We start from the raw sequence: 60948 nt of genomic DNA on the forward strand, positions 1-60948 counted from the left end.
AACATTTAGTCATTTAGATGAGGCAGACAGCACTATGAGAATAATGTTCTTTGATTTCTCCAGGGTGTTTTGCAAACAACTCAGCCTTACTTACTCTGTCAGAAATGCCCTAAGACGGAGGTGGAGGCATCGATAACTGGTAATACTGATCAGCTACTACCTGACTAATAAACCACAGTTTGTAAGGCTGAAAGGTCAACTGTCTAATCAAGTAGTTGGCAGCATAGGAGCAGTTTAGGGGACTGTACCTTCACCATTCCTCTTTACTTTGTACACATCTGACTTCATCATCATCATCTGGTCCTGAATGTGGAAAAACCAAGAGAGATAATTTTAGAAACCATAACAAATGGAATCCTATTACCATAATAAGAGGAGAAGTGAAGGTGGTGGAGGAGTAAAAATGCACCCTTAAACAACCTCAACTTGAAATACAATTGTCAACTCATCTACAAAAAGGGACAAATACGACAGTACTCCTTTAGAAGCTAATTAAGAAGGTCATTCAGTGTTTGCAGCAAGGTGTTGCACATCTTCTATAAATCAGCTTTGGAGAGAGTGATCTCTTCCTCTATCATCCACAAGAGTTACAGCATCAGAGCAAAGGACCTAAAAAAAGCTCAACAAGCTCATAAAGTAGGCCAGCTCCTTCAAGAAACTACTAATTGCAGTTGAGGACTCATTACACAACAATAGTACTGTTCTCCATCTTTCAGAAAATTTAAAAAAATAAGGACAACAATGAGCATCCTTGTCAGAAGACCATTAAATGAGTATCTACAGGGAAACGTTCATCCAGATTCAGTGCAACAAAGACGTTCACAATAGATCCTTCCTGTCAGTTATTAAGATATATATAACTCTTCAAAAAACCCTATTAGTAACAACAGCATTTAAATTCCCTTTGGCATAAATAAAGCAAAGTGAATTAAATAAACCAATTTGAATTGGATTTAATTAAATTATGGGTTTAATAGCTTTATTCACACTCAGTCCTAAATACTCCACATGCAATACACAAAAATAAAGTTTGCTTAAGGCCAAGAATTTTGGTTTTATAATTGGGACTGATCAAATGTGTGTTTTATTTAATCTATAATCAGTAAAATTATTTTCATTTTGAAAATATGTTTTTCTGTTTCAGGGAAATTTACATTTGTTCAGATTCCCAAAAAGATTATGAAATACTCCTCTTTTTATATTTCAGGATTTAATTTTAGTCTTGGATTGCGTTAAAAAATGTTATTAACCTATAACAGCCCCAGAACTAAAACATGCAGTAACTACAAAACATTTAATCTAAGGTATTATGATTTACATTTTGTTGCCTTAACATTTCAAATATTTATCTTTGGATCTTTGTGTATAAAAACAGAACATGCGTTTCCGCTGTGTTCTTACTCGTTTCTTTTTGTTCTGTTGCCACACAAACATAGATTTTCCTTGAATTGTCTTGATAAGTGATTTTCTCCAAAAACAGGAGATGAAAAGGCCTGTTTATTTATTTGAGTTATTGGTTTGTATAGTAGAACAGCAGACTAACATAAATCAGGGGGGATTTTTATTCCCAGATTTACTTGTTCTACTATAAAAATTATGCACATGGAACGTTGTGGAGTCTGATTTTGTTGTAAAATCACTCAAACACTATGTATTCATTTCAGTGATGAAGAATATGAAAAGAAATCGCATCGACCTTAAAAGTAATTCTCATATATATATATATATATATATATATATATATATATATATATATATATATATATATATATATATATATATATATATATATATATATATATATATATATATATATATACCATAAACCCATAAGAGTTTTCCCTTTTGCAGAGTTATTTTGATTGCTGTAATTGTAGTTGACGGCCACACCTTCCTTTCAGACACCCATGTGCTTATGCTTGGTGTTACACGTTTTTTAAAAGCTCTGTATGTCATTGTTAAAGTGCCGTTCTTACTTGGTGAGTTGTTTTCTTTTCTTCAGATTAGCATCTATGTTGAAGAATATTTTCTTTTATTGGTCTTGAAGAACTGGAAATGTGTGGCTTGATCATAGTTGCTTGGTGCGTTTCTCTATTACAAGCTTATTTTGCTCTGTTTACTGTAGTCGTTTAGTTTTTTTCCTTTGTATGTTAAGCGACATTCCTCTTTTGGTTCTCTGCAAAGGGTTTGAGCATTTATAACCATGTGGTTAATTCTTTGATTTGGATCTAGTCGCCCTCCTGTCCATTGTGATGAACAACAATACAGCCAGCAAATAGGCCCAGAGTATCAGGAGATTTCTTAAAATAGTGTTATATAGAGGAGATGCTCATATCTGTGGCCACGTTCATAATTGCATGCAATTATTTGAGCTGCGAGGTGTGCAACTGAAAATAATGGCAGAAGCAGAGTCATTTATTACTTCCCCATCAAAGTAGTAAGTGGGAAAAAGGCATCAGGGAGCAGTCGTTGAGAATTGCTTAAAATTATTTGTTTCCTGTGACGGACAAAATGAAATAAAACAGTGTCTTTGAAATCAGTCATTTGAAATGGCTCTTATTAAGGTTGATCTGACTTGAAGCCACTTCCACAGAGATCAATACACTCAGTTTCTGTTCTGCAGTGCATCTTCTGGGATCACTTTAGAGCACCAAAATTAGCCTTTTTAATCTTATTTGAATGTGGAAACATTAACACGAATTGAAGGTTAAAAAAAAACAAATTAAAGTTGAAATGATTCATGAGCGAAGAAAAACAGGGAGGCTGAACATTTCAATTTTGTGTGTTGTATTAAGGTGTGGAATTGTGTTTTGCACAGTCATTAAGCATTCATAAATTCCATTTCTTTTTTCAATTTTATGGCTTCAAAGTAATATGGTTTGTCTTCACTGAATTATTTTTTACATTGTTTGAAATTTCCACCTCTGACTTGTGAGTTCTTGATTCTCTATCTTGTTATGTCTTGTTTGGAGTTTAGTTTCGATTTATCTTTTTTTTCAGTCTGTTCTTGTCATTTAATATCCTACAGGTTTTGGCAAATGTAGTAATTTTTTGCCGTTTGGATTTTGAGGCGACCTCAAAATGGCAGCCTCATTTCTGGACTTAAAAAATATTTTTTTCATATATATTAATATATATATATATATATATTCCATTGACCTTTAGCTTTCTGACATTTTCTTGTGTTTATTTTAATTTATTTGTGCTGATATCTTTTAATTAGATGATACCCTGGTATCTGTTTAGCTCCACTCATATCGTAGTTTTTACTCTTTCTCCACACAATCAAGCTTTTATAGTTAATCTGTTGCATGCGCCCCATATGTAGACCCTCTATCTCTCTGAAACACACTGTATATTTTGCCATTCTCTGTGAATGCCCAACCATTTGCAAGCCTTATTTCACACCTCTTTTCATTTTATTGTTCTAGACTTTGAATATAATCATTTTTCAGCTCATTATTCTGACCCGGCCTGTACTTTGCCTCCAACCATTATTACCACAGCCTCACATTTTGGAGCATTGTAAGAACATATATGCCCTCACTAAGTATCTACAAGTATCTCTGAGAAAAAAATGACACAGCTGTGACTGAAGCTGCTGTGGCAGCAGATGAGCATACTCTGACATTTTCAGGGCTACAGGGTAACAGCAGGTGACAGAGAGAAGAGAGGTTCTGTTTAGGTTTTTTGTAATAACACAAAACTAAGTAAAATAGGTTTATTTAAATTTGATCCCAGAAACCTACAAAATCAAACTGATTACAGCCATGAAAGGCGTCACTGGAAGACAGAATATCACAGGAACCAATGACTTATATATTGAAATATGTGCTGCCCTTCTTACCAGTCTGACTCATCAGTCATGGTGTGGGATTAACTGCTCCTTAATTCTTTTCCTTTGCAAAATGGATTTTTGTAAGGGAAGCTTTCAGTGGGACTATGTCCAGCCTTTCCTGTTACAAGTGTTCATTTTGTTTTGGGTAATAACAGCAGGCTTTGGGCAGATGTTCCTCTTTTACATTTCTAATCTCTCTTCTAAAGTGATATTCAATGAACATTGATGAATTCACAGGTTTTTTTTATACTTGTGTGGTCCAAGGCTGATGTTAACATTTCTCCACATCAGAAGAAAGACTGATTTAAAGATTCCATCTTCAAATTACTTTGTCTGACCATTTCACATGGTTTTCTGTTGCGTGAGCAGAACATTTATTCAAGTTTCACATTCTTATCTGAAGCTAAGTTACATGATGCAGCTTGTGGTTTTTTATATTGCATAATAGTCTGTTATTCTCGAAAGTAGGTCACTGCGGTTGACGACTTTTGGGTGATGCTACTTTGTTGTTGTTAATAACAGCCAAGTTTTATTAAATGGTTCTAAGGGGAGGGAGAAACTACCTGAAGACTTTACAGTACTTCTTCTGTCCCTTTTAGGTGATGTTGCAACTTACATTAGAAGTTGTGATGTGTGGCAGGAAAACAGAATGAGTCCGTCCATGCATCTTCTATCAGGGTGGTGGTGGGGCCAGTGCCTATCTCTGATAGTTTATTGGCGAGAGGCGGGGTAAACCAGGGACAGGTCGCCAGTCTGTTGCAGGGCATCACAGAGACATACAACCATGCACATAAACCCACACACACACGCACACCTACCCATACACAAACACACAACTATCAGTCCATGTGAGGAATCTGCATCTGGGATATACCTTCTGGTCTATTGACCATCCATGATCACTACTTTTCAAGGTGCATTGAGGGAAATTTCGAGTCCACCACTTTTTCCATCTACTAGACTTGCAGACATTCATCTAAATGGCATAACCACTATATCGTGATTAGGGTGGACATTTGAGCACAGCCTTAGTATTTTCTCCATCTCACACTGATTAACTTGATCCTGATCTTTTTATTGAGGTCCGCCTTTCAAGCAGACATTTTATCAAATGTCACCAGAGAGTTTTTTAGTATTGGAATGTTGAAGTTTCTTTTATGCTCAGAAATAACATTGATTCTCCGCCTTCCTCTACAGGGCTTCACTTTGTGTCCTGATATCAAAACTACGGATAAACATTAACATTTTGTACAGATTTCTTAAAAGTTAATGCTGTAACTAAACTAGACTCCCTTCCAGTCCTACAAATGGATGACAGGTTGGATTAGCAAAATCTGCTAATCCAACCTGTCATCTGGTTGGATTAGCAGAATACAACTGAATATAGTTGTAGTCGGCCTAAAATTTAGTTTATTCAGATGATATGGTAATTTACAGTTACACATGGTATACTGTAAGCACTGTTTGGATTGGCAACATTTTAACACATATACAGGATGAGGTGGAATTTCCTTCGTCATTTATAGTGATTCCTAAAGACATATCAACGTTTCTTAAATAATGTTAACTATTTTTAACAACATTAATCCTGAGAGAAACCTTGTTACGGATATTTTGTCACAAAAACAATATTAGAAAATATTTCTAATGGAGTTATAAAAACAACAAAGAAGCAGGTAACCAGTCCTGTATAGGAGAAACTAATTAATTGAAGATACTTGCTTCTGGATTATCGGGGTAAACAAGAGCAAACATGGAAAAACACAAGTCAGACATAAACAAAAATATTGGCTTGGATTTGAACCCATGACCTGTTTTTTCCTTAAGGCAGCAGTGCAAGTCTTACACTGCTTATGTTTCAAATACCGTTTTTCCCGTTTTACAAGTTTTCTTGCTTAAGCTTTGGTCTTTGTTGTCAGGTAATAACATTCCTTTGATCAATTTAGGATTTCAGAAAAATATTTTCTCTTTAGTTTTCTTTTACATTACAAAAAAGATGAGCACGTGCAGGAAATTTCATACATTTTTCCAGTTTCCATTCATAAATTTTTCTCTTTTTGGTTTAGAACATTCAATTAAAGCTGCAGGTGGGGCTGATAACAAACTATTTTTTTCACTCATTATAGTCCTTCCATATAGACAGAAAAACCCTGATCATGTTGTGGTTTAAACTCTTTAATGAACTAAGGTAGCAGGTGTGGTAACTGGAGGGAGAAAATCAGCCACCTCCCCCAAAAAAACATATTAAGTAAAATTAAACTCACAAAGACACAAAGTTTTAAATGCATTTTGCTTTTCAGCCAACCGAGCTGATTTAGGTCTTGTAGGATTGCACCTATTTTCTCCACATCACTGCTTAGTCAGCCTAAAATGTGAAGGCAGAGGCGTTCATAGAGACCCCACCCACCTGCTCATGTCAGCAGCGTTACTGTCATTTTTTAGAAACAGACTCTGGCAAAAAAAAATCTCCAACGTGAAAGAACCTGCTCTGTTGGTGTGGTGACAGCTGTCACTGCGTCAGCAGGCTTTTGCACACCAGATCCTTCTTTTCACGCTGCATTTTATTTCTTAAGTGCTTTAACAATAACAAAGATTTTTTAAATGATCAAAGGAATTCAAATATGATCAAATTGTTAATGTTTGTATTCTTAGATCTGGTATACCCTAATACTCTGTGGGTATTTTCAGATGTAACAGATTAAGAAATATATATTGTCTTTTCAGAAAGTGTGTGATAATGCGCATATTTAGGCCAACTGGCATTAATCTGGATTCAAACGTCTTGATCTCCTAAAAAAAGAGTGGAGAAATTGCCTCTCAGTTTAGAGTATTTTATGTACAGTTTACAACAATGACACACAAAACAATAGCGAAAGGTCATCACACCCAGATGATTAAAAAAAACCTCTAAGATGGGCATTGCACAGGGATGGCACATAGATTACTTTGAAGTTCTGTTGAGATTACATGTCTAGAAAAGATTTTTTGTTTTTCCGGTATTTGTCACGTTTTCTCAAAGAAAGGTTTGAGAAGTGACTCTATTAGATGAAATATATTGATTATGAAACAGTTTTTGAATTTTAATTTAACCATTTTGCTTTGGATATTTGTAATCTACTGAAGCTCTCCTTTATACCCAAATATTTTGAAAAGTTTTGACTACATAAATGAACAACAAAGTAAAACAAGAAGTTCACATTTATTGGCTCTTAATGGCTTTTGGTTTATTTGGAAAAGCTAAAACAGTTGTTGATAGCTTCAGCAATATTTAAGCGGTTACTATGCTGGATTACAGTTAAAATAAAACATACAAATATTTTTTTCTTGGGGCTTAAGGGGAAATATTTATTGCAGTATCTCTGTAACCCAGTAGGGGGTCATGACCCCCATGTGGAAGACCTTTCTGCTCCTGGGTTAGTTCAAAAAAGTCTGTATTTTTCCAGGTAACCTCAATCACAGCTTGAAATGGTTACTGTGGTTTCACTAATATGTAACTACCTTTTTCAGAAAGTTTGATGAAAAGTCTAATATAAAGTGTTTTATATTGTGGGATTATGCAATATACTGTCACAGTCTTGATTCTGTTATGTTTTCTTTTGAGTATTCAGTTTAACTTTGCTCAATTTTTTCTAGGTTTATTGGTTTAATTCTTATTTTGTTGTGTTTTGTGGTTATATTTCAGTTCTCAGGTTTTTATCTGTTGCCCTCTTGTCTTGGTTTCCTTTTTCTGTAGCTCCTTAGACTGCTCTCTTCACACTTGCTCCCAATCTGCTTGATAGTCCTCTCTTCTTCTCTGTTCAGTTAGCCATAAATACTCTCCTTGCGCCGTTCCTCGTCTAACTCCGTCTTACCTCGTCGTGATTGTTTTCCCCTGAAGTCTCCATGGCTCTGGTTTGTTTTACTTTTTTTTTCATGTTTGATTTTTTGGATTCCTGCCTCAGTTGTTTGTTAATCTTTCATTAAATCTACAAAAGCTTACCTCTGCCTCCCAGCCTCAGCATTTGGGCCCTCAAACCACAACCAAACCCTGACATATACTAACACAAAGTTTTTTTTTTTGTTATTTTGAAGTGTAAGGAAAATGGTTTTAAAACTTTCTATCAGGTAAGATGTGTCATTTACCTTGAACAATCCTCCAGCAACAAGTCATTTGCAGCATATTTCAAACAGCGTTTCACATAAACAGAAATGTTTTGTTTTTTTCAAGCATTTCTTCACTATGAAATGCCTCAGAATTCAGATTGGGTGGAGCGCATCTACTAACAGCAAAGTTAGTTTTCCTACAGCTTCTTGGTTAAATTTAAACCTGGACTTTGATAAAGCTTTAAAATCACATCATTATGTTTTTATCTCTGGTTGTACATTTAGGGTCATTGCCCTGCTGGATGGTGAACCCACACCCATACCTCAAGCCTTTTGTAGCCTGAATTTGTTTTTTTAGTGCCACCTGCCTTAAGCTCCTTCCATCTTTCCACCAACTCTTATTAGATTTCTTGTCTCTTATGGGAAAAACACTGTTTTCCACAACATAATGCTGCCACCACCATGTTCAGCCAACATCTCACCAAACATGCAGACTGGAACTTTTATGGCTTTCTTTTTGCTGATCTTCTGTAAAGCATCCCATTTAAACAGTATACAGTTCATAGCTGTCCTGTTGATAGTATCTGACATCTAAGTTTTTAATCTCTGCACATTTGTCATACATCCAGGGTGATTAAAGCTTAAGACACTGCTTTATGAACTAACCACAATTCTGTCTCGGTCTGTGATTCTCCTTCGTTATGCTGTTTGTTCACTGCCCTCTGACATAAATCCAAAACCATAACAGAACAGCTTTACAGGAGGACATCTGAATCTGATCTGAATAAAAGTATAAGAGCTTGAGGGCCTGAATGCATACATTTGCATTCGTTGGATAAAAAAAAAAAATCTATGTTTCTTTTACTTGAAAAAATCCTTGTACAATAAATCTTTGAATGATTCATTATTCTCCAATATTTGTTAAAAAAAAAATTGGTTGCTCATTTTCAATAAGTTACATTTCCTGATGATTTTCTTTCTTTCTGAATCTAGGTCTTTCTTATCTGTTAAAAGGAGGCAAAAAATTTGAGTTATTTTACATTTTTCTTGGGAGAATTTCCATGGAATCTTTGAATGTCTCTGTAAGTATCACTTTAATCTGTTAAGTTTTTAAGTATTTGAACACAAAGACTTTTATAGGTACACCTTTTAGTTAATGTATAATAACTGACTTAAAAGTTTTGAAAAAGAAAGTTGAGCTTCACGCTGCAGAGAAATCCAATTGGTGAACTCTTATAGAGGAAGAGCATAAACCTCGGAAGAAAAGCAGAAATATGAGGAAACAAAGCTATGCTAAATAAATGAGAACCATGAATTATTGGTAAAAATTAATTATGACCTCTACGTCACAGCAAGACAAAGAAGATATTTAATGCGTCCATTTATGAGGGTATTCCTGCAAAAGCATTTGCTGACCCAAACCATTGACATCAGTGCTTCACACGGCCTTGAGACAAGACGTCAGCACAGCAGCAGCACCTTCAGATTCGCTAAGACTGGGAGTGTTTTCTGTCTAGAACCAATGACCGACCAGGAGAGAGACAACAAAATACGTAAACTATGACGGGGCTGCATCATAGTTTACGTGAGGCATATAAACAGATATATGTTTGACCTGGTTTTGGATTTAATTATCAGGAAATGCTTGAGTTTAAAAAGAAATAAAGGCCATTTAGACCTACATCTGTTATGGTTGTATGTTTTTGTTTTTTTATATATCTGACACTCTGGCTTTTTATTAAGGTATTTGAATATACAGATTTATGTGACTGAATCAAATGACTCACATTGTTTAACTACAGTTACTCATTTCTTTTTGCTTAATTCTAAAATAATAAAACTGTTCTAATAATATTTTTTATTACTTTCTTCATTCACCTTGATGACATTGTTTGCCACCTTTTTTCACAAAATTTTCAAGGGACTAAGGTAAGAGGCTTACAATGGCAAATCCAAAAAACTGTTGTCCTCAGGCCATTTTTTAACTAAGGGTCATAGTTTAAAGCATATTATAGTCAGATGGTCTTAGACTATCAGGCTTCCTGCTTTTTCCTGCAAAAGTAACTTTCGTTAATTTTATTTTCATTACAATACACGTGTTTCATTCCAGAGTTTAAGATGTCTTTTAATGGCCTGGCTTTAACTCCTTTTACGATTGAAGTAGGAACTTTTACCGCCTTTGGACAGGCTGTCAGGATTTTTGTATTTCTTTTAGCATATATTAGGGTAATACACATTTTACGCATGCAATAAAGATTTGAATGCAAGCGGCTTTATTGTCACATAACTAATTAAACACTACTACTATTGTCATTATTATCATAATGGATATTAATGTTATTATTAGTGTTTCAATATTGCATTTCACTGACTTTTATTTTTGTGTCTCCAGAAAAGTTACTTAATTGAATTCTTAAAAGAATCCCAATTGTAATAACGTTTCAACCAATGGGATTTTAGGCGTAAAATCTTCTCTGGGATATTGATCTCAACCACTGAGGTTTTGAACCTCGATCTGTAATGTTCTATGGAAAAATTCACCCTAATTTTATTTGTGGGAACATATAATATTATATTAGAGCTTTCTTTACAAGAATATACACTGCATGAAAAGTGGGATTTTCGTCAATATGCGGCACTGTAGATTGTCGTGGAACTTCAGGTTAGCGGCAGTTTACGACAATTTGCAGGCTTCGCCGAAAACTCCCGTAAATTGTCAGAAATTGACGTGGACTCTCTTAGGCAGTGTTCCCCCCATGCCTCCCCCCCATGGAATTCTAGGGGAGGCTTTAACATGTAAATGAACATGCTGTGAGCTATACAAATGCAAACCAGGGTTGCAGGGGGGGTTTTACCCCAAGTGACATCTTTCTGGGTAAGAAATTCTCTGATACAAAGAGATCAGGCTTAGTATAGCCTCTTACATTTTAGCTTGAATTGATTTATTTAATTAAAATATAGAGACCAAAACAGATCTTTAGCTGACAGAGCAATACATTTAGAGCAGTAATTATAAAAAAAAAAAATTGCATTTAAGATAAAAAATAAAATGTTGTCTGTCAATATGCTCAATTCACAATTACTTAAGTGGAAAAGTTTCAAGAAATGAGTCTGAGATGATTTACTTTATAACATGGCGCATTATCCTGTTGGAAGTAGCCATGAGAAGATTGGTACACTGTGGTCATAAGGTCCGGCCAGGTCAAGATCCGCAATTGCAATCGCACCAAACAGGAAAAAGAACATCGACAAATTCCGGTTCGTCAAATTAAAATATAGCAGCAACAGATCGGTGACTAGAAATTATAGCACAATTCTTATATATATATATATATATATATATATATATATATATATATATATATATATATATATATATATATATATATATATATATATATATATATATATATATATATATATATAAAAAAAAACTAACACCGTTTATTTAAATGATTGGATCCAAACTATTGGTTATTCACCAACGAGGAAGCAGATTTCTCATCTCCATCAAACTATTTATTTTATACCGAGGGACTTAAACTTTAATCAAATCCATTCAAAAGAAACTTCTTATTACAGGAATGAAAAGAGATGCTGAGTTTGGAAGTAGTGAACAAGTTCATAAAAAAAAAAGCAGTTTTGAATTATCCTTATCCCCGTTACAAAAATCTACATATATATTTGGGCAGAAACTGAACATATGCTGGATGATGGTGGGATTTTTTTAATATGTCATTTTAAATTAAGCACTCACAGGGTTCATACAGGAATGAGTGACTCTAATTTAATGCTATTCTAATGCTATTTGAAATGATTTTAATGCCATCATCAAGAACCATGTACACAAGTTATTAGTGTACATGAAATATGAAGGAGCTGCAAGCAGAGTTCCATGACTCCTGTATGTATGTAAACACACACACACACATATATACGTATATATATATCCTCTAGCTTTTTCTCCGCCTGGAGCGATATAATATATCTGACGAAATTGTTTTTATAAGCATTTTTTATTAAAGAATTATAAATACTTCGATAAACATATTTAAATAATTTTAGTGCCAATTAAGGCCTTGATAAAAAAAAAAAAAGAATGATTTTTTAATTATTTTTATTGATCCGCGGACACCCTGGTTCATCTCGCGCATGCTCCCTACGATCTCCAAGAAACTCAGAACGGCGGTGTGCAGCCACAGTGGAGGATGTATGCTTTGCTTTGTGCAGCGGTCTTGAGCTTCTGGATTTCGGGGTAAAACTCCTCTTGGACGCCATGGCGACTCTGCATCGAACAAGACGAACTCAAAGAAGAGATGCTAGCGGTAAATATATGTTCGATTACTGCCTGCTAAGCTAAAAGCAGCCTAGCCTAAGCTACCGGCTAATAGCGGCTAATAGTAGCCTTGCTAGAACAAGCTTTATTAAAGTGTATTTTTTGTGATTTACAGGAAGCAGTACGCCATCTTCACAACTCGGAGACTAATTGCAGGCGCTATGAACCGGAGCAAGGGTAAGATTTAAATAATATGCTTTCATTCTGCGGTAAAAGGCAATGGATACGGATGGATACCGATCATAGCTTTTACATTTTGTTTTCACAGACCTCCCATCTCGGCAAGTCCAGATTTGCACGATGTTGATAAAGACGACATTGTGTGTAAGTGACTTGTTTTAATGTTTTCTCCTTCCTTGTTACTGTGACTTGCGTTTGATTTTTTATTTATACCACTCTCATTTAATTGTTTTCCAGCTGCCTGTAAGACGTATTTTCAGACGGTACGCAGGAGTTTCAGATATACGCAGCCAGCCACACGCTGCGTGCGGAGGCTATCTGCTCGGAGTCGGGCCAGAAGAAAGAGGGTAAGACTTTATTTGGTGACTATTTTTCAGGTGCATTGATAGATGTGTTGTGTCCATACGCAGTGCGCTGATTCATTGTTTTTTTTTTCAGCTGCTGAAAGCGAGGCAGAGTGTGCTAGCAGATGAGGAAGTGGAACTCTGGAAGTCCGCCTTCCTCGGCGGTGTCTCTGGATAGATTGTACGGTCGCCGCCATTTCGTAGGCCGGATCTCACTGAACTCTGTGTTAAGCTGCAGTCCCGGTTAGAAGCGATGCCGAAGTACAGGGCCACGCACACTAGGCGTCTGCACATCGGACCTGCCTCGGAGGGAATGCTGCCGGTTACCTCCAACCCCGAGGAAGCAAACGGACCGTTCACGGAGTTTTAATTTTTAGAAACGCATGTGTTTGGATACGCGTTGTATATAGTTGTGTTTCAATAAAGCTCTTTCTTTGCATAAACAGCTTCCTGGCAAATCTTCATTTCCTGTATAAATTCATTCATGTCCTTGATGGTAGCATAATAATTGTGTAGTAGTGTAGGATAACATAAATACACACCATATGAATGAATAAATATATGAATGAATAAATATATATATATATATATATATATATATATATATATATATATATATATATGAATAAATATATATATATGTAAATTTATATGTAAATATATATATGCCAACCAATCACGAGCGACTTTACTTGTTTAAAAAGAAATGGTTCCGTCCAATACTCAGTAAGAAAATTAAAGCCTGGCGTGGCCACGTGTGGTTTTACTGCCAATCACGAGCGATTTTACTTGTTTGAGAATAGTGGTTTCAGCCAATACTGAGAAGGTTATTCAAGCCAGACTTGGCCAGCCGCGCGGGTTTGCTGCATTCATATGCTAATAAGGGCCATTAGTACAGCTGATCGCTCTCCACATACGTCACGGTACGTTTCCGACAATTTGTGGCACGACAAACGCGGACAAGCACGGGTTGCAAATTGTCGGAAACTGACGAAAATCAGGCAGATCTGCGGGAGTTTACGGGGGTTTACGGGGACGAAAATCTCACTTTTCATGCAGTGTATAGCCTTTACTTGCTTTGTATATTTGTTTGTTTGCATCAAGGTTACCATCAGCCTTGAATGAGCCAGTAGCAACAACAATGTAAGAACACTTCCGCATTTCCATGCCTCTTAAACGTGATCGGAATGACACACGTGATAACGTATTGACCAATAAGAATCTCCCCTTCGGGAAAAAAGTCTGACCTCACGTTTGATTGGGTTCCGTGTTGCATTTAAGTGAAAGGAAATTATTGGATATTTTCTAGGCAGTGACAGATTTAAATAAGCTATCCAGCGAAAAATAATCCTACCAAAATTCAGAGAAACATAACGCATTTTACTACAATAAATAAAATATTATAAAATATAATATAAAATATTCATTTTAGCATTCACAAGACTGTTCCACGTATTTTCTCTAAAGTAACTGCTTTAACGTCATTAAATATTTGAGGAAAACTCTTTGTATTGAAAAAAAACGTGTACAAGACGTTGATATCAAACTGTATTGAGATTCTATATTAATTTCTATATCTTGAGATTTAAAGAAAATGTGTTTTTGGTGCACGTAAGGAATAAAGTCCGAAGTTTTCTATAAAACCTGCAGATTTTGAACGCAGCACAAAGCTGGTATAAATAGGCAGAACATGCGCGGTGCCTTTAACTGTTACGAAACGCAGCTCGGCAGTAGGGCAAAGAGCCACCATAGCGGGATTCTCACGGTGAATAGCAGCCGGTATATAGCGCTAACCCGCACTCAGAGGGGAGAAGAGATGCTTCTTTCCCGGGGCTTGACATAATTATCACCCCTGGGGAGCCAGCTAAAGGTAAGACGAGGCTCCATCGAGGTGTTGTGTGTTTTATATTAAGTTAAAATCAGCTGTATAGTTGGAAACAGCGCCGCGCAGGTTACATAAACTCCGCTCCGGTGACCTGGTTTTGGTCTACTTCTGCGGTTCCTAACGAGTAAACTTCCTTATGCTGAAATTTACGTCTTTCTTCAAACGTATCGAGGTCAACATGCAACGTTAAGGATGTGTTTATTGTAAAATAATAATTTTCGTCTTCACGTTGTGCGAACTGCAGGTTTTCAGGCTGTGTTCATTATAGTCGATATGACCTAATTTCCATCTGGAGGAGGCGCAGTCAGTGACCTGATACTTTGAGAAGGAAGCGTTTGTTTTTATTAACAACCGGCAGCTTTTTTTTTTGTTTATTAGACAGTAATTAACCATTATAAATAATTTTATTATCCAGAATTTTCTATGTGGATGTACTTTTTATGTGTTTTATGAAAAATGTCATATTGGTTAAACCCTAAATATAAAAATAGTGTAGGCCTACTTTCATATTTGAATCGATAAAAAAATAATGAAATTTAAATACTCACCAGCCCATTTTTATCCTCTAGTTAAATACAACATTTAAAAAAAGTTACAAATGTTTTCCTTTTGCACAAACTGATTTTTAACTTGTTTTTTAGTAAATAAATATTCTTCCCCTAATTGTCTGCAAAACAATTGTTTTTTTTTTTTTTGTTGTTGTTTTTTGTTTGTTTGTTTTTTTGTTATTCTTTTTCATTTTATGTGCAAGCTTTTTTTAAAGCTGTTTTTAAATGCTTTGAGAATTAAGTTATTTATTTCTTAATTGTTACAGAATTAATTTAATCAAACCTGATCAATTCTATTTGAATCTGCATTAAACTTAACCATTTTTAATCAAATGACCTGCCATTATATTAAAATTTGAATCCAGCTTTATTATATTACACTGTAATAAAATCTTTACATCTTGAATAATGATTAAATAAATTGATGGAAGTGGATTAAATAAGATGGATAAGCTGGAATTAAATCTAACTGGATTGAAGTCACTGTATTTAAGTAGACTGCACTTTATGCTGTCCAAAATAAATGTAATTGGATGAAATTGTAGTGAGAAATTAGATAGAATATTTCAAAATATGCAAAAAATTGTTTAAAATTAACTAGAATAATGTTCATCTTAGAATGAATTTGATTATCTGAATTGGATTCTGGCCCAAATAATTAGCATCAGATGGGAAGGAGCTGGATTGATAAATAGCATTTGGATTTAAAACTTTTCAATATTGTAGTACATTAGATGGATTAAACATTCGATTAATGGTTCTGATTAGTTAATATTGCAAATAAAAATTTGGTTCATCTGTTATTTGTGTCCAGTTTATATGTGATTCACCAATAAAGTGCCCTTTATTATTATCTGTGTAAATAAATGCACTAGATACTATTGGGGTTCTTCTAGAAGCTTGCCCCCTGCTGTCAACATTCACACATCAGTTTAGCATTTTAGATGACTAAATATGTAACAGAGGAAAAGCTATAGAACAATATGAATAATAAATGAAGTAAAGCAGCCAGGTTCATTAGTGGAAACACCATGTAATGTGACCACCTGCAGGCCTGCGTGGCTGGCAGTGGTAGACTTTTTTCCTCTTTTTTTTGGACCTTCATGAGTAATCATGATCCATCTGTTCAGCTTTTAAGAAGCAGATGTAGATAAATCCTGGTGAGGAGGGCACCTCCACAACGCCCTCATAAAACTTACTGAGCTGCTAAAGTCGGCTGATGTAGTAAGACGGGAGCTTTTTCGGGATACGGCAGGTGTACGCTACTTAAAGAGTGAGGAAAGGATTTTTTTAGCTTCTGATACTAAATGGATAAGTAATTCAGGCACAGACCTTAGAAAAGCATGGTTTTGCTTTTTCTTTTTTTTTGGATAAAACTTGTTACAAACCAAAACCTGTTTCTGGTCTATAGCCAGAAATAAAGAGTAACGTACATTACTTGCTATGTACTACGGGCTTAATTCCTGGACTAAACTCGTTAGGCATAACAAAAGAAAAACTGTTGATAAGTGGGTTGACAATTGCACAGTTTTGCATTTACATTTTGCCTATCTGTAAAAGCTTTATTTATTTAAAAATGTATATTTTCTCTGTCTTCTTTATTTTTTGGTCTTCTTTGAGAAAGAAGTGAAGTTATTAAGTCTTACCTTTTGCTCAGACATTGTTGCTTTCGGTTATAGTAACTTTACATTCTCCTCCTCTAAAGAGCCTAAATTAACTTCCCCTCCCAAACCTGTTGCTAAACCTGACTGAAAAAAAAAAATATGCTGTTACCTTTTTTCCTTATTGCAACAAAACACAAATTTGGCTGTATAAAAAGATGAAAAAAAGAAAATAATTGATAATAATAAATCAATAGGACTCAGTGTCTTCTTGAAATTAAATTAGTCAGATCAGTTTTAAAGTTGAAATCCTGTTTTTACTAATCGCACAATGAGAGAAGTGAACCCTAAATTTATTCACAAATACAGTGTAGCGCTTCTGGTTACTTTAGAAACAAAAATGCACAAAGAGCGACCGCATCTCAAAAGCACTTTGAGCATATTTCTACCCTTGAAGGAACTCTGGTCACCAATGAGATTTAGATCGCAGGAAGCTTCCCAAAGGGTCGATTCCTGACGCATTCATTCAGATATCGAGCCAGAGAGAAAACCCACAGGCGAGCCAAACGGCAGCTTGTCTTCCGATGGATGAGCCGGTTATAATTAGCACCCATATGTCTGCCATAGAGATTCTGTTTGTCTTCCTCTGCCTTCAGCTTTCCAGATTCAGTCACCGGGCTTCCATGCTGTAGCCTCCTGCTGTCAATGAGCTCTAAAAGTTTTTGTCAATGGGGGGAAAAATAACAGCTTGAGTTCTGACCTCTTCTTCGAAAAAACAGGCTTTCTGACAGAGATGCATTCAAAAAGGAGGGAGTAACCTATTTAGGCTGTTGTGTAAAAGCCAGCAGTCATCAACGGAGCACATCAATGGCAACAGAAAAGGCTGAAAACAGCATCTGTTAATATTTTGGATCTGAAGCAAGTTTACTTATTTCCCAGACTTCCAAGAAAATTGTAAGCAGAGTTCTTCTGAAAAATCAAAATTTTTTTACCTAACTCTTCATTCAATTTCAATATGTCTTCTGGCAATGTTGTGCAAGCTCTGCACTAGTGGCAGCATCAGACTGTGGCATTCTTGTCAGGAGTTGATCATCTTGGCTCTTGCTAGCACCTCTCCAGCATCCTAAAGCTTTTTTGTGTCACTTTATGTCTCACCTTGTAGTACAGGGGTCAACAACCTTATTAAGGCTAACCCCAGGCTCACATCGACTCCGCTCTTACCGTTGCGGTGCGGTGGGTGCGGCGCCGCAGTGATTCCAAGTCATTAAAAAGACGTAAACCTCTCTCACTGGCTGCTGAGCTGTCCGGCTGCGGTTACCGAGACACTCCGGCGCTGCAGAAAATTCCGCAAGAAAGCTATCCTTGCGGCGTGCCGGAGCCCTCCGCAACAAGCTCTCGCAAAAATCCTTTATTTGGGCCGTGTTATCGCGTGCAGTTACGTGAACTCAAGTGAACTTCTGTTAAATCTCCGGACCTGTTGCCGGAGCCGCAGAGCCGCACCGCACCGTAGTCAAAAGGGCGGTGTGAGAGGGGGTGTGCGGGAGTTGCGGTCTCCGTCGGCTCGGTAACTGCACCGGAGCCAGTGTGAGCAAGGGGTAAGGGCTACTTCATGGCTACCGAGTCATAGGAAGGGCTACCAATACTAACCTATGAAGAAATGGGGTTAATGTTCACCTCAACTTTATCCATATTAAGTACATTTTTATTGTTAACTTTCTTTTCATTATTGAAAATTTTATATTCAATATTGTCATTTTGAAATCTCTCTAAATGGTTATATCATTTATGATATATATCATATTATCATATTAATATGGTTTATATGATGAAATTATCTATAAATTATTCAAAAGAAGAGCAACAGAATAAAATACATTTTCAAACTTAGTTCACTGGTGAGTTGTTCTATTTTCAGAAGACATTGAGGGCCCCTCGCTATGGTCCTTGAGGGCCTCCTGGTGCCCGCGGGCACCGTGTTGGTGACCCCTGTTGTACTTTATGGTTGGTTCTGCTACAAAGCAATGGAGGCAGTATGTTAAGGTGTTGAAAGGTAACAAGAATTAAATTAAGTTGATATGCGGTTTTTTTCCTTTCTAAAAAAAATCTAAAAAACACTGAACACCTGAATATGTGGTTGCTTAGTAACAGTGATATATTTTAAGCCCAACAATAAAATGTTTCTGTGTCAGCTTATCCATTTATCATTTTATTTTGGGGTTTTTTGACTCTTTATGACATCTCGTCTCCCTTATAAGCACAGATTTGTCACGGTTCTGCGCCGGTTAGATGCAGTTTTGAGATCTTGGATATTTACTACTGATTGTGATTCTGTTTACATTAAGTTGGGTTACAGCTAACAAGGTTATTTATCTAGGAACTATCTTATCTCTTAACCCTGGTGTTCCAACCTGCTCACATGTTCTTGTTTTAATTCCTCTTCTTCAGAGTAAAATGGCCCCAAATTCCATCCACTGGTTCCGTAAAGGACTGCGTCTCCACGACAATCCAGCTTTAAGGGAGGCGGTCCGGGGTGCTGGCACAGTGCGCTGCGTTTACTTCCTTGACCCATGGTTTGCAGGCTCCTCTAATGTCGGGGTCAATAGGTGGAGGTAAGATGATTGCGTTTTTTTTTCTTTCTTTTTTTTTAGATTTGATTGATGGTCAATATTGGACTTTAGCCTGAAAGATGGTTTGATTACAGTGTACAAACGCTTCACAAAACTGTTTCCAAATCAATCACGGAGAAACTCCTGTTTGATGCAATAAACTCCAAACGAAGTACTTGTTTTTAAAGAAAAAGCAAACCTTATATGTGGTTTGAGTTTTGTTTAAAATATGGAATGCTTAAAATTGTTCTTGATATCGCATAGAGGTTTAGAACTATTTTATGTGGAAAAGATGGGGAAATCTTCACAAACTGAAAATTTAGCATTTGATAAATTTTGTATTTTCAAAATCAGACTAAATGAAAATGTCAGATATATAATTTCTTCTTATCCAGGTTTCAAACTACCACCCTGCGTCTTTTAGGGGAGCCTTTAATAACAGACAAGGTTCTCTTTGGAAAAAATGCTTGATTATTTCCATTTTGGTAATTTGTGTAAAATTAGAATAAAAAAATCAAGAAAATAAAGTGAATGACAATCCAATGTAGACCATCCATCATTTGACCTGGATCATATGGCTGTTTAGAGTTAAGTTTTATTCCAATCTTTAATGCTTGCATAATATATATGTCTATAAGCATCCTATAACAGCAAAATTGATATGTTAAAAAAAAAAGCCTTGCCCTTTAAGTCACATCTCGTGTTTCATGTTTCTGCTATGGAAGCAGAGCCAAACATTGAACTATGTGCACTAATTGGTTATCTGATGTGTTCAATTGAGGACTGTAAATCCTGGCGCTCCGCACAGCTGCAGTTCTTCACCTTGCAGGACGATGGCAGCATTTTTCTTTTCTGTTTCTTTTTTTCTTTTTTTTTAAGCCCATTTTGACTGCAGAGCTCTAAAAATAAAGTTGCAAGAACTTAATATGTAATCAATATAATGTAATATACCCCAAACATAAGTCTACAATTAAAGTTTTTGGAGTTTTTCACAGTTTTTTTGGGTTTTTTTTTTGGTTATTTAATTATGGACTTTTTTAAAGCACCATATCTAAACTAAACACATTTATGGGAAATAGATTTTTCTAGTTGAGAGAATCTTAAGCAATATTAACAATAAGAAAGATAACTTCAGTCGGGAGCTGGAGGAGTTTGTCCAGTCGTTATGAGCCACAAGGTGCCCTTTAGTGTAAATCTGCTGTCTCATAATCCTCATTGTCTGCAAGTAGACATGCAGTTTTACTTCGTCTCCCTGAGAGAAGAGAAAAAGTCTATCTTTCTTGAAAATGGATCTGAGTTAAAGAGCATCTTACATGTTGCTTATTTGAGTAGATGTTTAGTTTTGTTTGTTTGATTTTAAGCTTAGATTGTTTTGAGTTAGAATAAAGTTGAGGAAATGCTTGTTCGTTTGAATGTGGAGTCTGTAAGGGAGGGGATAACTTCAACATTCAGTGGTCACTGGCTTTTTTTAGTCTTCCACATCTCTATTTTTAGCTCATTACAGCAGTAATCAATAAAGAGGGCTATGACCCAATACTATCCAGCTGATTGGGTCCTGCAGGAAATGCATTTAAATGAAACACAGGACAGATTCCAAAACATTTAAACATAACCATTGTGTTTTAATAGGGTGCATTCATTATAGAGGATTTAAACTTAAAAAATACTAAACTTTTTTAAGCTTTAATCCCTCTATTCCCATGAATTCAGGGCAAGTTTTTTCTCAGAATACAACACATTCTTAAAATCTCTTATCTGATTCATCTAGAAGGCCACAGTCGCATCACAACAGCTCATTTTTACGGTGTGAAGATTTGAGATTATTCAAAACTGCTTTCTAAAATTCTCCCAACTTTCCAAACTCCTGAAGCAACCGTAGTGAAAACCTTAAAGTCATAGAGAAGTCATATTTAAATGTTAAATCATTCTAGCTTAAACATGCATATAAATTTACTCTTTATCAGATGATATTGTCAGTTAGAACGTTAGCTTGTACACCTAAATTTGGCCAATCATATATCAACGGTCATCTGTCAATCAAATTTCTTCGGTCATAGCATCTTGATTCATATGTCGCAGCTAATAAACACAACGGTTTAAATAAGAAATAAGAATAATTTCCTTTACCATAGAATTCCGTCCCACTTTTCATAGGGATGGACGTCTGTGTCTTCGGCAGCCGTAGAGCTAACAGATCTGGCAGCGTTGCGAGCCAAGGGCTCAAACATGTACGGCTGTAAGCCTTCTACACCAAACAAAGCTTCTGGCGTCCTCTTCAACAACAACTTCATCCCCACTTTCCTCCTCTAAATAAAAAATGTATGACGGAGGAGACTCATCCACGACCTCCGACATTAAACTCTCCTCCTCTTGCATGTTTCCGCTGTCCATAGCGTTCCTTGACAGTGTCGTTTCTAAGTCACCAATTTAGTGCTACTTTGTCCCAATGTAATTTCCCATTGGGAACCTACTAGTACTAAGTTGTTAACTGGTTAGCAAGATGCTTTCGACAAAGCGGCCACAACCAAACATGCTTGCGAATCTTCCGCCACAACAATCCCGCTCCCTTGAGAAACGACCAACACATTCACTTTATTCATTAGTGTAAAGTCGGGCACCACTCTGCAGAATACAGAAATGCAACAGTTAAAACAGCCGTTTTCCTAAATTTTTAATTATAATCAAACCATTACAACAGCCATTACATGTTTTATGGTTACTGCTTGATTTTGCAGTTGTTAAAGCAGTAAAGAGCAAATCTTCATGACTCCAAAAGATGCATAGCTGTCCTGAGACCTGCAAGCACTGGTCATGTTACTTTAACTGTGACTTTAATGCCATTTATGTCCGCTTTCATTCAAAGGGGTTCAAGTTAAAGGTACCATCAGGTTTCTGTTAGTCTGTTTCTGGTCAACTGCTTTTGCCAGAGTAGTTAGACTGGAACTCTTTGAAATGAAGACTGCAAATGTAACTGGCAAACTAACCTAAACTGATGCTTTTTTAGCAATAAATGTATGTTTATTTATCGCTATCCCTACTCAGAGGCTAAATCTTACATTATTCCCAAAAGAAGATAACTTATGAATTATATAAGGAGGTAATTTGCAAAACTATTTCAATGGGCGTTTTAGCCTGCAGTTAAGAATCCGTATCTATAGCTATAGCAAAGTCAGGACTAATAATTTTAGAGAGAGGGTAGTTAAGGTCTAAATGTTTGTTTTTACAATACAAGTCAAAATCTAAGAGCAATCTCAGAAGAAAATTTAGGTCACTGTGTCAGTGCATAAAGTGGTTATGTGATTGTGACCCACTTTCGGTAAGGTTTTCCTGTGTGGCTCATTACCCAACGGATACACGACACTGAGAGAGGAAGCAAAGGTAAAAGCAGATACAGCTCACTGAATTCTTATCACCATCTTTTGCTCAAAACAAAACGTCATTATTTTTTACAAACAGAGAGTTGCAAAACCCTACTTTCTGTCCTCTGAGCAGGTCACCTGCTGTCCCTGACATGAACGGACTAATGTGGTTTTATTTTAAAGAGCATCAGGTCATTTTGAATCATTGCATCCATACCAAAAGTTACCTTGTAGTAGATATTTCCCAAGATAGCTCGGATGCTTTAACTCGATGTGTCGCTTTAAATTTGAGTTAGATGCGGCTGACATATGGAGTTGTTTGTTTAGTCTAAAAAATGTGAGGTTTGTTTTTCTTTGCGAGTCTTCCTTTGTTAGTTTATAAAACTCTACCAGAGTCTGAAATGCTCAGACTAGTACCAGCAGTAGGCATGCTTCAGAAAATATGAACGTATTCAGTGAACGCCGTTCATTGAACGCATTCATGCACAACACTGGCTGTGAATGCCTGTTGGATGCTATATAACCCTAGAGAGACTATAGATTTGTTATTTTGGTTATGGCGAGTGTACGATAATTTGCCTCAAAATACAATAATTTTATGTCTCTATTGTGATAATCCTACATTTCTTACCTGGCAACACTGAGTCCGCTCTGCTTCTGCTGGTTACTTTGTCCTGACGTTACTGGGAGAACAGTTTAAGTTCAAAACTGCTGCCTTTTCAAGGTTTGCAGCAAAAGAATTAAAATCATTAAAAGTGCTGGAGATCACTGAGTACTTCCAGCTTTATTGAGAAAATTACATGGAGATTAATGCTACGTTCACACTGGACGCAGCAGGAGCAGCAAAATCGCGTCTGCTGCTTCCTTTTTGCTGCTTGTACAAGTTTAGTTCTGTTGGGTGGAGCTACTCTATCCTTTCTTTGCCTTGCAGCTATATTTGCTGTGATCAGTGGGAATAAAGTAGTTTTAATATGTTTTTAAGTGAGAAAATCCACCTGAAAACGTAATCAGTGCAGTCAGTTCATTCAGATTACAATCCTGCCTTCCAATATTATTTCTGTCTGAGCCGCTCAGACCCCCACATACCAGCGGTGCACTGTCAGTAGGAATCCCTTCAACAGCAGCCTCTGGCCAGGTCGCCTCCTCGCAGTTCACCGCAGTGGCTGGTAGGTGGTTTTCATGTATATAATCCAAACTGCAGGCACCAGGATAATAAAAGTGAACATATTCTGTCGGCAGGTTTCAGCATTTTAAGTTAATTTAGGCGTTAATAAACTGTTTCAGATGAGTGATCACAGTGATTTGTGTCATCAGCGATGTGTCTGTCTCCCTGCCAGCTCCCAGATCAGCTTCTCTGATTGGTTGATGCGGCGCGTCGAGCAGCAAAAGTTCAAGTTTTCCATCTCGAGCAGCAGCGCGTTTGCGGCGCGTCGTGCGCGTCAGATGCTTAAACGCTCCCGACGCGCTGCTTCAGCTGCTCAGACCCCCTGCGCCTGCTTCTCAAAATGCGCCGCGGGACATTTTGCTGCGCCTTGACGCGTGTCAACCATTGACTTTGCATGTAAACTCGCTGCTTCTGCGGCACCTGCTGCGTCCGATGTGAACGTAGCATAAGGCGGTTCACTGGTGACTTTGATGAATATAGAAATTATGTGAAAACCTTTAGCCTCTACGAAACATAAACATGCTTTTAATTAAATACAAAGCAGGAAAAGTTAGCTGTCTTGAAAGAGTTTGATTAAACATATTTTGCAGCTTTTTTAGGATTTCATGTCTGTTCAAATACACTGATATAATCATAGGTTAAAATTAAAGGCAGTGATTGATGCGCGCAACCCATGTGCCGAGATATAAGACCTCGACGTGGCCGACCCGGGTTCGAATCCGAAAAAGTGGTCTTTTGCCGCATGTCTCTCCCCCCGCTCCCTGTAAGCCCACTGTATGAAAAAAAAAAAAAAAAAGAGCCGTTAGTGCCATAAAAACAATCCTGGGCTGTGGTTTGTCTTGTAGTATTCTGAAAAATTTTCTAATTTTCTAAAAAGTTTGTCATTGCTTTTTGTTTCAATTTCAGAGATTTCAAAAATGTTTTTGTCCTTTTCCAGTCGGGTCCCTCTGAAAGGCCTAGTTATGCTTCAGTGAGAGAGCGATTAATTTTTCACGTGTGTGTATATGTGCGTGCACATCCAGGAATGAGGTTACTAGGCTTAGGGATTGTTATGCTGCAGTCGAAGCTGTATGTGTCCGCTCCGACAGATGTAGGCCAGAGCAGTTGTATAAGGACTGCTGTAAGACAGAGGCGGAGCAAAACAAATCGCACACATTCAAAAGACCTTTATAAAAGGAAGCTTGCTTATATGCTCCTAAAGGCCTAATTAAACCTGTGAACACTGTTCAAAAGGGGTATTTATGCAACATCTACCAATCATGCACTCCTAATCACAATTTCAGGTCCTGTTTGAGTTTTTTCTAAGAATTCTCCTGCTCCACTTTTTGGTGTTATGTTACTGTTTCTCTGCTTCTTAGGCTTTTTGATCAGCCACCTAGCTTTAACCCACCAGCACAAATTGTGAGTAGGCAAAAATTAAAAATGTTTACCAATTATAAAAGATTTTTTTCAGGAATCTTTTGCTAAGAAAAATGTCTGAAAATTTATAATCTCTAGAATCAAATGTGAGTTTTACTTAATGAGGTGGGACTGCCAATCTATCCAAAAGGGCATCACAGGGCTCTGTTGTTGGACTTTTCCTTTTTTTTTTTTTTTTTCTTTATTCCTACTGCCATTCCGCTCCTTTTTCCAGAAAAAAGATAATCTTTTCCCATAAAGAAAAATTGCTGGCTTCTTTATGGAGCCTCCAGATTGCAGATCTTCACCATCAGGTTTCTAAAGAGGCTTTTTTTACACACCGGCTTTAAACTCTAGCAGGAATTATTGACTCTGACCCCATTGGTTTTTACCGTGCTGTATGCCTTACTGGTCTAAATTGTTGTACTCCTCTGTTTTTAAATGTTACTGAAGGTTTTAGTGCTTTCATGTTCTTTCCCATTCAATCAGGGTTTAAAATCATCACATCGCCCCTGGTTCTCCCTTACGAGGCTTAAATCTAGTTAACTACCCAACAGTTTTATCAGGGTTGACTCTTTACTTAAATCCTTGTATTTGAATCCTATGATCAAAGTCTGAACTGTTCCCATTACTAATCTTTGCAGAGGTTCTGTCTGACAGCTACCTGCTTTTAGCTCATTAAGAGGCAGGCACGTGCCTTCATGGTGTGCACTACTTTGTCTCTCAGCTCTGTCTGCATTAGGATTTGCAACAAATGGAGCTTTAGCTGTAAGCAGAGTCTGCTCAGGTCCAGTGATTAAGCTACGAGTTAGACAGAAGGCAACAGAAGTTAGCTGAGCACCATGTGGTTGCTGTTATGTTCTGTATATAACCCTCTGTATATAACCCTGCACGTTTAGGCTGATTAAACATCCAAATTAGGCTACTGATGTTAAACTGTTAAACCTGATATAATACATATAGGAATAGAGGTTAATGGAAGCAGAAATGTTTTAGAGGAGGACCAGTTCAGATAAAAATTATAAGGCTTTTTATTTCTTTTAATTGAGCTGCATTTGATATAATTTAATATGATTAATGTAAAGTATAGCACACAAAGTACTTCCACAGAGTAAAATACAGGTAATTAGGCTGCACAGACATTTACACTTACAAAAAATCCCTTTTCCTTGTATTCCAGTGACCATGACCCCAACACTGTGCGTCATTGCAGGATGGAAACGCCAATCTAATGTTCAACCACTAGTGATGTTGTTTTTCTGGACAGATATGATGCTCCACTCCCTCCTGTACAGTGTTATAGGCAGCTCTCTGCTTCTAAAGCAGTCAATAAAATTACTTTGCAATCAATTACTCCATAGTCAGCATACAACCTTTTCCAATAAATAACTTATTAGAGTATTGAAGATTCTTTCAAATCCCAGAGATGTTCAACTTTTTGATTGGTTTCACACAGTTTAAACACATCGTTTTATTTTTTTCCATTCAAGTTACTGGATCATCATTTAGTGAACTATACCCTAACTAAAATAAATTAATAAAACCTTTCTTATTATGTAGTACAAATCATCAAAGGCAACTTATAATAAGTATTCAGGGTCTCTGTAACTCGTAAATGATTTTTTAAATGTATTAAAGATCTTTAACATATTAACTGCAGCCTGCAGCTTCTTTATAACACATGAGATCACTTCTTTTATTACATATGAATCAACACATTAGAGTCATTTAAAAGCATCAGTTTTCTAGTAGCAGCACTTTAGTACTTAATCCAGTTTGTCATAAATCTTAATCTGTAAGTTATCAATCTTAAAATGAAAGGACTGCTTATATGTAATATGTGGTTAGATATTATGCCTTGAAACCCTGCATGGCAGTGAAATATTTCTCCAGTTACATGCTTTCTCTTCATCCACATTTTCATTCACGCTATATTTGTAGATGATAAAGCTCACAGAAATGGTCGCAAACATGAATCAATCTTAAACTATAAATGACAGAATTCAGTGCTAGATATTTTATATCCCTACTTTTTTATTTTTTAAATAAATAACACAAATATCAGGAACAGCAAGAAGGGATACATTTTGTTTTATTATAACATAAAATTGCATGAGATTTTTCGTGCTTGGCATTAGAAAAAAATAAATGACTTTAAGCTTTGCTATATTTTAGAAAAGTGCAACTTTCTGGTGCACAGAGAACGAACAGATAATCACTTTTGCATCTATCCGACATTAAAACTGAGGCTCATGGTTCCTCTCTCAGCTCCAGCTGATAGTCGTCATTCCTCCTCAGAGACCAGCAGGTCAGCTCAGTTCAAGGTGCTGCTGTATGACATTTTGGAGCATCAGTAAGCTTTCACACATAGTTTTTGACCAAAAGCTGTAGTTGGTGACCAGTTGAAGCGTGTATCATGATCAGCCTTCAGGCAACAACTCTGAGCTGGAAGAGCTCAGACTTTGCTGTTTTTATGTCATGTTGCACACTGGAAACTCTCAGCCAAGACCTTGAATGCTCTGAGATACAAATATGACACACATGTGCCTTTTGATTATGTTTATTTTGTGGAGAGTGCAAATATTCATTTTAACACCTCATGTCTCATTTTTAAATACTAACATCTGTAAAAACGAGTCCCTTTAATCAAACTCCTCCAAACTGCACCCAACAAACTCTTGAAATATATAGAAAGGTATGATGAGACCAAAGAAAAGGGCCCTTTTAATTTTTTCATCAAAGATGGACAATTTTCTTTTCTTGTAAAGCGAACTGGTACAACATTACGGCCAAGTTTACTCTAACATGGAAGCTGGACTTGGAAAAATAAATCCCTGTTTGTTGAGGGTGAATGGTAACTGAAAGTTATATTACATTACAATTAAGTGCTGCAAAGATATGGCAAATCGATCACGTTTATTTTCTTGCAAGGTTTTTTCATGTCAGAGACCCAAAGCAGGTTCTTCCTTTAGGTTTAGGGACCTTTTTACATCCAAATGTCTCAGAGTTTGCTGGTTTAGCAAACTGTAAATATATTCACTTGATGTGCAAAGGCGGCACAGGGTTGAAATGAATAAGTAAAACAGCAACTGAAATGATGGAAAGCTATTTGATTTAGCTTCCTTTTGAAATGTGATGGCAGATTTTAACTATTGACAGTCAAAATATAATATAAACAAATAGGGAGTGGACTAGATATGTATTTACGGTCAATTATATAGTTTAAAAAACAATTTCTCTCACACTTAGTCGAAAGTTGTGCTATAAAACTGTAGAATTTAAGCACATACTATAAAAAAAACTGATTTGTCAGTGTAAAATATTACAAATGTTGGACTGAAAAGGCTTCAGTTTGTTTTTTGCTCCTACGTCTGTGATTTCTGTTTTCAATCCTTTTTGTTCTTGTTTGTTGTAAATTTTTAATTCAGCTCAACCACCACCATAAAAATGGAAATTTCGCAATATGTCTAAATGGAAGGAGCAGATCCATAAAAATAATAATGAAAGAAGAGCTGAAAGGCCTAATTCACATATTTGATAAATAACAAATAGGAAAGCAATAAATAAAAATTGTTCATGCTGAAGTATTTTTTTAAGCAACTTTGATTACACTTTCAATTATTTACCATTATTTCCCACTTCTGTTTTTCAGCCCATTTTGACCTTTTTTTTCTATCCCATCTGCAGGTTTCTGCTCCAGTGTTTGGAGGACCTGGATGCAAGTCTCCGAAAGCTCAATTCCCGTCTTTTTGTCATCAGGGGCCAACCAGCAAATGTGTTCCCTCGCCTCTTTAAGGTCAGCACAGAGAGGCAAACTGCCCGCCTTCTTAACCTCCAACAAAACTTTACATTTTACCTCAAACATGTCGACGCAATTTTCTAGAAAAAATATTGGTTAAAAATTGTATTTTTTTTTACAATTTGCCTTACTCAGGAGTGGAAGATCTCTCGGCTGACCTTTGAATATGACTCGGAACCGTTTGGGAAGGAGCGAGACGCCGCCATCAAGAAATTGGCCATGGAGGCAGGCGTGGAGGTCATCGTCAAGATATCGCACACGCTCTACGACCTGGATAAGTAAGATATTGAGAACATATCAGAGATGCTTCTTAAAAGAAGGACATACACTATATTGCCAAAAGTATTTGCTCACCCATCCAAATTATTGGAATCAGGTGTTCCAATCACTTCCATGGCCACAGGTGTATAAATTCAAGCACCTAGGCATGCAGACTGTTTTTACAAACATTTGTGAAAGAATGGGTCGCTCTCAGGAGCTCAGTGAATTCCAGCGTGGAACTGTGATAGGATGCCACCTGTGCAACAAATCCAGTCGTGAAATTTCCTCGCTCCTAAATATTCCACAGTCAACTGTCAGCTGTATTATAAGAAAATGGAAGTGTTTGGGAACGACAGCAACTCAGCCACGAAGAGGTAGGCCACGTAAACTGACGGAGCGGGGTCAGCGGATGCTGACGCGCATAGTGCGAAGAGGTCGCCAACTTTCTGCAGAGTCAATCACTACAGACCTCCAAACTTCATGTGGCCTTCAGATTAGCTCAAGAACAGTGCGCAGAGAGCTTCATGGAATGGGTTTCCATGGTCGAGCAGCTGCATCCAAGCCATACATCACCAAGTGCAATGCAAAGCGTCGGATGCGGTGGTGTAAAGCACGCCGCCACTGGACTCTAGAGCAGTGGAGACGCGTTCTCTGGAGTGACGAATCGCGCTTCTCCATCTGGCAATCTGATGGACGGGTCTGGGTTTGGCGGTTGCCAGGAGAACGGTACTTGTCTGACTGCATTGTGCCAAGTGTAAAGTTTGGTGGAGGGGGGATTATGGTGTGAGGTTGTTTTTCAGGAGCTGGGCTTGGCCCCTTAGTTCCAGTGAAAGGAACTCTGAATGCTTCAGCATACCAAGACATTTTGGACAATTCCATGCTCCCAACTTTGTGGGAACAGTTTGGAGCTGGCCCCTTCCTCTTCCAACATGACTGTGCACCAGTGCACAAAGCAAGGTCCATAAAGACATGGATGACAGAGTCTGGTGTGGATGAACTTGACTGGCCTGCACAGAGTCCTGACCTCAACCCGATACAACACCTTTGGGATGAATTAGAGCGGAGACTGAGAGCCAGGCCTTCTCGTCCAACATCAGTGTGCGACCTCACAAATGCGCTTCTGGAAGAATGGTCAAAAATTCCCATAAACACACTCCTAAACCTTGTGGACAGCCTTCCCAGAAGAGTTGAAGCTGTTCTAGCTGCAAAGGGTGGACCGACGTCATATTGAACCCTATGGATTAGGAACGGGATGTCACTTAAGCTCATATGTGAGTCAAGGCAGGTGAGCAAATACTTTTGGCAATATAGTGTATATTGGAATCACATTTTGAACTGTTTAGGATCTTTGGTGGTACTCCCATATTGGTTCCGCCTCTTAGAATCTGGTGAACCCAGGAACATCGACAGCTGTGTTCAGCTTTGCAAAGTGATAAACACTGCCAGTTGCTTTGTAAATCCTTGTCCACCATGATGAGGTGAAACCAAGACCAGCAGATTGCATGATGTAGGAGTCTTTTGCCCTCCGTGCGAAATGTTTTTGCTGGCTGAAGCGGACGAAACTGGTTAAATTTTCAAAGGTTTTTTATTTATTTTTTTATTTGTTTATTTGACAGGGACATTACAATTAAACATTGCAACCAAACAGGTGGCCGATGTCCAAGTACATAAGGCTTGTAGCCATGGGCTAATTTGCAGCCTTCGTCCCTGGTTAGGCTTTTAAAAGGTGTTAGCATTAAGGGGGAGGGAGGTTAATAACGACACACAAATGCATAAAAACACAAAAAAAAAAAAAAAAAACAAGAGAAGTTAAAACAAAAATGTACAGTACAAGCCAGTTTAGTGCTCACACTCTTGTTTGTCTTTGAGCCATTTTTTCAATCTTGTGGAGAAAAGTCGAATATCAGTCTGTGACTTAAGCTCCAGAGGCAAAGAGTTCCAGAGATGTGATGCTTTCACTGAGAAGGCGGACTGACCCATAGATGTCCGACATCTTTTAATCCTGCAGTTCCCCATAGCTCCAGCTCTTGTCCTGATTCCTTCATTTGCATACTTTAAAACAAATTTACAGATTACCTCAGGGGCAAGACCATTAAGGCATTTAAAAATAGCTTTTAAAAATGAGAAATTTATAAAATTTTCAAACGTCATCATATTGTGTTTTTTAATAATTTTGCAGTGATGCCACTTCACCGGTTTTTGATCGAATATTTTTAATGCTTGCTTGTGAAGTGAGAGTAAAGGTTTTAAAACAGACTTTGTGGCCTGGGCCCAAACGATGGCGCAATAAGACATATGGGATAAAATCATTGCATGTAAATATACTTGTGCAGCTTGATTTGATACATATGGTTGAATCATTCGAAAACAGTTTATATTTGTCTTTATAGTTTTTGTCATTTTCTTAATATGGGCATCAAATTTCAATTTTGAATCTAAAACTACACCCAGATACTTAAATTCACCAGCCGGCTTTATTTCATGTTGATTAATAATTATTTTGAGATCATTGTTTATAATTTTCTTAAGGGAAAAACACATGGAGACAGTCTTGGTGTAATTCAGCGTTAAGCAGTTATTTTGGAGCCACTCTGATAAGATGCACAATTGTTTGTTTAACAGATCAGAGGCCTTTTCAGGTGTGTCTGCTGCCACATAAATTATTGTATCATCTGCATACATTTGACAGATGGCATCTTTGCAGATGTTTGGGATATCATTTATGTACAAACAGAAAAGTAATGGGCCCAAAATAGACCCTTGTGGTACACCCATATTACATTTTTGGATCCCAGATTTGATGCCATTAATGTTGACGCACTGATGTCGTTGCTCAAAATAAGATTTGAACCAGCTTAAGGTTTGTTTCGCGTTTGGTCTGAACACACTTTTACAGTTGCATATCTGTTTTGAGGATATTGTGCTGTTACCACAATTTTCTGTGTTTGACTTCCTTTTCCACACTTATATCTTGAGTTGCCTTCAAGTAAATATACGTGTATATTCCTACTTGTCATACGTGCCTGTAGAGAGGAGTTTATAACGGTCATTTAAAGACAAGCGTAATGATGATGAACATTAAGCAAATACTGGAGTTATCAGAAAAGTATCGGGATCTGCAAATATCCAAATTCAAGATTATGATCGGGCGTGGAAAAAAAGTGGATTAGTGTACCCCTAACAAATGGTAAAAATCTTGAAGTGCACTAGAAGTATACAGTGTTTTAAAATGGGGCATATTAAAAAATATATATATTTTTTATTTTAATAGGCCCCCTTAAACGTTGATCTTTCTAGTTTCTGTCCTGAAAAAATCTAATGGTGAAATTAGTTTTATGTAAAAAAGTATTTTTCTTCTGAATGAGGGATTTGCTACTTTGTATTCATGTGTATTTATTTTTCTGTGTCTAAAGGATCATCGAGCTGAACGGTGGACAGCCTCCCCTTACCTATAAGCGGTTCCAGACCCTGATAAGTCGCCTTGACCCACCTGAGATGCCCGTGGAGACGCTGTCAGACACCTTAATGGGCGGCTGCATCACCCCCATCACTGAGGACCACGGGGAAAAGTATGGCGTCCCATCCCTGGAGGAACTGGGTGAGAAAGCAAACCAACTACATGATTTTTAGATGTAACAGGAAAACCTCAGTGCTAATCTGATCTAGAACCATTATAGGAGCTGATGATTGGGCCACATTTTAATTATTAACTGTTTGAAATCACTAAAACTAGGTTTTATGTTTTTTGACATGAAAAATAGGTTTACAGCAAAGGTACACCTTCTGTATTCTTAGGTATCTTTTGCACAAAAGAATTTAAAAAAATGGGAGCAATATTACCATAAATGATTTCCTTAATCTAATGTTTAGTGTTAGGCTCATGTTGTCTGTCAGGTAAGTTTCTCTATTTAAAGCTTTTCCTTCTCTAAGACTTTCTTATCGGATTATTCCAGTTCAGCTACTTAAAGGTACCATTCAGATGTTGGTTTTCCATTCACAGACTGTTGGTCCATTCATGCATTTCGATATCCTGCAGCCATCTGTAGTTAACACCTGCCACTCTCTCACTGATCTATGAGGTGTTTAACCTTTGAACGGTAAAAATATATATGTCCGGTTTCCCCAGTTTGTTCTACGCAAGCTGTTATTTATCCCATAAATTAATCAGAGCCCACTTTAACCTTCTTATCCCGACTCGGTCCAGACGTCATGTTTTCCGATCGGAGTGCCAAGATCTGTTGCCTCTCAGGTTCTGGCGTTTCTCCCACCATCTGCCAGCTACAGCTGCACCTCGTTTTGCTTCTTGGGACTTTAGGGTGTCATTCTGGCCGTCGGCAAATACTTCTAAGAAAAAACTGCCCAGATTCTGGACGGATTCTGCTACTAAGGAAAAACTGTTTTAGGAGTCAACATAGTTTAAACTTCAAAACATGCTGCATAAAGAAACCCATGTGACTTATGTTTGCACACATGTATACTTTATTTATAGGGACACAATCTTTTTTTAGTACAAGGGAAATTGGGGATCAATCCTTGACTTTATTTTAAACAGTTGTTTTTTTTTATTTATGAAAAATGTTTAAGTAAATGTTGTAATCCATTCATATAAGGTTGTCAATAGTTAGAAGAAGAAAGTGTTTAGTATGATTAAGGTTTTATTACTACCTGGACTCTTTCACTCTTATTCCATTACCTGAAAGATGAATTTCCTAAACGGAGAGCCTTTTTTTCATTGTTTGGTACAAATTCCCCATGAAGCAGTTTATTTAAAGTCCATAATCAGTTTTGATTTTAATCAAGACATTTTTAGATTAATTAAAAAAGCTGTTTTATGACGTTTTCCAGAATCCCCTAAGAACCATAGATTTTTAAATAAATTTGATCTAAATTTATCAAGATATCCCCCCAAGACAAGCTGTGAAATGGAAATATTTTCTAGTAATATTTTCCTAAAAAAAATATATATATATATATATAAAATGTAGAAGCTAAGGCTTTTTTCTTATCTATTTAATGTCTTTTCAGGTTTTGATACAGAGGGCCTCCCTTCAGCTGTGTGGCCGGGAGGAGAGACTGAAGCTCTGACAAGAATAGAGCGCCATCTGGAGAGAAAAGTCAGTATAAAATCCTCATGTTAGGGTTTTTTTTTATCCTTGATTTGTAGTAATGTGCTTTCCTTCATCAAAGTGATGAAAAATTTTTGTTAGATATTTGATATGGTTTCCAACATTAAACCGAATATGAAAGGCCAGTTTCTACTGTTTTTGACGTAAGACAATAAAACGTAGCTTTGTTTAATTCTCGCTGCCATTTTTACCTCCTCAGATGTTCAACTTAATTTTTTTTTAACTTAAATTATTTCCATCATGTCTGAATCCATCTTTCCCTTTTTCTTTTCTCCTGTACGGCTTCTTGTCGTCTTTTTCTTCTTCAGGCATGGGTGGCTAACTTTGAGCGTCCCCGGATGAACGCCAACTCGCTGCTGGCCAGCCCAACAGGCCTCAGCCCCTACCTGCGCTTCGGCTGCCTCTCCTGCCGACTCTTCTACTTCAAACTTACTGACCTCTACCGCAAGGTTGGTACCCAGACTTACAAGATGAGCTGTAACAACCGAATTTTCCATATTTGCAAAGCTTTACAGGAACTACTTTAAATTTCAGTATAGACACACACAGACAAAAAACACAAGGAAACTGAATAGATAACAGCCAAGTAGACTATCTTCTAAATATCTTCTAAATAGATTTTAGCAATTTATAAATTTGTTTTATCCTGCATTTTAAAATCTGAAATAAATGGAGCAAAGTTCACAGACCTAATACCTTATTTAAAATGCATGTTTATTTATTTTTCTACATTTATGTGTTCAAATAACTTCTAGGTAAAAAAGAACAGCTCTCCTCCACTCTCCCTGTATGGCCAGTTACTATGGCGCGAGTTCTTCTACACCGCAGCTACCAACAACCCACGCTTCGACAAAATGGAAGGAAACCCCATCTGTGTCCGCATTCCTTGGGACAGGAATCCAGAGGCCCTCGCCAAGTGGGCCGAAGCCAAGACTGGCTTTCCCTGGATAGACGCTATCATGACGCAGCTGAGACAGGAGGGCTGGATTCATCATCTTGCCCGGCATGCCGTAGCTTGCTTCCTTACCAGAGGGGACCTGTGGATCAGCTGGGAAGAAGGGATGAAGGTGAGAAAGCACGAGTCAGGTTTCTTTTTAATGACATCACTAATGAAAGAACATCACTGAGAGAAGCAAGGCTTTCTGGTTCTATTTAAATTGGTCTTTCTTTTGGAATTTTCCATCTGAGCAGTGAAAACATACATTTCTTGGTGTCTTTTTTGCTAAAGTTTTATTATTTCATTGATACATTTTTTTGTGCTTCCAAAGTAACTGAGCCTCTGAGTTTACATTTTCCTTTTTAAAACATAAAAGATATGCCTACATGACTGAGGTAATTCCAACTCCTTACTCTTCACGGTGGCATATGATTGTTTAACGGTGCGTTCAGTTTGTTAACGAGTAACATAAAGATGCCACCTCGTATTCGTTGTCTCCCGTCTTAGTAGAGACTCCGGGACTTCCCTCTATGCAGCACCCCCTCCAGCTCTACTGGGAAAAGCCTGATGCGCTCCCAGGCCAACCGAGAGAAATAGTCCCTCTAGCGTGTCCTGGGTCGTCCCCTGGGTCTCCTCCCGGTGGGACATACTTGGAACACCTTCTGAGGGAGGCGTATAAGGGGCAATCGATAAACATGTGCGAGCCTCCTCAGTTGACTCCTCTCGATGTGGAGGAGAAGTGGCTCTACTCCGAGGCCCTCCTAAATGACTAACTCCTCACTCTATCTCTAAGGGAGAGCCAGCCACCTTGCAGAGAAAGCCACTTGTATCCGGGACCTCGTTCTTCTATTCATGATCCTGATTTCATTACCATAGCTTAGGTTAGGAATATAGACCGACCGGTAAATTGAGAGCTTTGCCTTATCACTCAGCTCTCTTCACCATGACAGACCGGTGCATGATCTGCATTACAGCAGCAGTGATCAGAATATCGATCTCTCGCTCCATTCTGCCCTCACTCGTGAAAAGCACCCCAAGATACTTCAACTCCTCCACTTGATGAAGCAACTTTTCTCCAACCAGAAGGAGACAAGCCACCTTTCTCCTGTCTTGGAGAAGCTGATCTGCAAATAAATCTAATTAGAGCCATTAGAACCAAAACAGAAACAAACATTGGCCATTAGGGGGAAAACTGCTCTTGGAAGTTAAAAACATTTCCAATAAAAGCATGAGTAGAGCATACCTGTTGCTTTTTCAGGTTTTCGAGGAGCTACTTCTGGATGCAGACTGGAGTGTGAATGCGGGCAGCTGGATGTGGCTGTCCTGTAGTTCATTCTTTCAGCAGTTTTTCCACTGCTACTGCCCCGTGGGCTTCGGCCGACGCACCGACCCCAACGGGGACTTCATCAGGTGGGTACCTTTCCTCTCATCGCCCATTGGTGCCAACAACTGATTCCAACCACATGGATGCTGCCCTTCCTCCCTCCTTCCGTCTCTCTCTCCCTAAACGAGATTTTGTAGGGTGACTTAAGACAGCGATTAGCCACCTCTAGTCATTAACTCTGATACGATGCCCATATGTAAAGTTCACGCAGGAAAAATAGGGAATATTTTTATATTTATGGATTTAGTTTTCAACCAGCTAATGTAAAATGTAGCCAGTGTTTCATAAGTTTTAATATTATTAAAACCTTATCCTGCATTAATACAAAATTAGGTTCTGAAGACTACAAAATAACATAGTTGTACATAAAGTTCACACAGGATTTTAGGTTTTACTAAATCAAAAAAGATACCAAATACAAAGAGAGAGATGGGAAGGGGGCAAATGTGGGGCCTCCAAATCTCTGGGTAAGTGATGAGATAGTATAAGAATCCTTAAACTTCATTATTTTTTTTTTTTTTTTATGTTTTGCCATCATTTCATCTTTTCGTCTCTTCCAACTTCAGTATGTAGTCTCTGGGATGTCAGGCTTGTCTTTTCTAACAACATAGGTTCTCAGTGTAATTTCAGTTATTTATAAATGTTGGTGATTGTGTATACACACACACACACATCAGTAGGTTTATCTGTCACTAGCAGATAACTCACTATAGAGATATAGATAATTTCCTCTCTTCTTCTGGATGTAGCTCTGTGTTTGTGTTTTGGTCCATCTGTTTTTTGTTTTTTTAATGGGGGGAAAGTTCAGCTGTCCCTCTCCCCTGTGTAGATTGTAGCTGATTGCTTTTAAGGTGATTGGCCGTTCTTCAGCCCCCCTACTTCCACCCAGGAGCAGTCTGGGCCCTCTGGCTCTAGACTGCCTTGGATAGAAGTTGGAGATCCAGCTGAGAAACCGGTGGCCGTTTGTTCTCGTTTTACCTGTGCAACCCTGAGGGACGATACTTGCTCACGCCCCAGCAGCAACTTCTGGGCAGGTTTGTGACTCGGTAGCGTCTCATTTCGTCAAAAGGGACTCTGACCGCTTGGTAGGGAAATGCAAACGCCTTGCCTGCCTTTCTTGGGTGGAGCTCAAGGAAGCATTTCCTGGAGGGTAGTGAGGAGAGGCGTGAACCGGTTTTTTGTCCAGGCGCTGGGCAAAGCCCCTCATCCAGCCCTTTGCGAAATGTTCAGTGGTGCTCTGCTTATGTGAATGCAGCCTTGTTGGTTCTGGTGGGCCTGGAGCAGCGGCTGGATTATGTTAAAACAAAGACATATACAACATATGATATGTGCCACTGCAGGTTATCTAAATAAATGCATACAGTTAGACTAACCTTAACTGTTGAGGGGGAAAAGGTAAAGCAAGCAAAACGCTATTCATTTAAACTCAACTAAAACAAACCATTAAATTCCTGTCAAACAATGTGATATCCTTGCATTGCATCAAATTGGATGGTTATGAAGAGATTTGATCTATTCTGTTGTTTTTAATAGACTTTTTGCACCTTTATAAGGTGTCCTTAAATGCAGAGATTTTAAATAGAATTAATAATAATTAACGTTTCCTTCAAATTTACTTTCAGCAAAAATAAGATTGTGGAATAAAAAAAAAAATCCAAAATATATTAAAATCTGTTTAAAATTGTCTTTATGGGATTATTTTAAGGTGTTCACCAGGGTTGGGTGTTTAGGCCACTTTTCTTTTAATAATTTTTCTGCTCTTTCTCTAATCCATTTTTTGGGCAATATATTCAGTTTTTGTTGAGTAGATTAAACCTAGCACTAGAGACTATAATTATAAACATAGAGTAACTAATGTCACTTCTGTTATCAGTGCGCTACCCTGCAAGCGCACTCCTAAAACAACCACAGCGTTTAGACTCCTCCCAAAACACCACCCGCTGCTCCCCTCCAGGACTACCGGCAGGTCGTGAATCTTCCCGGCAAAAGGGTTGTGGTCCTTTTTGGTGAAATGAGGGGGCTCCCTAGTGGGCCGGCCCAGAGTGTGGTGCTGTGGCTGTGGGGAGGGGACAGTCAGCAGGGGGGCTATAGGCCCACTGACCACTTAAAAGTTAACCACCACAGTCTGGGGGATCGGGAGCATGTGTGAGCTCTTTTCTCAGTCCACCACTGTCTGACCATGGGGGGTGGGGGATGACGGTTGGAGGGAGGGGATGTGGGTGGGGTTCTGGAGCTGTGAAGTATGATGGAAAACTTCTGTCATCTCTTAGAATTTTTTTCCTATGCCACGAAGAACTATAGGGATCGTAGGGCTTTTTAAAATTAATATTTCTCACCAATATTCAAACATAGCTGAGCATCCCTTTTTTTCCTTTCTTTGCTGCTACTGACCTCTTTCAACACTTGGGAGTCTGTCTCAATGAGTCTCCATTTCCAGCTGGAACAAAGCAACATAGAAGAATTTTTTTCCTCCCTTTTTTTCTTTTTTGATGGCAGAATTTTTCCAACATATACCTGTTCTCGTTAGGGTGGGGGGAGGGCTGAGGGTGGGTGGGGGTCAATGCTCTCTGCTTTCTAACCGCGTGTTACAGTAGACGTCTCCTAGCAACCTCTACTCAATCGGCAGTGGTCTCTCTCTCTCTCTCTCGAGTGATGGTGCGATCTCCGTAGCAAGCGGAGCGTCGTCCCTCATGTGCGTGCGTGTCGGCCCACTGGGCCGGACCACACCAGTCCCCACCCCTCTCAGCACTCTGCTGCTTTCCACAGTTCCACTCGCCCCCCCTCCTTCTGTCCTGTCAGTCTCCCCTCCTGGGAATAGGTAAGGTTGGACCAAGTCCAGTAGGTAGGTGGCTTCTCTTTGTCACACTGAGCGACTCCTGGCAGCTCAGTGAAATGGTGTTGTGAGAAGTAGATTTTTTGGATTTTTATCTCTTGGAGGATTACATTTGTTTGCCAGTGGCATGGCTGTTGTCACAATGACTTAGTGTAAATGTGTTCTGGACCACAGCCCGTCGTTTTCCATCACGTTTGAAGCCTTAGTTCTCTTTGCACTGTCATTATATCTCACTGCATTGCCAGAAATGTTCACTATTGACTTTCAGAACAGAAAGAAAGTATTTACTTCCGACCTATCTTCTACCATAGACATACTGTGCAGTGTTGTGGTTGCACCTTTCATTTGGTTGGAGTCATTTTCCAGAGAAACTGTAATTAATCATGAAGCGCAGCCTGATTTCATTAATTAGAACACAATTATAGGCTGCAAATTTTAAAAGTAAATGTGTTTATTTTATTATTTTCATTTATACATAGTATGCTATGTATAAAACACTGTATTCATACATTTTTAAAGCTACATACAGGTGCTGGTCATAAAATTAGAATATCATGAAAAAGTAGATTGATTTCAGTAATTCCATTTAAAAAGTGAAACTTGTATATTATATTCATACATTACATACAAACTCATATATTTCAGATGTTTATTTTGTTTAATTTTGATGATTACAAATGACAACAAATGAAAATCCCAAATTCATCATATCAGAAAATTAGAATATTACTGAAGACCAATAAAAACAAAGGATTTATAGAAATGTTGGCCAACTGAAAAGTATGAACATGAAAAGTATGAGCATGTACAGCACTCAGTATTTAGTTGGGCCTCCTTTGGCCTGTATTACTGCAGCAATGCGGCGTGGCATGGAGTCGATCAGTCTGTGGCACTGCTCAGGTGTTATGATAGCCCAGGTTGCTCTAATAGTGGCTTTTAGCTCTTCTGAATTGTTGGGTCTGGTGTATTGCATCTTCTTCTTCACAATACCCCATAGATTTTCTATGGGGTTAAGGTCAGGAGAGTTTGCTGGCCAATTAAGCACAGGGATACCATGGTCCTTCAACCAGGTACTGGTAGCTTTGGCACTGTGTGCAGGTGCCAAGTCCTGTTGGAAAATGAAATCTGCATCTCCAAAAAGTTGGTCAGCTGCAGGAAGCATGAAGTGCTCTAAAACTTCCTGGTATGTGGCTGCGTTGACCCTGGACCTCAGAAAACACAATGGACCAACACCAGCAGATGACATGGCACCCCAAACCATCACTGACTGTGGAAACTTTACACTGGACTTCAAGCAACGTGGATGAAGTGCCTCTCTTCTTTTCCTCCAGACACTGGGACCTTGATTTCCAAAGGAAATGCAAAATTTACTTTCATCAGAGAACATGACTTTGGACCACTCACCAGCAGTCCAGTCCTGTTTCTCTTTAGCCCAGGCAAGACGCTTCTGACGCTGTCTGTGGTTCAAGAGTGGCTTGACACAAGGAATGCGACAGCAGAAACCCATGTCTTTCATACGTCTGTGTGTGGTGGTTCTTGAAGCACTCACTCCAGCTGCAGTCCACTCTTTGTGAATCTCCCCCACATTTTTGAATGGGTTTTGTTTCACAATCCTCTCCAGGGTGCGGTTATCTCTCTTGCTTGTACACTTTTTTCGACCACATCTTTTCCTTCCCTTCGCCTCTCTATTAATGTGCTTGGACACTGAGCTCTGTGAACAGCCAGCCTCTTTAGCGATGACCTTTTGTGTCTTGCCCTCCTTGTGCAAGGTGTCGATGGTCGTCTTTTGGACAACTGTCAAGTCAGCAGTCTTCCCCATGATTGTGAAGCCTATAGAACTAGACTGAAAGACCATTTAAAGGCTTTTGCAGGTGGTTTGAGTTAATTAGCTGATTAGAGTGTGGCACCAGGGGCCATCAATTTTGAACCTTTTCACAATATTCTAATTTTCTGATATGATGAATTTGAGATTTTCATTTGTTGTCATTTGTAATCATCAAAATTAAACAAAATAAACATCTGAAATATATGAGTTTGTATGTAATGTATGAATATAATATACAAGTTTCACTTTTTAAATGGAATTACTGAAATCAATCTACTTTTTCATGATATTCTAATTTTATGACCAGCACCTGTACATTAAATGTAAACACTGGCTCTGTTAATTAGAATATCTTGCAGTTAATCTATTTGTTTTATGCACTGATTACATAAACATGCCTCTCTTAATTCCTGTTGGCCAAAGCCAGAGCATCTAATGTTTTCTTGTGCTTCCAGGCGATACTTACCTGTCCTCCGAGGTTTCCCCGCCAAGTACATCTACGACCCTTGGAACGCCCCAGAATCCGTGCAGGCGGCAGCCAAGTGTATCATAGGAGTCCATTACCCAAAACCCATGGTGCACCACGCGGAGGCCAGCCGGCTCAACATCGAAAGGATGAAGCAGATCTACCAGCAGCTGAGTCGATATAGAGGACTGGGTGAGTAATGATAAGAGCAAAATCTGTGGAAAGCAATTAGTTTATTGATAAGTCAGTGATGGAGCCATTTAAGGATTTGTGTACAGCTGTGGTAGAAAGCCTATCACACGACACATTTTGTCCATTGTCATGGAATCCAAGCTCTATGCACGAACCACTAGGCCGCCACTCCTCACTAATTGAACTATATTGCTAAGTTGTTGTTCAGACACCCAGATCGGAGGCTGTGGGGATGGAACCGGGTACTTGCAACCTTCTCAGAGCAAAAGCGCACTGCTCTAAACCCACTAGGCCAACACTCCCCTGAGTTGGTGTCCTTAACCAGATACATATAAGGTGGCAAGCTGCTGTAGCTTTAAAACAAGTCAGCCCTCCCAATACAATGTTTAAAAAATTAGCCTACAGTCCTTTTGTTTTTATCTGAAAAGTATGACACCTCGTCCTGATCCTCCACTAAGATTTGATTTCTATTAAAACATATGGGCTCTGATTTTTTTTAAATTCTAATTCTGTTTTTTTTTTTATAATTATAAAAATTTTATTTTCAAAGTTTGCTAGTTCATATTCTTACTTGAATATAAAAAGGAGCAACAAGTAAAAGAGTGAAATATCCATTACTTATGTAATATACTTAATTCTCCATACTACTATTTGCCCAATGATGATGTAAAAATATTCTCCTATGAAAACCAGAGCCTTCCTTCTATGTTGTTAAATATTTAAGTCCAAATCTATTATTTTTAATTTATTTTAGCTCTACAGGTGTTAAATGATGATAATCCTCTAACTAACAAACATTTTGCTTATTAATTATTCATACAGTGTAAAGTATTACAGAATGAGCAAAGGCTTTGCTTTAATGGGTCATTCATTGCAGCAGCAGTCTGAATTATATCATTTTTAAAAAGGTAAAGATTGGATCTATGTCCTGATCTGTAAAATATTGGAACTAAAACTACTTTTTCCTTGACTGAATTTCAGCAAATTAAACCTGTCAGAAAATGAGCAAGAACATATTTTTCTTCTAGGCCTGTTAGCATCTGTCCCATCCACAAATGGGAATGGCAATGGAGGAATGATGGCCTACTCTCCTGGAGGGCAGCAGTCGGGGACCAACAACAATTCACATTGTAAGAGAACGAGGAACAAAGTCTGACCTCTGCTCAGTTATTAATAGGCGTTACTGTCTTTTTAAAGGCACTATTGCACCTTTATTTTACAGTGCCGGGAGGCTCAGGTAGCTCTGTGGCCACAGGGAACGGCGGTAGGAGCATCTTATTTAACTTTGACAGTGAAGAACAGACTGAGCCCAGCAATGTTGGACAACAGCGGCTTCACACACTGCCACAGAACCAGCAACAGCATGGTAAATCCCTTTCTGATCTCTGTGAAATATCACATTTGATGTCAAAACTATTGATCTACAGAAAATATCATTTTAGTGTTAGAAATTGAAGAGATTGTTTATGTTCTGCCCCTGGATGGTGCTGCTACTTGTTGTGAGTCTTTCCTGAATTGAGAAAGAATTCTATTGAGATTTTTTTTTTTTTAACATCTTCTAAATGTGGATGAATGTTGGGCAATCGTCGTTTAGACACTTTCAAAAGATGAGAGGAGACTGCAGCCAGTGGGGAGAACTTGATTAACATAATTTTATGAAGGCCCAGTAATGCTGAACAGTTTTGTGTTTAGTTTGTGTTCATAAAATGTTCTATATTAAATCTGATTAGTATTTAGAAATATATTTATTTTAGTAAGTCACATTTAAGATGGGGGCATTGGGTATTTATTAGATCCAAGGTACGTTTTTGTGACAGTTGCACTTTTCTTTTTTGTTTACACCTCAAAACAAATGACATTGAGATCTCGTATGGTATTATATGGAAACCAGCAAATATTCTGTGTTTTGTAGGATACCACTTAGTGCCAGATGCCAACCAGAACATCACCAGCAGCCGACTCTATCATGAGTTTGCTGTGCCTCAACACCCAGGTGAGAACCAGGTGTATTATAGTCAAACTGAGCAGTGGTCCACTATGATTTTATTTTTGACTGATGCTACATTTGTAACAAGGGCGTAGGTTTGATTTCAACTTTGGTAGGGACACTATTCTTCAGTTTCATTGGTCCTTTGCAAAAATATGCATGCTCTTTTTTTATGCTTAATGTGAGCTTCAGGGCTCATTTTGTTTAAAGAGAACAGCAGCATTTCTTGCTACATTAATACAAATCTTATAAGCACTACATGCACTAGATGCTGTTTATCAATATTTAAAGCATCACTGGCTCTGATGAATGTGGAATTAGGACTTTTTCCACTTTGAAAAGGATTGCATTTAAATTTACCTGCGACTAAGACAGTGTCTGTTTAACCAAATATAGTCTAAATATGTCTGTAATATGTGGATTTATCCTGTGTTTTCTTCTGAAGATATATAATTGTGCAGAGGTAAACAGAGGTAAAACCCACTCTTTACTTTTTTTCCTAATATGCTCTTTCTGGATCATGCAAAATAATACATTCAAGGGACGGAAAATAAATGTATTGTATTTACATGTGCACTGGAACTAGAAGAGGAACTGACACTGAGCATTTAAAATATTAATATTAGAAGTTGTACATCTGGGCTGTAGTTACTCTGTATAGCTAATTCCATGTATTTTATCTATGGCTGAAACAATCATATTAACAAATTATTTAAATAATCGTGCACTAATTTAGTAATTGATTAATCGTTAACTGGAATATAGGTCCACTAAAATGTGCATTTAGCCGACAGAGTGACCCACTTAGAGCAGGAATTATACCAAGATTGTAAAAAAATATGTAAACATTTTGCATTTAGGAAGTAAAACATTTTTGTCTGTCAATATTCTCCATCCAGAATTCCTCCAAAGGAAACGATTAAACGTTTCTGTTTCACCTGGTTTCATTTCATAAAAGATCTTCTTTGAGGAGCCTTTGGCTATCAGATTAAAAGATAAAATAAAATAAATCCTAACGTTGTTAACTTACATTTCTCAAGTTCCACAAATCAAAAAACTCTCTCCTGCTTCTTTACAGAACTCCAATCAGAAGCTTTTGCCTGTTTTAGCGTAGATAATATTAAGTTTTTTAATTTGGACTAGTTTCGTAGCCCAATATTAATTTATTTTAGTGTCTTTTTTTTTCGCGCTCCAAGCACCCGCACCCGCACACATACAGACTAGAAAACACGCAATCAGAAAGAGAGAAGGCGGAACTTAAGGCAGAATAATCAGAGAGTTAAACCGCGCAGCACAGTTGATGCACTGCTATGTGAAAGGGGAAGGAAAGAGCAGGCAGCTGCAGCTACCAGGCAGAGAAGCTGCGAGAGGAAAAGAAGCGGCTGCTGTATAGTAGCCTAAATTATAAACATGTTGTTCACTTCTGATTATTGGTAGGGACAAATAGGTCCGTCCAAAATTTTGGTAGGGACATGTCCCTATGGTCCCTATACAAACCTACGCCCATGATTTGTAAGGCAAGATTTCAGTAAGAACATGTTGGATTTCTTTAATGCAGGTTAACTTCTCTGCCACAAGGTGGCATTACAGTTACACAATCTCCCTGATCCTGCCTGTAGACCTGGGTCCGGTTCACAAAGCAGGTTCAATGAAAACTCTTTTTAAACCTCAAATCAGTGCAACTGAGTTTTTCGTTTCACAAAGAGAGTTTACTCAACGTCTGCTTCTGTTGCCATAGTAACATTCTCCCCAGAGCTAATCTGGTCAGGAACAGGTTTTCTTCATTAAACTCAGTGTCATCTGTCTTCTCTGCACTCCTTACATCCAATCACATTGTTTTATTTCCTGATTAAGTCAGGAGATTTTTAGCATATTTTTTGAATAAAATGAAAAAAAAATTATAAGACACATTAGGCTATAAAAACTAACACTGCATGCCCTTTTCAGGAGGATCTTATTAAAAAAAAATAATCAGCATTAACTCACAGAGAATTTTATATTTATTGGGAAAAGATTCTTCAACTCAGTTGACATGATATGAGGTTTATTTTATTTGAAAAACTAAGGAAATTATTTCAGATAACACATAAATTGATCAATAGATTAATTCCTCAGGAAAAAAAATTAATTACCTTAGTTTAGTGATAATTTAGTGATAATAACCTACTGAGCCTATTGGCACAACCTGAAGCCATTCTGTGGGACTGATAACTGCTAATAACGACCATTTAATGGGATGATAACATTCGAAGGGGCTGCAAACAGCCACTTAGTATTTACTGAGGGATGGAAGACAGGATCCACATGAGGAGGAACTCATGAGATGATGAACAGCTCTTACCTGCTAGAAACAACTTTTTTATTTATTTAATCTTCACCTGCTGCCATGTGATTTCACCTAAATAGATAAATTGATCCTTAAACTAGTTATCATTGCAAGGTGATTGGTTTTTATTAGTTTAAGTTTTTTCATTGTCAAAATGGCTATGTCAAACAAAATTATGCTCTTCACATCTAGAATAAACATCTAGAATAAACACTCATGATGTCTAGAAATAAATTTCAGATCTCCATATTCCTATTGTTAATGGTAAGCATTTACGTTATTCGACTACGAAGAACTGTATTTCAGATATCATAAATACATATTCAGTCAAGCTGATAAATCTCAAAAGGCCGCACTAAATGTGTAAACATTTCTAGATATATAATAATTTCTGAAATTCATTTTTTTCTGCAAAAATGTAATTTAGAAAATCTGTTATTGCAGTTGCGCCTAGTAATGAAATTTTAACCTGTAAAAAATCTTATTTTAGTGAGCAAAAAATGGAACAACAGAGGAGAGTTCTTTTAATAAATGTAAAAACAGCCTGCCATAGTGACTTCTTATAAACTTATTAACTGGAGCAGCAATCTTCTTCTATGCTGTCTCCCGCTCCTTTGCAGCTGTAGCACACTTTCTTTCTCCAATTTGTTTTGTTTTTTTTTCCATAATATAAGTGTCTAGTTTCAGTGGTGTAAAATAGGCAAATGTGAATTTTCTTTGGAAAGTAAGCTTGTATGAGTGATGCAAACAGCAACTTTTAAACAGAGCGTGCATGAGGAGAAATGGGCTCGTGCACGCTCTCGCGCGCGTTTTATAGACGTTCCGTCTCGGGTTGTGCAGGTACTTTTTTTTTTCTTTAAGGTGGAAAGGGCAGGTCGTTACAAAAATTCACGAAAATCCTCCACAATACCTTTAAATGAAATGTAGTATGCAAGACTCTTACTCTGGCCAGAACAAGGGTCCTGCTCTAGAGCAAATGAGTCGTTACACCCTTCAGACATAAACTCTTATTCATGTTAAAAGATTCACATTTTGCATACTGAAATGTATGCGGAAGTTTCCGATACAATATATTAATTTAACCCTTTATACTTTCTTTTTTTTTTTAGCATTTCTGCTTTGATACATTATATACCGTATTTTCACGACTATAAGGCGCACTTAAACGTCTTTTTTTCCCCTCAAAATGTGCGGTGCGCCCTATGGTGCGGTGCGCCCTATGTGTGTTGTAACTGCGACTTTTGAGACCACCTCATTGAGGAGATGATGAAAGAGTGGCTGAATGTAAGGAGACCAGGTGTTTTTTTTCCACTCATCACCATCGCTGTTAATATGTAACTCCATGCGTGCCCATCTCACAGCTGATGGGAAAAACATTGGGAAACAAATTAACGCTGTGCTCGCTGTTCAACCGCTCGACATCGGTGGGAACCGGACCCAGCAGGTGCAGCAGAAGCAGCGATATTACATGCAAAGTCAATGGTTGACGCGCGTATAGGTGCAGCAAAAGGTCCCGCAGCGCGTTTTGAGCTGCAGGTGCAGCACGTCGGGAGCGTTTAAGCATCTGACGCACCGCCAACGCGCTGCTGCTGCTCGAGATGGAAAAATTGAAGTTTTGCTGCTGGACGCGCCGCATCAACCAATCAGAGAAGCTGATCTGGGAGCTGACAGCGAGACAGACAGCGCTCTGATGACATATGATATTAAATGAAAAAGGCTGGATGGATGAGGAGATGATGAAAGCGTGGCTGAGGGAGGTGTATGTGAGGAGACCAGGTGCTTTTTTCCACGCATCACCATCGCTGCGTGCCCATCTCACAGCCGATGTGAAAAAAAGGTGAAACAAATAAACGCTGTGCTCGCCGTTATCCCGGGGGTCTGACAAAGGAACTTCAACCGCTCGACATCGGTGTGAAGCGGCCGTTCAAAGTAAGGCTGCGAGCGGCGTGGGAGCGATGGATGACAGACGGAGACCACAGTTTCAGGATAAGTGGAAGGCAGCGCCGGGCAAGTTACGCCACCGTTTGCGGATGGATTGTTGATGCTTGGACTAACGTGTCTGCTGGCTCTGTTGTTCAAGCTTTTGCAAAAGCCGGCATTATTTCTGAGGAGCTGCGCTGCACGGAAAGTGACTCTGACAGCGAAGAAGGGGAAATTGGCATGTCTGATTTAGCGCAGCTGTTTAATTCAGAAACAGAGGATGATGACTTTGATGGGTTTGATTAATACTTTGTAATAAATACATGAATAAAGCACAAACATACTCAGTTTTGCTCCCGCTCTATTTTTCTACCTGAAAACTTAATTCAACAGCAGCCTCTGGGCGGGTCTCCTCCTCTTCAGCGCGGTGGCTGGCAGGTGTTTTTTCATCTAAATAATCTAAATCTTGCAGCTATATTTGCTGTGATCAGTGGGAATAAAGTAGTTTTAATATGTTTTTAAGTGAGAAAGTCCACCTGAAAACTTAATAATTGCAGTCAGTTCATCCAGATTATCTATTTCTGTCGGAGGCGCTCAGACCCCCAAATACCAGCGGTGCACCGACAGCAGAAATCCCTTCCTCAGCAGCCTCTAGGCTGGGCAGCCTCCGGGTTCATGCAGTGGCTGGCAGGTGTTTTTCATCTAAATAATTTAAACTGCAGGGACCAGGATACCGGTAATAAAAGCGAACATATTCCGTTGGCAGGTTTCAGGATTTTAAGTTAATTTAGGAGTGACCACAGCGCTGTGTCATCTGCGATGTGTCTGTCTCACGGCCAGCTGCCAGGTTTGATTTAATACTTTGTAATAAATACATGAATAAAGCACAGTCATACTCAGTTTTGCCCCCGCTGTATTTTTAAATACGCAGTAGAGGTATTTAAAGGTAGTAGAGGACATGTACCTGTATATAAAAAAACGTGCCCTATAGTCCGGTGCGCCTTATGTGTGTGTTAAATACAGAAATGGGACACATAACTGAGAGTGCGCCTTTTAGTACGGTGCGCCTTATGGTCGTGAAAATACGGTAATAGCATAAGCATTTCATGATAAATATCTGTAAATAAAAAATCTTATAAAATGTCACAAGAATATTTTTCTTAAATGTTATCAATTTTTCACATCTTTCCTTCTCAATTCTACAATTGTTGTCCAAATATGCCACTTTAAAAGCTTTCTGGATGCCATTTTGATAGGATTCATTAAACTAAATCTTTTAGCTATCAACACTGGATGCCTTAAATGCACAGTAGCACAATTAACCACTTTGGCTCCTCCCATCTAAGTGCTGCAGCCACCATATCTGAGAATGACTCCCGATTATGTTTTTGCTTCATGGTGTAATTGATTTTAAAAAGTCCCAAGTCCTTTGGAGAATCGCGCTGCATGGTGAACAGGTGCGTCTTAAGGTGTTTGTTGGATAGCAGGGCTGTTACAAACTGGTGAGTTTCATTGTTCTTGAAACCTAGACTGCTAAATAAATTGGACCGCCACATATTCTTTTTCCTGTGGGATTATTTATTTGTGCCCCAGCAGCTGTCTTTGATGCGTTAAATGAGGACATTGCTTTACTTTGACACTAATGTTCCATTAAACATTCATCGAAATGCAACTCTTACATGTATTCATTTTTATTATAAACTGATTTGATAGTGATTACATAATCTTTAGGACCGGCTGGAACATCCATCAGGCTGAAATGCTATAAAAATTAATGCATCGTTTCTCCATATTATGTGAAGAAATCTGGCGGGAATGACCATTGTTTCTTGTATTTTCGTTGTTGGTTTCAGTTCATTAAATGAATCAAATAAGGATTGAATATGATACAGAAAAAAATATGTATGGGTCTAATTGATTTACAATTTATGTTGGATTTTATTTTACGCTCTGCGTAGATTATGTTGTGTGCCAGGAACGTGAGCATGCAGCTGAAAGGGAACATTGGCGCTCAAACTGTTAGTCAATAGATGCGGTTTATAACTAGGTCAGCCATTGCCGAGGGCCACAGGCCAGCCTGGGGCCCTAGGCTTTCTCGCCTTCTTGCGACAGGCCTGTTCCCGTTGTCTGTCATCATGGTGATCCGTCAAATTGGTGCTCTACTGAAAATGGCTTTCTTACTTGTTATTGACATGCTAACTCCAAGCAGCCTTTGTGAAACCGAAAACCCAAGTTTCCAAACTTAGGCCAGATCAATTCAGAGTTGAGGAATTTAATCTCAGTTTCTTAAACCTGCTTTGAGAAACAAACGGTGTGTGTTCCAACATAAACACACCAAGTATATATAAGTTGGTAACTAAAAGTCCTCTGTAGGACTTAGTGACTAACAGAGCAGGGGATTTGGAGCATCTAGACCAGGTGTCGGCAACCCGCGCTAAAAAGCCGCATGCAGCTTTTTAGCGCCCCCCCCTAAGACTCACTGGAGCTTTTTAAAAGCAAACAAAAATGAAAACATGGATTTTTGTTTTTCTTTGTTTCTTTAAATATAGTTTGTAGAAGGACAAACAAAATTTTTTTATGTTTTCCATTGCTGTAAAAATGTGTAAACATTTCTGAGACAAAGTTTTGCCTGCGACACACATTTCAGTGCCAGCTAGATGGCTGTTGTAAACAAACTGGTGGGTGCACTGTAATTAAATTATATCGGCTTATTTTTGTTTACATAGCCTACTTACCTTATCAAAAGGCTGCTGTTGCAGGCTGCATTTTATTGCACCGTTATCTCGATGCGGGGGGGCGGGATTGTATTGTTACTGTGGTTTGAAGAGGAGTGCATTTTATTTCAACAAGGAGGTTTGAAACTACAGGAGTCCTATAATGCCTATTCCTTTTATTTTCAAATCCTCTAAATAAAAATAACGCCAAAATCTGATATTTTTATTGTTTTTCTATAAATCCATCAATGCACAATATCATAGTATACTAATACTATAATGGAAAACTTAAAAGCACCAAATATCGTACCGCAGATTATTCACAGGGTGTGTCGTTTTTTTCCTGGGTGCACTGCAGGGAAACTAAACATTTAATCATGAATGCTTTTTATGTATTAAAGCCTACTTAGCAATTTTGATAGTGGTCTAATATACATGTAGAGCCCTTAGGAGGCTTATATAAGCCTTTTAAATTGTTGTGGCTCCATACAGATCTGTTTTATTTGCTCCAATATAGCTCTTTAAACATTTTGGGTTGCCGACCCCTGATCAAAAAAATTAATGAGAAGATGCATATCCTTTGTTTTGATTTAACTCGTTCCTCATGTCCCCCAAAAGGGTTATTAATAACCCTCACAATATTTTTTCTTTTCTTTCTGGACTTTTAGGCCTCCTTCTGCACACCAGGAGCAGCATCACAGGAAAGCGGGAACGCGAGTCGGAACGGGAAGGATCGGGGGAAGAAGAACCAGCTTCCTGCTCTGGGAACAAAATGCAGAGACAGTGTGCAGAGGTCAGCCCTCTTCTCTTGACAGGACTGTCTTTTTCTTGTGATTGGCATTTTTGAAGTTCTCGTTGGGGCAGAAAGACGAACATCTTTATTCCTGCAGCCTTCTTTTTCTGCTGTCTACCGGGGATAGAGGTGTTCAGAGACCTGTGTCTCTCAGAATGTTGTTCGTAAAATACTGGCAAACACAAGAGGGCGTATGCAATAAAGACAAGCTTAACAGTATCATCGCTCTACATGCAAAACTGGGTGAACCAGCTGATGAAGGGGAATAAGATCATGATCCATGTAAAAAAATATTTCTACATTGCTCCTGTAATTATTTTCTCAGCATCCTAACTAAAAAAAATGACTAAGGACCTTTTTCTGCCCTTTTCAGGCTCCTCTTGGCTATGCAAGTTTTAGAAACTGATTCTATTGGTTCTGACGGTTCGATGGATGAAATGTTGAAATTCTAAACTCTTCTATCTCTGAAGGTCTAGTCTAGGTCTTGGTCTCGGATGAACCAGTCCCAGTCAGGGATGGACTCAAGTTAACACTAGTCAAGTTGACTCCATCCCTGCTCTCTACCAACTCATTTTAAACCTCTAAGTTATTGGTGTAGTTTTCATATCAGCATTTCAGCAGAATTAGAAGAGAAACTATTTTCATGTAGAAATTTCTTGACTGGTGACATTTAGCACATCTGAGTTATATAATAATATTTAAATTTAAAGTATTATAGCTAATGTAAACCCTGCCCAAATAAAATTTATGTCATTTATATGATTATTAATAATAGACATTATAGTTTTTCTTATATTTATACTAAAGTCCTCAGCCGGTAGCATCTTGTTTGCTTCCCTTTTTCAGAGTCTATGTCTGGTTTATACAAGAATTACAACCTGAAGACTTGAACTTGCATTTCTACATGCAGCCTGTATATAACTAGATAAAACAATGCTTTAAAATTTGATGGTAGTAGAAATGCTGACCATGGGGAGTATTTGTTTTCCATGTGTTGTAATACTTGTGTAACATTTCCACAAATAATTACCCCAATGGTAGAAGGCAGGGGTCTCCACACCCTAGTGAGTCCCAGGGGTGCTGCAAGGGGGTGTACATTTTTTATTTTTTTGTGTGTGATCCCTTTAGCCTGGACAAAGTCCCAGGGGGCGGACAACAGATAAAAAAAAATGTATAAGTAGTAGCTTACATTCTAACAGATACTCCATTATTTCTTAAACTAAAATAAAAGTAGATTTTTTTGAAGTTTTACCTTTACAAAGGTACAAAATGTTTTCCTTCAGACCGAATAACTAAAGTTACTCTGCTCCTTAGGCTTAACAGATTAAAAGGTTGCCATCAGCCCATCCACCCATCTGTCTGATGTTGATAAATTATATATAAATGTATAAAATGTTAGAAGTTAGCAAGTTATTGTTGTTAGTCATTTTGTTTTATTTTGTATTATTTTCAAATTTCTCAAAAACATCTCCCATTTGATCAAATGTCCCAAACGTCATGACTCATCATACATTGATTGGACTTGCTCTTTATCTGGTAAATGAGAATAACCTTTGGAAAAGGTTATGACGGCGGGTTTTCTTTATACTTTGCATAACCATAGATGAGGCAAACTCACAACAAATAGTGACTTCTTTGATAAAGGGAACTTTCCTCTCCCACTTTAAAGTAAATATATTCCATTATTCGCAGTGTTGAAAGCAGAGGGGAGTCATCTAAGCAAATGTCAACCTGTCATAAAGCTACTCACAATAAAAGATACAAAGCAGATGTTTAAATTCTGGACCTTGAATATGGAAAACAGAGACTCCCGTGAAACGTGAAAGCCATGGAAGTGGGAGTGCAGGAAAAAAGGTTGCAGCAAGTTTATTTTCTTCTGAAATGACTTGCACATCACCCATAAGGTATCTCCTAATACCAACATAAAAAACAAGCGTACAATCAATTTGTAGTGATTCTGTGTTTTTATTTGCATCTTAACAAAACTTCCATAATGAGAAATTGTTTCTTTACATCTGATTTATTGGTGGAAGAGGCTTACGTGGCATTGCAGTTCTCTGATGCTTCTTCATTTGCTATCAAGCTTTTTGTATGTTTCTAATGGTGGTTCTGTCCTTCTGATCTTTGGTGATGAGCTCCAAGCCCTTTAACGATGGAAGGCCTGCTTGCCATCACCCTGGTCTTAAAGCACTCGACACAGATTTTCTACCTTGGAAAACATGTTAATTCAGGTGAAAAGAGACATTTTGATAAGATTACTTTAATCTAATTCTAAATGATTTTGGGTCCAACTTTATCAGATCAGCATAAAATGGCTGTCTGTTTTATTACTTTTCTCTACAAACTTGTGTTATCATGTGGTGGGAGCCACCACAGTGGCATTCAACAACAAAAAAGGAGGGAAATCTGGTAATGGCTTTATAGGGAAATAACAATGACCCGCTAAAATAAACAGCAAAACCTGCAAGCTTGTTTAGCTCTTTATTTTAGATGATGAGATAACCAACAAGAAATTCTGGTTTGAAAAGGAGACTGGTAGAGTCTTCAAAAAAAAGGTGGCTAAGTTTGAATTCACGGGCTGCGTCCTCAGAAGGCCAGTTTAGTAGGCCGATTCCGTCATAGCGCGGTGCCGAGGTCTGTTTAAAACGCAAGACTCCTCGTTATGCAGCCGACAAATGCATCCTTCTTTTTGCCCGTTTTGAAGGACTGTCCTGGTGTATCCTACGTAGCCTTGGATATCCTGTGATTCATTGTGAGTCCAAGCAATCCGGCATCCATGCACAGAGAAAAAAAGGTACTGGGCGCCGAACAGTGGTGAATATTGGAAGTGCAGTTTAATATAATGCAAGTATGTGAATAGTTCAGTCTGAAATAAATGAAAATTATTGTTTTAAATGGTTATTGAGTCAGATATGTGGCAGGTAATGTTTGGTTTATTGAAATATTTTTATCTGAACCTGGGTAAATGGGTGTGGTATATATTAAAGACAGCTTCTATTATAATATATCTGACGTTTGGGGGCTATAAATCTGATAAGATGCAGCTTTTGAAGCTCCTCGAAAAATGATATTGACACCCAGAACAGCAGTGAGAAGTTCGGGTTTTCATTCTTTTCCTGCTTTGTGTATAAACTCTCACGGTTGCTAGGCAACAGAGCATATGGTGGTAAAAGTCATGGAAGGATGGACCCGTTTGAATTCACAGCCAAAACTCTTCCGGTCTCCTTATTTTCACTGACCTCAAAGGATCCAGTCCAGGTAGACCGGTTTATGGAGGATGCAGCCCTTGAAATCAAACACACCCAGTACCTGTCATTTTCATTCAGGCTGTATTTCAATATGTGTACTTGTGCGTTGTCATGTGCTCGTGCACTCGTGAAATGTCATCAGTCTCAGCCCTAGTACAGTTACAATTCAAAAGAATAGCAGACTGGGATGCTGGGACAGCTGTCCCAGCATGCACTGCGGCAACAGCTGCACTGCAGCTTCCAATGGAGCGCTCACAGAGCTCAGAGTATTAAGTTATAAATTCTCTTTTCTGTTGCTGTTGTTCAAAATAAGTACATTTTAAGATCATTTGAGGTGAGAACATTATACTTTTAAGCGTCACTATATGGCTCGTTTACTGATTTAGGGCGTAATTTGAGAACAAAATTCCAAAGTTCAGAGGACTGTGGCAACCAGCGGACCTCCGAGGCTAACGGCAGCCAGGTCTACTCCTAGTCCGTCTGCAGCAGCCCTCTCTCGGCATAGCCTTGTGTGAATTACTGCTGGCTCTAAGACCGATTTTTTGTGTGTTTTATTTGGCAAAATGTCTTTATCTGACTAAATGAAAAAAGTTAGAATTTATTATTATCTAGAGACTATTCATAACAGAAGCTCCAGACGTGCCGAGCGTGGAGACGTCAAGAATACGCTTCTGTTCCAATTGACCCATATTTATGCTGCATGCTTCCGTTCTCCCGAGTCCATACTTTCCTGTGTTCTTCTCAAGAACTTGGCGAGTACAGAAGTCCGTAGTCGCGTTCTTGTAAATTGAGAAACTCAGGCTCACAGCTCCTCTTCTTCTGATAGTGTTTTATGGTAGTTGGCAGACCAACATCTGAGGTGCAGTACAACTACCACCTGACCTGGAGTGTGGACAGGAGAATAACAGCAAACTAAATAAATAAATTATCTTTAATAGGTTTGTACTTTTCAAAAATGTAAATCTAATTTTCCTTTTATGCATTGCTCTCTCTAAGCTCTGTCCTTTCTTTTTCATATGCAGGACATTTCATAAACAAAGGTTTCAGTTTCAAGACATAATACATGGTCACACGCACCTGTTACATGTTTACCAATAATACGACTAATTCATTTCTCCCGTTTCTTCCTGTTTTACTTATAACAGCCACATTCTCTTAAATTTTATAGAAGTTTCTTTGTACTCTTTGCACAGCTCTCATGGAAATGTCATGAGAGCTGTACAAAACGAAATTAATGACAATAAATGTTGTCTAAGTCTCTTCCGGATTTATCACCAGTTTCTTGCCATATTTTCTTTACATAATTATTTGATATTGTTTCATATACATCTTTGCTTAATGGAATATAAATGTCAACATCTTTATAATTGCTTCATATGTGCTGGAATCCAAACAAATTCTACTGATATATTATTTAAAAGGACTTTATATATACTAGAATAAACACCATTGATGATATCTTTTCTTTTTAAATTATTTGAATCAATACTTAATAGAGCTGTCATATTATCCGACGCAACCAAATAATTTTGACCATTTTGATTTTCAATCCAGTTTAAATTTATAAATATTGCTATTAACTCGACTACATATACTGATAAGTTGTCTGTGGTCCTTTTTTTTATTTCTTCCTGTAAATAAAATTAAAAACATTGGAATTTTTCCTGTTTTTGGATGCAATCACACTCCAATCTTTTTCATTTCTCTTACAATCCTCATCCATCACTTCATTATCGACCGCAACCCCCTCTTTATTCACTGTCCATTAGCTGTTGACCTCCTATCCAGGCCGTTGATTTATGATACCGTTTCCACTTCTGACCCCAGCCAGGTGAAAAACTTTATTCTACTCACAGCTCTTCCACTGCAGCTTTCCAAAAAACGTTCCACAGTAGCTTTCTCACCTGTCAGCCTATAAATGTTCAGACTGTTTGGCTGCAGTCCAAAAACTTGCAAAAACAATTTCGTGTGTTTAGGAAAATGTGAGTAGTTTCATTGTGCCGCAAGTAAAAAAGAACAAAGTAAACTGTTTCTATTTCTATAGAAAATTGATTTTTCATCATAGTTTTGAAATATAGGTCCTGAAAAGAAAGAAAATCACACGACGAAATATTCGTTTTTTTGTTTGTTTGTTTTGTTTTTTGTTTTAAATTACATAAATGGGCTCATCCAGGTATGTTCTTTAGTCAAAATAACTGGATGTTTGCTGCAGTTATCACAAATAAATAAATCCAAATAAAAATATAATAAAAGGAGAAAATTTTGTTTTATTTTTTTCTTTTTCAAAAAAAAAAAACAATGAACCATGCTATGTTTGTTCATTTATTTATTTATCTATTTATTTATTATGTTTGGATCAACCACCTGAGCTTGAAAACCTTGAGACGACACTAACCATCAATTAATTAAGCTTGCCATTGCCCATTAGCATTGTTTGGCTGTGTTGTCAGTTTGGTTAAATTTTATTTTCTATTGAGCATAACATCTTAGGCAATAGACCTACCAAAATCGAAATAGAGTACTTGTCAAAATCGCTACCTTAGTTTAAATATTACTCCTTTAATCATCTTCCAGCTTTTTATTGTCACTACACTGTCACAAGTGCAGAGCAATGAAATTCACTCTTTGCGTTTAATCCATCCCCTTGGGGAGCAGTGGGCTGCCATTGTGTGGCGCAGAGGGAGCAGTGTGGCGTTAAGGGTCTTTGCTCAGGGCCCCAGAGTGACAGTCTGTGGGAGTTGGGCTCGAACTCAGAGCCTCAGGATTCCAAGCTCTATGCCCTAACAACCATGCTGACAGATAGTCATGTACTATCTGTGCAGCCTGATCCTCTGCCATTGCCTGTGGTTTTCCTCAGGGTGTGAATTCCATGTAGTAAACAATCTTCTTTCTGCCGTTGGCAGGTCTATTGTCCTCATGCAGTATATTCTGATGACACCATTCTATACACACCTAGTTCAAATAATAATGTTTCATTAACTAATCATTAGTCTTTAACATACCAATACCAAGCTTCACTTTCTTTTTAGTAACCGCAGAATTAACTCATGATTTGTATCTGCAACTTGCCTCTGATTGTTCGTTATGTTAGTTTCTCCACTCTGGAGGGTACAGCATTAGAACCTGTTGGCCCAAAAAGGTATTTATGCATGTGGCTTGATATAACCCTGTCAGATGACTCATTAAATGATAAAAGCGTTTTCAGTATCATTATTCTGCTATTAAAACAAAGGTTGTTAAAATGGGATCCTTTCTTTTTTAAATAACCGTGAGATCATATAAAAAAATGTTAACATAATGTCTGCAGTCCAACTCGTCACTGGTTCTCCTTTTCAAAAGTCACTATTAAATTTTTTTAGTCAGCCATCTTTCTATTTTTAGCAGCATGTTGCATATGCATCCGTGCCTCGTGCTGCACCGTGTTTATCCAATGTAAGAAGAGTTGTTTTGGCTTGTTCGATCAGACGCGACTGGCTGGTTGTTGACATCCGTACTTTGAGATCAATGCTATCATTTAAATTAGCGGGTCGACCCGGGTTTGATGTTCCCATTGTAGACGTATTGGAGCTGGGTCGTTTTACACTCCTCAACACATGTCAGTGATCTGTTCCCCCTGCCACTGAAAGCCGGTTGTTCCCGGGTTTAAACTTGTTTTTCGGTAAGTTGGAAAAGGGCAAAAGAAACAAGGAGTAAGATTTGTTTTACAAAAGTTAATTGCCTGACTCCTATCAGAGTACAGGACCTTAACCCTTTATCATATCTTATACCCGAGTTTTTGAAACCTCTGCATCATCATTGTGATGTTTTTGTTTTTGAAACCCTGACTTACTTAATCAGACACGTGTAGAGAACAGAAAACATAAATTATATAGAATGCGTAATGTATCAAAATTTGTTCAAATAAAGGATGTAATTTAATGTATACAAAATGTATACTGTTGTTTCATTCATTAGAAAGTTCAATGACAGTTCTAATTTTGGAAAATTTGAATCTACTGTCAGTTTTCTTCTGAGATGCCTTTTGGAGTATTCAACAATGTTAACCATAAATCAAATGGGTTTTCAAGCCTCTTACTGATATAATTGCCAATGATTTTGGCACTCACTTGGTACTGTAGATCATATCATCATCTACACTTTTCCTGTTGTGTCAATTAACAACTATCTGATTGAGAGAGATGGCTACCTGAGTTAGAAAGACTTTGCCTGTGTTCACTCAACTTTTGGTACATGCCTACCTAATTCTCTATTATAGCCCAAACACTGACATGTTAGCAACAACATCTCAGTCTGACCAGGCCTTGTTTTGAATCATTAGGATAGTTCAATCGTAGAATCAATTTTGATCTTCTATTTACCAAAGCATTCTGAGGCAAACATAAGATGGTAGATCTGAGACTTGAAACTCGGACCAAACCAGACCAAAATCCAGACCTTGCCCTGAACTCAAAAGCTGTGACAGGAGCTTAAAAACTCTTTAATAAATACATTTCCTTAAACCTTATCTAAATAAATGACATTAAACGGGTGGATGTGAATGCCTAATCATTCGGAAGATGATTACTATGGTTTAATTGTTTATAATATCAACAGTATGATGGGTTCCCACTTGTTCTTTGAGTTTATATTCTTTTATATCCTAAAGGAAACTGAAGAACCTGTTTTTGTTTGTTATTTTGTGTTTTTTTTGTGGGGGGAGGTGTTGCATGAAAAACAAAACAAAACAAAAAAAAGGGCCCTTTTCAATGTTTTAATGTCTCTACTGTGGTCTCTCCCTACAGACTGTTCAGGCCTGATGAAGAGACTGCCTGCAAAACCTCATCATCTGGTCAGCTGTTTGAAGAAATGCCCAGCACCCAGCTCCCCATCCGGACATAACTACCTACCTGTTCAACCAAACACACAAACACTATGTCTTTATTTTCTTCTTATCCAAAACTCCCTGAGATATAAACACAAAGGTGAAAATGGGATAATCTTCTACCCAATCACATTTTTTTTTTTTTTTTTTAGAAATAAGTTCTTAAAGGTGGGACAGCATTAGAAGAATGTACTAAGAAACAAAATGCCTCAAACCTGCAGCTTGTTTGAAAACTTGTTCAAAATAAATATAAAACACTTCTGCCACCAGCCAATATTAACTACACAGCCAATGAATGCATCTATGATTGCAGTAATGGTTCAATCTTTCCCCTGCTGCTTTGCACTATATATGAAACCCTTTCCACACCAGTTTGCATACAGCAGACAGCTAAACCAGTCACCGTCAACAGGCCCTAAATTAAACCTATCAAGAACACATAGTTACAGGATGTTCTTTTTTTGGGTTTGAAAGGAAAAGGAAAAAAAAATTCCCTGAAGAATGTTTCTTTTTTGGCAGAAAATAAAAATGTTGGTATTCATTATTGGGCAGTTTTTCATTGACATGCAAAATATTCTCAACATACAGGAGGTTTTTTGCCCTTCCTTTTTGGCTTCAGGCATATTTACAGTGACAACCAGGCAGGTACTTTCAGGGACTTTATAGGAATAATCAAACTATTTTCTCTGTTTTTAGTTTTTCTAAAAATACACTTTCCATTAACATGAGGTCCAACTGATGGCAAAGTATTTTCCTGTATGGAGTTTAGCCTTTGGGGGCAGCTGCTGGCTGTTTGGAGAACATTTTTGGCAGCTAGTGACTGAAAGTTGATTTTCTTAGGAGGTTTTAAGACACAGGAATGAAACTAATGTGACAAGATGTGTAGCAGAGCAACTCCATTTGACCCATTCCCTTCCTGGTCTTGGAATGTTG

The 60948-nt window shown here is 38.0% G+C and overlaps 1 protein-coding gene across 2 annotated transcripts; it reads left to right on the plus strand.

Moving 5' to 3' along the window:
• The first annotated feature begins 14488 nt into the window (after window positions 1-14488).
• Window positions 14489-60514, plus strand: LOC119799434 (cryptochrome-1-like). Of its 2 annotated transcripts, XM_038309328.1 has the most exons (15): window positions 14489-14651; window positions 19261-19424; window positions 29031-29139; window positions 29278-29420; window positions 32817-33001; window positions 34429-34517; window positions 34838-34978; window positions 35285-35596; window positions 36725-36876; window positions 41964-42166; window positions 43195-43296; window positions 43389-43532; window positions 44079-44159; window positions 51782-51906; window positions 59936-60514. In XM_038309328.1, exons 2-15 carry the CDS (start codon window positions 19267-19269, stop codon window positions 59948-59950), a joined length of 1959 nt encoding a protein of 652 aa, XP_038165256.1. In that variant the 5' UTR covers window positions 14489-14651; window positions 19261-19266; the 3' UTR covers window positions 59951-60514. The 2 variants fall into 2 exon arrangements, with proteins under 2 accessions (XP_038165256.1, XP_038165257.1); XM_038309329.1 differs by lacking the exons at window positions 51782-51906; window positions 59936-60514 and adding an exon at window positions 45662-45731 and having other exon boundaries at window positions 44079-44229.
• Window positions 60515-60948: the final 434 nt, after the last annotated feature.

The sequence above is a fragment of the Cyprinodon tularosa genome, unplaced genomic scaffold (assembly GCF_016077235.1).
Source record: "Cyprinodon tularosa strain WSP-4 unplaced genomic scaffold, ASM1607723v1 ctg66, whole genome shotgun sequence".
In the NCBI taxonomy this organism is placed as follows: domain Eukaryota; kingdom Metazoa; phylum Chordata; class Actinopteri; order Cyprinodontiformes; family Cyprinodontidae; genus Cyprinodon; species Cyprinodon tularosa.

Coding starts and splice junctions, on each gene's coding strand:
- LOC119799434 (XM_038309328.1), top strand. CDS start 19,267: ATGGCCCCAAATTCCATCCACTGGTTCCGTAAAGGACTGCGTCTCCAC. Junction 34,979..35,284: donor TTACTGACCTCTACCGCAAG/GTTGGTACCCAG, acceptor AATAACTTCTAG/GTAAAAAAGAACAGCTCTCC. Junction 35,597..36,724: donor GCTGGGAAGAAGGGATGAAG/GTGAGAAAGCAC, acceptor TTGCTTTTTCAG/GTTTTCGAGGAGCTACTTCT.